Source organism: Cyprinus carpio, chromosome A8 (assembly GCF_018340385.1).
Source record: "Cyprinus carpio isolate SPL01 chromosome A8, ASM1834038v1, whole genome shotgun sequence".
Classification (NCBI taxonomy): Eukaryota; Metazoa; Chordata; class Actinopteri; order Cypriniformes; family Cyprinidae; genus Cyprinus; species Cyprinus carpio.
Genome location: NC_056579.1, coordinates 3,445,660 through 3,506,607, shown reverse-complemented (window position 1 = coordinate 3,506,607; position 60,948 = coordinate 3,445,660). Strand labels below are relative to the sequence as shown.

Here is a 60,948-nt window from a genome sequence, read left to right as displayed (position 1 = left end):
CTCCATACCCAGAGGTCGTTTCACAATAACCCCAGTTATCTCATTAAAGTAGTTTTATTTACAGATTAGGCATGAGGGGTATCTAAATCAGAAGGGGGTAATGCCAAAACAACAACACCTAAGCATCAATCTTACATCCTTAAATCAAACTACTTAAACTGAAAACAAAAGAAAAGAAAAGTCAGGAAAAAAGCTAACTCCCTTACTACATAAAACATGGATGGAAAAGATCGCAATTCAAAATAAACAGCACCCACTCCCTACTTACCCCCACAAATAAAGAAATATATGGGTTAACTAACAAACGGTCCAATAAACCAAGAGAAAACAGATAAATTAAAAATCATTACAACAAATAGTAATTTAAAGATAACACTCACTTCTGCCTTTTGGGGAATCTCAATCATAACATGGTCAGTAGACAAGAGACTACACAAAGATAAAAACTACTTCCAATACGTAGTTTTACACAATATGATTTATGAGATACCACGGTTCACTACCGTGTCCAACAAAGTTCAGGTCTGGGGTTTGAAAATGGGACCTCAAAACTGCTGCACACAGTCAAGCCACCACCACACCGCTGTGATGTGTTGGTTGCAGCTTTAAATACTCCACAGCATCCAATCACAGACAGGGCATACTGATTAGCTGAACCAGGTGGAACCCATTTTCTTCTATGAAGAGATACCGATGAAATAAAAAGAAAACACCCACACACAGAACCTAACGGGCTCTGGACGGAACAGTGACACATTGTCTCCACTGAATGATGGAGGACAAGGATGAAAGAAAAAAACTAGCCACGCTTTTTGAAACGAACACGTGACACATTGAAATTAACTTGAAGCGTATAAGCATGTGCATTTTTGTCAAAAGATCAGTATGAGGATAAAGAATTTATCTAAGCATGTACATTTTTTAAAAAATATCATTATTAATATAAAAAAATAAGCAGTATGAGCATTCAGAATTTATCCTTTTGTGTTTTACAGCAGAAAGAAAGTCATATTAGTTTGGTATGGCATGACTGGTTTTTGTTTTTACAGCAGACTACCCCAGAACGTCGACTGGTTTTAATTCACTTCAATTACACACCAAAAAAACTGACATAATATAAAATTCCTCCACTGCACTGACATACTATAAAAACCCAAAAGCATTTTCTCGAAATAGCATGGATCACTGGGATGAGCCGTGATGGGACCTTTACTTTTCCTACAGTGTTGTAATGAAACGGTGTCCTGACTGTGACCTCTGCAGATTGAGGGCTGTTCTTTTGGGGGTATGTCCGGCTCAGTATTGTTTAGTTTACGAAGCCCTACAGAATACCTGCGTCTTGCCAAGTGAGAAAAATCAGCAAGACACATCCCCAGCAGCTTGTGTTTCCTAGATATTTTATAATTCATTTACCTGGTGGAGAAAGAAAGGCAACAGGCAGGAGATGTTGAGTGTCCATGTGCATGACTACACACTCACCTTGTCTCCAGGAATATCCACTCCTGAGATGCTTGTCAGATGAGCAATTATCTGAGGTTGAGGGTGTCCCCTTCTGTAAATTAATATTAACTACAAAAATCAATAAAATTTAATATAAAGAACACAAATAAAGTACATACAATTTAACCATTTTTAATAGTTCAGGGACTTTATCAAAAACACAAAGTGAGGAAAAAATCAGCAAGACACGTCCCCGTCCCCTTCTGTGTTTGTGGTGGTTACAGCCTTGAGCAAAAATACAAAGTGAGGAAAAAATCAGCAAGACACGTCCCCAGCAGTTATAGTGCCTCCTAGATATTTAAGAGTTAATTTACTTGTTGGAAAATGCAGGCAGAAATGCAACAGGCAGGAGATGTTGGGTGTGAACACAAGCTCATAGTGTCCAGGAATATCCACTCCTGAGATACTTGTCAGATAAGCAATTATCTGAGGCTGAGATGTCTTGATTGTTACTTCAAAAATCATTATAGGCTATTTAATGGCTTATCAGCCATTAAACATTTACATAAAACAATTATGAAGTACATTTGCTTTTTATGAAACAACAAAAACGAGGCCGTAGCCAAGTCTTGGACTTGGGGGAGACCAACTTTTTTTTTAACAAAGTATAAAGAAACCAGTGAAGGAAATTATAGCTCTAATTCTAGTGGGAAGTAATCCTTTTGACCTATTTTCAAATAATATTTTAAAATATGCACATATGCACTTTTATTTGAATACCTACTATGTCAAAAATGCTTAATATTTCTCACCACATACAATTAGGAATTACAGTAATACCAAATTTTCAATTCAAAGATGCTAAATTTGAGGGAAAAAGTAAAGTAGTTTGCATCACCAGATATTACAGTCAGTCGTTTAACATTTCTTTCATAAAACAGTTAAATATTAACTAAATATTATTGTTTTCTTATGTTAAACTGGTGCTTCACACTGAAATTTGCGCTATGCTTTGTAAACTATTGTCACAATCACCAGCTGGAGTGCACATGAGCTCCACCAGAGGGCACTCCATCCCAGACTACTGCCACTCTATCAAGGACTTCATTCCCCATAATCCTATGCCTGGTCTCATCAGCACTCATTGTTTGCGCCTGTGTCTCATTAGCCTTGTTAGCTCACCCTGTATAAGCCCGGTACTCTCTATCATTCATTGCTAAATCTTGCTAGGGTCTTTAGTGCATTTCTAAGCCTTGTTTCCTGATTCTCCCGTGTATCGGTTCCTGGTCTTGTTATTCTGCCTGTACCCTGGATTACTCTGTTTGCCTCAGCCCTTAACTCTCTCATTGCCTCGATTGTTTATTGTGCATGACCTTTGCCTGTTCTTTGACTAGGATTGTTGATTACCCCTTTATTAAACACTGTGTTTGGTTCCTCAACCTTTGTGTCCCTGTAAAGTTCATGAGAACCATAAACCCTGCCTATTTTAATTCAACTGGCCATCCAGTCATTTTGACATTTTTTTATAAAGTATAATGAAATAAGACAGTGATGGACATTCTAGGTCTAATTCTAGTTTGGAAGTAATCATTTTGAACTATTTGCGAATAATAACATAAAACATTCCCAAATCAAAACATATAAATATGACTGAAAAAATACAAAACATTTCTTGTCTTGTCACATACCACATTTTCAATTCAAAACAGTGAAATTTGAGGAAAAAGGTGAATAGATTGCATCAAGGGATATTATTGTCAGTCATTTAACATTTCTGTCATAAAACGGTTAAATATTAAATGCTTCACTACTTCAATCTTACCTCGTTCTCTAACATTAAACTGCTGCTTTGTCATGATATTTGCTCAAAAGTGTGAACCGTAAACCATGCCTACTCTAATTTTATTGGCAATCTCAACCATTTTGATATTGACAAGTGTTGTTAGACAGCTGAGGCAAGACACGTCCCCATCAGCTAGTGCCTCCTATATTTTAGAGTTCATCTACTTGGTGGAAAATGCAGGCAGAAAAGCAACAGGCAGGAGATGTTGAGTGTGCATGTGCACGAATTCAAACTCACCTTGTCTCCAGGAATATCCACTCCTGAGATGCTTGTCAGATGAGCAATTATCTGAGGTTGAGGTGTCTTCTCGCAAGAACCAGCAGAGGCAGAAAACTTCAAAGGTTTTCCGAGAGAAATGAAAATCAATTTCAGGGTCGTTTGACTGTTAAGAGTTAATGAATGGAAAAGCATGCAAAGTCAATGGTGTCCTGCAAATGCTGCTGAGCAAATTAATGAATTCTCCTCTCTCGTGGAGACGTTTCCCATAGTGCCCCTTAACATGCAGACAAAACATTCTGACTCAGACTTACACTCACAAATTAGCCTCTTTTCAAAAGTCAATTGCCTGGATAAACATTAATTTAATATTGTTTTATTCTTATTTTGGAGTGAATAAATCTTTTTAAAATGTATTCTAGACTATATAGCTTATCAGCCATTAAATTCTTTAGGCAAAACAATTATGAAGTACACAACATTTTATAATTGTATATTTGATCAAGTTTTGAAATATGAAGTATTATCAGAAGAAAAACATATTTGTGACCTGGAGCACAAAAGCAGTCTTAAGTCTCTGGGGTATATTTGTAGCAATAGCCAAAAATACATTGTATGGGTCAAAATTATCGATTTTCTAAAATAATCATTAGGATATTAAGTAAAGATAATGTTCCATGAAGATAGTTTGTAAATTTCCTACCGTAAATATATAAAAACTTAATTTTTGATTAATAATATGCATAGCTAAGAACTTCATTTGGACATACATCAATGGAAAGCTTATTTATTCAGCTTTCAGATGAAAAAAATTTCACTTCTGCATTTGACAATTAGCCCCGGGCTCCTCTAATTTCCTAACAGTTACTGATGAAGTGATTCCCCTTTTTTTTTTCGACGTTTCCTCAGAGGGCAACAGATCTGATTAAGCTTTACAGCGTCTGAGGGAGAGTCCTAATTTAGTGAATTACAGCATGTGTAATGTCCAGAAATGTTGTCTGTAGCTCAGAGATCCAATTAAACCTCTCATCAGCAAGACAACACACAGACACACACCAAAACCAAACACCTTTGACTGATGTCACTGTGTACATCCTACACAGAGCCGTATTCCTCAAATGATCGATAAAGCACTCTCACAGATGAAACAGAAACTCTGAGTTGTTCGAGAAGGTTGGGGACTTTTTGAAATACAAACTGCTCTTTTTGGTGTAGTTCCAATTAAGTAAGCGTTCGTTATACAGTAATATGAGTGCACAATGCATGAGATGTTGCATAATCTGATGACTTGCACACATTGTAATGATCATCTCCATAATGTTTCCCCTTCCACTCTGTCCCTGTCCACCAATGGACAAGCAAACACACTCCCGCCCCATACTTTACCTGTATTTGTGTCAGAAGTCAGCATGTCAGGCTCAAACAAACAGATCAATCTTTTAAAAACATTGCAGAGGAACAGTGTTGCACTCTTCACAAGGTCAAAGTACCAGTGACTTTGTCTCTACTTATTAAACTAAGATAAAAGGAAGTATTTTAATGTGAAAAATACTCACAGAAGATTTGAACATAATTCAAAATGATACCAGTGAACCTAGTAAATGAGAGCAGCAGGAACATGAGCCATGTGTGATGAGCTCTGAAAAATACATGTGACCTGCAGGGCAGTGGTTTGAAGAGAGAGAGAGAGAATTGAAGTTCAAAGTCACAGCTGTGTAAACTTATATACCACGCACACACACACACACACACACACACACACACACACAGTGCTGTATATACAGTACCATATACAATGCAACATTTTTTTAAACCCTACAATACAATGGTTTCATTGAAATATAAATACATATATTTAAAATAAAATAATTTAAATTTTAATATTAATAGTATAAATGCATCCCCTTGGAATTATAAGGTTCTGTCTGATAATTTTGTCAAAATGTAGTGATCACATATTCTTGTTCTGACAACGTATTTACATTATGTGATAGATTTTTTAATGTTGTGTACATTTTGGGACTTTTTATAAAAAAACAAAAAAAAACAAAAAGGTTCTATCTACACAGTCGAATGGAATGCAAAAACTTTGAAGCTCAATATCTCAAAACTACTCAGAATGCAGATATAGAGATATATATATGAATGACCCTGGACCACAAAACCAGTCATAAGGGTCAATTTTTTGAAACTGAGATTTATACTGAAAGCTGCATCTGAGGGATTGAGAAATATTGAGAAAATAGTCTTTAAAGTTGTCCGAATTAAGTTCTTAGTAATACATATTACTAATCAATAATTAAGTTTTAATATATCTGCAGTAGGAAATTTACAAAATATCTTCATGGAACATGATCTTTACTTAATATCATGAATGCAGACTGTTATCTTGGCAATTCAAAGGACAATTTGATACATAGTTGAGATCATTTGAAAGAAATGTGAAATTAACAAGGCCTATTTCTTAAAAGAAACATCTACCCTTTAGGTTATAAAAACATTGTGGGAACAGTGCTTACATTTTTTTTTTTTTTTTTGAAACAATTGATTATAATGTTTTTTACAGCATTCTACTAACTTTATTTTCACCCAAAATATAGCGTTAGTTGAATGTTACTTTTGATATTCTAAGAAAGTTGAAATTTCCAGTTTTCTTTTTGTGATTATAATGTTATTTAAAGGTTACAAAAACGTTTCTTATAACATCCTACTAACTTTCCCCCAAAATATGATGTTATTTGAACTTTTTATTTTACCCCCAAACAAGCAGATCTATCGCCAACACATACAAACCCGATTCCCAAAAAGCTGGGACTCTGTACAAATTGTGAATAAATACAGAATGCAATGATGTGGAAGTTTCAAATTTCAATATTTTATTCAGAATACAACATAGATGACATATCAAATGTTTAAACTGAGAAAATGTATAATTTTAAGAGAAAAATAAGTTGATTTTAAATTTCATGGCATCAACAACATCTCAAAAAAGTTGTGACAAGGCCATGTTTACCACTGTGTGGCATCCCCTCTTCTTTTTATAACAGTCTGCAAACGTCTGGGGACTGAGGAGACAAGTTGCTCAAGTTTAGGAATAGGAATGTTGTCCCATTCTTGTCTAATACAGGCTTCTAGTTGCTCAACTGTCTTAGGTCTTCTTTGTCGCATCTTCCTCTTTATGATGCTCCAAATGTTTTCTCTGGGTGAAAGATCTGGACTGCAGGCTGGCCATTTCAGTACCCGGATCCTTCTTCTACGCAGCCATGATATTGTAATTGATGCAGTATGTGGTCTGGCATTGACATGTTGGAAAATGCAATGGTCTTCCCCTGAAAGAGACGACGTCTGGATGGGAGCATATGTTGTTCTAGAACTTGGATATACCTTTCAGCATTGATGGTGCCTTTCCAGATGTGTAACCTGCCCATGCCACACGCACTCATGCAACCCCATACCATCAGAGATGCAGGCTTCTGAACTGAGCGCTGATAACGACTTGGGTTGTCCTGTCCTCTTTAGTCCGATGACATGGCATCCCAGTTTTCCAAAAAGAACTTCAAATTTTGATTCGTCTGACCACAGAACAGTTTTTTCACTTTGCCACAGTCCATTTTAAATGAGCCTTGGTCCAGAGAAAACGCCTGCGCTTCTGGATCATGTTTAGATATGGCTTCTTTTTTGACATATAGAGTTTTAGTCGGCAACGCCGAATGGCACGGTGGATTGTGTTCACCAACAATGTTTTCTGGAAGTATTCCTGAGCCCATGTTGTGATTTCCATTACAGTAGCATTCCTGTATGTGATGCAGTGCAGTCTAAGGGCCCGAAGATCACAGGCATCCAGTATGGTTTTCCGGCCTTGACCCTTTCGCACAGAGATTGTTCCAGATTCTCTGAATCTTTGGATGATATTATGCACTGTAGATGATGATAACTTCAAACTCTTTGCAATTTTTCTCTGATAAACTCCTTTCTGATATTGCTCCACTATTTTTCGCCGCAGCATTGGGGGAATTGGTGATCCTCTGCCCATCTTGACTTCTGAGAGACACTGCCACTCTGAGAGGCTCTTTTTATACCCAATCATGTTGCCAAGTGACCTAATAAGTTGCAAATTGTTCCTAATATAATACATTTAACTTTTCCGGCCTCTTATTGCTACCTGTCCCAACTTTTTTGGAAAGTGTAGCTCTCATGAAATCCAAAATGAGCCAATATTTGGCATGACATTTCAAAATGTCTCACTTTCAACATTTGATATGTTATCTATATTCTAGATTTGTAAATTATTCCATTCCTTTTTTACTCACAATTTGTACAATGCCCCAACTTTTTTTGGAATCAGGTTTGTATGTACTGCTGCATGATTTACTATCTATGTGTGCCTGGGCTATCGTGACGACCAGCATAACACTATTGGCCTATGGCTATTTGTGCCTTGGCTACCTTGCTGACCGGCTTAACACTAGTTAGAATGCGCACTGTGTAGTTTACAAATAGATATACGTTGCAAGCTGACGAGAGAAGAACCCAGCATCCACCTGAGCAAAATATATAAATCAAGTCATTTGATAACTGTTATTGATCTAACTTTTATACTCTTATTGTGTATTAAAGCCATAAGGGATTATAAAGAGAGCGTGACTCAGACTCTGTGTGCAGCTGAATCAACCGCACTCTCAGCACAGCTACGGAAAACATCGACCTAAGAAATTAGCCGACATGAACATTGAGGTTAAGCAGCTAATAAGCGAGCCCAAGTTGAAATGCATTTCAGTTAAGCTTGTTCTCATGTCGTTAACTTGTCGGCATGTCCTCAGAACAATTACAGACTGCTTGCTGCTGCAGCTGTATAAACACAGATGCATAAATGCTACTTAGTATTTCTCTCCTGCATACAAATGCAAGACTGTTAAACATGACACTTAGTTTAAACTTGTTTATGGTTGCTTATTTAGAAATCAGTTAGGCAGACCACGCAATATGCACAGTGATATGCGTAAAAGAGTATTCACTTATCTTAGATGTTGATTTCAGATACTTTCTGAAGCGTGCTGCAACTGCTACAGCAAGCACTAGCCGAGGATTTGAATGTTTGAGCAGGAAGCTCATTGGCTGCTGATACAAAAAGAACCAATCAGCTGCTCCACGTGATAACGAAGTGAAGTGACATACAGCAAAGTATGTCAATAATGATGTCATTATACCAGATTGAGATAGAAACTATCAGCCTGTGCCATCTAGAGTCTCATGACAGAACTTTGTATATAAAATAATAATACATTTACCAGTACATTCCATAAACATTACTTTAAAAACGTTTTGTCCTAACATTCATATAACATTTAAAAACATTGTGAGAACGTTCCCTGTTAACTGGATGAGACTTGGAGAAATTCTTCGCATATTATCTTAATATACCCGTGGGAGTCTTTTATGAAGTACTTTTGAGTGTCACAAATCTATCAGAAGAGGGTTTACATCTAACAGCTCACCTGAAGACCTGTCTAGTCCGTCCCCTTCATTTTCATTTCTCGCTGCAGCCTTCACTTCGATGTTTGCTAATGAACTCAGACTTAATTACTGAACCCTGGACGGCTCTCACAGCCCCACAGCTTACAGTTAAGCCCCCTGTGGGAATGTGTGTGTGTGTTTATATTCATTTATTTATCTTACATAAAATATCAAAGTACCCCGCCAGTCGACCGTCCACTGCTTTTAAACCGCGCTCTCCCTAATGACCAAAATTACTTCAGATAAATCCATCAGGCTACAAATCAAATCAAAGCAGCCCATCAATTATGAAATACTTTACAAAAACAACAATCTGCCCTCCCGTACCTGCGTTTGTTTCTGAATCTCTTTTATCAGCAAGACGTCATCTTGGAAACAAGACCGCAAACAACGACGCTGCCTCATTAGATCGCAGTATGATAACAACTGCGCTCATGTGAGTCTGTCATCCACACAAAGCTGAAGAAGGAAATCAGGTTTTAATACCATCTTAAACAGCATCTTTTACAACCTCAAGAGAAATCACAATCAAGCTATTTGCATTTGCTCTACCAACCAATTAAATTCATGAAATCGGTGTGGGATCCCTGCTGATGTGGGCCGTATATGTGCTTGGATTACAGACTAAGAATATCACCACCACTCAAAACCTTGACATCAAGTACTGCAGAACATTTTTACAATTTCCCATGAAAATGTGAGTGATGTTTGTGCGTGCAACCTGTTGCTGTTATGTTAAAGTGTTGTGAGTGCTTTAGGGCTAACAAGTCCAAGCCTCAAGTCTTGGTGATCTTCTGGTCTGTGGATGTGGCTTGAGTCCCTCCTTGAGTTTTCGTCTGTGGTATTTTTTCATTTGTTTTATTCTGAACAATGAAGAGTTTCCACCTGGAAAAGTAGTTCTGTTAAAAAAGAAATTAAAAGTTCAATTAAAAAACAAAATAAATCGAAAATTAAAAAACTTTATATATCTAAATTTTATATTTTATCTAAATGTGTGTGTGTGTGTGTGTGTGTGTGTGTGTGTGTGGGTGTGTGTGTGTTGTGTAAATTATGGCATCCTTACAGATCGAATTATTCAAAATACATATACACATGTATATACAAATACATATAAATTTAAAATACATATGCATAATTTACACACAAAGACACATACATGTAATGTATATATGTATTTTTTAAATATATACAATACATTAAAAGTAAAAATGAAATAAAGACTTTTATATTGTTACAAAAAAATATATTTGAAATAAATGATGTTCTTTTGAACTTGCTAGACATCAAAGTATCCTGGAAAAAAAATTATAATGGTTTCCACAAAAATATTAAAGCAGAACAACTGTTTCAACATTGATAATAATAATAAATGATTCTTGAGCAGAAAATCAGCATATTATAATGATTTCTGAAGGATCATGTGACACTGAAGACTGGAGTAATGATGATGAAAATTCAGCTTTGCACAACAGGAATAAATTACATTTTAAAACATATTCAACTAGAAAACAGCTATTTTAAATTGTAATAATATTTCAATTTTTTTACTGTATTTTTGATCAAATAAATGCAGCCTTGGTGAGCAGAAGACACTTTTTTTAAAAAAACATTAATATTTTACAGTTTTTAAAGTTGTTAAGAGTTTAAGTTTTTCTACAGTATATTTTATATTTCTGTAAGTATTTCTATAATGATCCAGTCAATGAGTTTAGTGAGTTCCATCTGTCCAGGTGACCAGAACACATTGTCAGGTGATCTCAGTAATGCAGTGGGTTTGTGGGACTCCGAGAGTTTCCCTTTATCAGTTCAGAGTGCATCAATTATTCAACAACAGGAAATTGTGGACCTTGAGATTAGCTTTGCTGTTGATTTTATTGCTTTTTACCAACCAACCAAGAGCTCAGGACACTTTCGGGTTACAGAGCACACAGACATATACACACATTCATTCACTCCCACAAATACACAGACACACTCTTTAACACACACTCATACAAATACAAGCCAAAACCCGGCCGGAGATGCAGAGAATGTCTGATGAGATTGGCACAGTGTTTACCTTTCTGAAGTAATAAAGTATGTTGGATGCAAGGATGCCAAGCCTATTCCTGTTTTTATCACTTACTGAAAATATACAGGGTCCCAAAATGTATTTGGACACATAAATCATACTTGACATCTGAATGTCATCACATTGGATAGTAAACTATGAAAGCAAGTATCTGTATCTGCTCAAATGCTGCAGAACTTTACACTTTACCAAAACTAAACCTACAGTTACAAAATACATTCTTTACAATAAATGACACTTGCTTTAGAATTTTATTTAATGCAATGACACTCTTAATGCAATTTCTATGTGTGGCACAAGTGTCCAAATACTTTTGGGTGACTCTGTATAATGCTTTTTAATCAATATTTACCGAGCACTAGCCATCTTTCTAAGCACATATCTATTCAGAAAATTATTTTCTAAATTATGACACAACATCTTTAAAATGAAATCACTTTTTCATTTATTAAGTCATGCACTTAACTCTGCAGCCAAGAACCTGAGAAAATATGATCTGCACATTACAAAATGCAGCCAAATACTCATTACATTACTCATTAAATGGATCAGACTGTGTGCAGTAAAATAATATAATCTGACTAATATATATATAGCAATAAAAAAATTAATACTATTATTTTAGCTAGATAAAACACAAACACAAGCAAAAACTCATTTTAACTCACTCTACAATGCAAGAAAGTATTTTGTCTTGCATTGAGATATTAGTTTAATGACAATATAAAATAGAAATACAATACAAATATAGTAAATATAAAATAAATTTAAATAGAAAGAACATTTTCTGACCTTAATTCTTATTATTGCACACACAAAAAAACTTCCTATAACGAAAGAAAAATAATGATATATTATTTAAATGGTATTTATATATCTGTCATATTTTTATACTGACTTTAATTCATGCTGATGAAAATTTTTTAAAAGTGACAAAACTAATGGGAATCACTGATAATGAGAAAAAAACTAAAAAAATAAATGTCACATTGCAGTAATAAGAATGTGTGGTGAATGTGCTTAATTGCCATGAAAGAAAAATCTGAAGTAATTAATGAAAAAGTGTCAAATAATTACTTATTTTTCCTTTTAAACAAATTTCTGTGAGATTCACACTTAAAACAACTAAAATGAAAAGTATTAAAACATTTTTAAGTATAAATATTATATGAAAAACTTGAAAATAATGAAACTGGATTTAAAATAAATAAAAACTAAACTAAACTAAGACTAAACCTAAAATAAAAAATAATGAATGAATTAATGAGATATATATATTAAAAAACTAAAAAAACAAACAAAAAAAAAAAACACGAGAGTAACACAAAAGATCAAGAGTTTATAAATAATACTAAAATAACAATGCTGGCAATTTCACTTCAACTTTCACAGCAGTCATCCAACAGGAGAATTCAGTGTTTTGGACCATGTGAATGTGAACGTGACAGCAGCGATGCCCATCATAGCTGACGGGAGCAGCAGAGAGGAATCATTTTGTCAGCCCTGTGTTTTCAGTCGACCCCTCAGATAATTAAGCGATGCTTATCACAGGAGCTGTAATCATAAGGGCTTAAAGCAGGAGACCACAGCTTTTCTCAGACCTCTGTGAACTGGCATGATTTTATGCATGAAAATTGCATATTTAAGCAATAAGGTATGATAGACCGGTTATCATCAATAAACAGTGTTATTAGATATGCATGATTATATTAGTTAGTGCCTTTTGATTTTAAAAAGTGATTACTACTCTACACTGTAAAAAAAAAAAAATATATATATATATATATATATATATATATATATATATATATATATATATATATATATATATATATATATATATATATTTCAGAGAAAATAAATTGAGATCAACTTTTTTTCCATGCAGCTATGGCTTTTTTTACATGACAGAATTATTTATTTATTTATTTATTTATTTTATTGTTGCTGCACTATATTAAAAATAAGTTTTTATCTCACAATTCTGGCATTGTTTTCAGGCAATGTCAAGTTTATATCTCACAAATGTGACTTTTTTCATCTGAATTTGTTTATATCTTTGTTTATATCTTGCAATTCTGACTTTATATATATTTTTTGACTTCTAAGAAAAAAGTCAGAATTGCTAGAAAAAAGGACGAAATTGAGAGATATTAACTCATTATAAGGTAAAAAGTTTTTTAAGGTCTTTTTTAAGCATCCTTCAATTACTGGAATATGTTTTACAAGAAAATACTAATTTCAGTTTTTCTACTTGAAAATTTTACATATAATTCAGTGTGTTACTTGCAGTTTCTTTTTAATTAATTGTGAAATTTACAAGCAATTTCTTACTGAAAATTGTTTCTACACCAGATGTTTGACGTGGTACAAAAACAGCATTACCTTTCTGCTAGAAGATATAGTTCCTGACATAACAAAACAATCTTTCACTATATAATGTATTTTAGCATGAGTGGAATCCATGTCCCAAAATAGCTGTCTCATTATAAGGTTTAATTACTCTAGTGCTTTAGATTCCATTCCTAGCTTGCAGGCTTGGTCTGATCAATGTTAATTCAACACAACCCCAACTCCAAATGTTAAACAAATACCCGCTGGTCTGTAAAACGTGGTCAAGACAATGGACTTGACAGCAAAGCCCAGACCACAGACAGCGCCCACAGTGAAAGATGTGATGGATCAGTGGTCCAGCGTCTGAATCGATCCCAGTCTCCCAGACTTTAAATAAGACCACCGTCCACATCGCGATCCATATATTGACTCCTGTTGTGAAAATGAACCTTTTTTACCCTTCTGCTGTTTATCTGTCAAATAGAACCTTTAAATCTAAAACCAGCGGCTAGATGGCGTAATTAATCCTGAGTGGGGTCATTACCAAACTCATCGCTGATGTTGTGTGTTATGAAATGGTCTGTCTAAGAGCAGCTGTACATCTCTGTCCTGGAACCAATCCGCTTAATCCATCTGAAAGAGAGCAAAACAAGAGAATGGTGGCTGTAAACATGTCGAATCAACCTTTATCCCTCACATGGGGGACACACTCAGGACCTGTTTTTTATATTGGTCATCAGTATTTCAATAGAGTAATACAATGTTAAAATTCAATCCCGATGGTTTCATGCTCTTGGCAGCCAATAAATCACACACTGAGCTTGACACAAATCAAGTTTCTGCTGGTTGCAAGTGAAGCTGAATTTAAATCAGTGCTGTTTGCGAGGATCTTTTTTACAATTTGACTAGATTCTACCCAGCAATTACTGCCAAGTTTTATTGGATGGACACCTTTTTGACGTTAACAACAAAACATACAGTTTCTCTATACCTCTTAAATGCATTTTGCCCTTATAATTGTGCATGATTATAGAGTATTTTTCACTCTATTATGTGCATTCATAATTATTTGTTTTATAAAATAATGAACAGACTTGCAACCCACCAATCACATTTTTAATATTCATCTTATAATAATCATATCTTATTTAAATATTTTTTTTTATCACTGATTTTTTTGTTTCATCGATTTATTATTACATTTTCACAGTTTTTCTCTTAACTTTTCTTTTTGCAATCATGACTATGCATGGTTATAGAGTTTGTTGCAGTCTATTATGTGCATTTATCATTCTTTTTTTGATAAAATAATGACCAGACTTGCAAACTCACAAGTCAGTTATGCCTGTTATATAATAGTTTTCCATCAGTTTTTCCTCATCTTATTATTTATTTATTTATTTAAATCAATATTTTATCACTAATTTTTTTTTTTTTTATTATTTATTTAGTTAGTTAATCTTATTTTTATTATTTATTTTTAAATTTTTACACAATTCTCTAAACATTTATTTTTGCTATCATCCATGATTACAGAGTTTGTTACATATTATGTGCATTTATCATTATTTTTGTAATAAAATGTTAATTATTTTTTCTTTTCTACTATAGTACTGCACTGTATTACTGTATGATTTATATATTTAAATACTTTTTCCACTCATTTGTATTTATTTAGTTTATTCTTAATTTATATTTATTTTTATAATATTTTTTCTCTAAACTGTCTTGCAGCCTCCAGTCTGAAAACTCCTGTTCTAGAAAACAAAAGCCAAAAGAAGATAAATAGACAAAGAAACAAATCAGATGGAACGGTAACCGTTGTTTTCTCAAAATATTCTCCCAGCAATAAACAAGCAAAGCCACTGGTTCTTTGTTCATTAGGAATAGGATTATTTCAAAATTGCAAATCAGCTGAGCTCATTAGATGGAGGGTAGTCACTATTTGTTGTTTACTGCAGCATGCTGTACATCATGAGATTATGTTGGATGTTCAAACTGACCTCAGCATGAGTCATTTCTCTGCTTTCTGCTCAGTGTCACTTTTTAACCTTCAGTGCAGATGAGCAAACTTCCAGGAAACATCCAGGAGAAAAGCAATAGACACATCATCATCATTCAGTGATGAAATGCGGGTGATGAGTGTTTCTATAGTGATTTGGCAGCATTCAGAAAATAGAGACAGATAATCAAAGGCATATTCAAAAATAAATAAATAAAAACATTTTGACCTTGCATACGAGTTTCAAGAGTTAAATTAATTTTCTTAGAAAGTTTCTAGAAAAATATCACACCTAGGCACACATCCTGTAGCTTTGTGTAGAAAAACATAAACTGGTTTCCCCCATCAATACGTCTTACAAATTCAAATGATTTACAGAATTTTTAGGAAAAATATTGTTTTAATAAATATAATTTAAATCAATATTACATGTTATATTCATTTTTCTATATATTTGAAAATATGTGACCTTACATGTTAGTTTCAAGATTTAAAAAAAGGACAAATTCTTATTAATTTTAGTAATTAAAAATGTATTCACTGCGTTTTGCAATATTTATGGTATTATAGATATATTGTTTGATGCGTTGGTTGTAATGATTTCTTATTTTTCATTGGATGATGTAGATTTTATCACTTACATCTAGACGCTATCCTCCTGGGACCCGGGCATAGATGTGTGTCCTCTGTAGAGTACATTATATTTTAGTGAATTTCTCTGAGACCCTACATGCAACAGTTTTACGTCTGGATGTCCTGCACAGTGCAGGGTTTTTAGAGATATCAAATGTTTGGAGGTTTGATCATAAACACTCCCTCTCCTTGGTCTTTAAATATGACTGATATTGACAGAATGACCAAATTTAGCACTCTTAGGGAAATATGATAATGTTTTGTACTGATGATTTAAATCTAATTTTCATACGTGTCTTCTGAAGAGGACACCAGGACAAACATGTTAATCAGGCATTTTGGGGAGGCACAAGAAATTATAAATCAATATTATCTGTCTGTCTGTCTGTCTGTCTGTCTGTCTGTCTGTCTGTCTATCTATCTATCTATCTATCTATCTATCTGTCTATCTATGCTCTGTAGTTTTATGTTTTCTAGTATTTACACAATCCTAACAGCCTCGTAGTCGTCAGGGGTATTTGCAGCATCAATGCATTTATCGTATGTAAAGCACACACAAAAATATTTCTTATAGTACAAATTCATTACCATCCAAATAAGTTGAAAGCAAAGTTCAAAGACTTAGAGTAATGGGTCAAAATGTGAGAAGGACAGTTCCTCTAGTCTAAATGCATTACCATCCTATTCAGTCAGTCGGTTTAGCATCCTGCACTGAATGTGTGGAGGATGTGATGAGATTACTGTACATCCCTGCTGTGGAGCACCTGATGTGGAGGTTAATCCTCCAGCAAGATGTTCAGATTTAGTAACGGCGCTCTTAAGAAACCCCTCCATCTGCGACCTGCCCTGTTTCTTCACCTACTCCAGCTAATGACGCTCGATCACAGAGATCCAGAGTGGAGCTTCCTCTTAAAAACAAAAACAGCAGACCAAACCAAGCAAACATGCAGGAGAAAGAGCCTCAAAAGATTACATGGAAAATGGATGACAGTGTGACAATTGACATTAAATATGACCATTTTAACTTCCAATCTGGGACGCTTTCATATTTGGAAGTTTTTGTAATAACATTTAAATAAGCAGGTTGGAATTTGTGATTTTAAATATGACATTCATCATCATTGTGCACTATATTAAAAAATGTTTTTTTAAATTATTACAATGAATAAATTGATGCATTAAAATACAAATACTCTGAAAACTCTGATCTGGGCCACTCTTATATTTGGAAATAACCCTGATATGTAACTAAATAAAATTATTAAAATTATGAATAAAAATACCAAAACTCTGAATTATATATTAACTTGACATTTGACAGATTTGTGTGATATAAAGATTAAATTAAAATTAATGCATTTGTAATATATTCATTAAAATACAAAATATTCTGTAATGGGCCACTTGAACAAAAAAAAAAAAAACATATATTTTATGCAGAAAAATTATATATACAAAAAATCTATTGCACTATAGATTAGACCTTGAGGTCCTCAAAACACTTATTTTTGATAACTGAATATGACTTGTTTAAATTCCAATCTGGGCTGCTTTCATATTGGGAAATAACACAGATACAGATCATATCTGATTTTTGTAGTGCCATTTGTAATGGTTTAAACATGCGTGTGTGTGTGTGTATTCATTCATGTATTTGTATTTATTAAGCACCAATAAACACAGCAGCAGTTGACCATAGTGCTGTACAAGATGTATAAGATAAAAAACAATGATAAAAGATAATGTCAATAAGAACAAAATACATATATACACACACACACACACACACACACACACACACACACACACACACACATACATTACTCTCTCTCTCTCTCTATATATATATATAATGATATATATATATATATATATATATATATATAATCAGTGACATTTTTTAACATTTTTAACAGCCGGTTTTTTAAATTATGTGATTTTAGTTTTTAACTTGACATATTTCATGTTTGTGCACTATGAAGAATTTATTAAAATTACAAAAAATGGATGCAAAAATACTCTGAAATTTGTCATATTTAAAGGGCCATTTAAACACAAATTTATTTATTTATTTAGCCTATTTATTTATTTACATACATTTTTGGACCGTTTGAATAGTCAGGTTGGAATTTATGTGATTTTTAACTCGACATTAGTCATGACTGTGCACTAAAAAAATCTATTAAAATGAATCAATTGATGCATTAAGAAATGGTCTGAAGTAGGCCACATTTAAGGCTCACTTGAACAAAAAATGTGTATTTGAGCAGAAAGTGAGAATACAAACTAACCCTGTATAGATTGATCAGTGAATGACAGACTTTGAGGTCCTCAGAAAACACATATTTCTGACAGTTATTAATGACCAGTGCACACGTTTGACCTGGCGAGCTCTTGCTGTCAACATTTCTGTCTTCCTGTCCCTCACAGCACCGTGATCACACCACCCCAAACCTTAACATCGGAAACCCCTACTATGACACCCCTGACTTACAACACTCACATAGCATATAACTCCTCCAAGCCTTACCACCTTAACACATATTTGAAACTGGTTTTCCTGCTGCGACTCAGAGGTGGGGATGGGCTGATCTGACAGCGCTTTGAACCTGGTTTTCCAGAACTGCACCACCACTGATGTCTGCCACGTCAAAATGACTCATATTTTAACATTTTCATAGACTGAGAAGGTGATTTTAATTCATGAGCTAGTATGATTACTTTCATGGTTTCAAGGAAAATCACTTTAACATGAATGTAATGCCATTATTTGTAATGCAAACAGATCTCAGTTCAGTTGTTATATAAGTATGCTGTACCGAGTTACAAGCTGTTGCAGCAAGCAAAGCCTGAGGCAAGAAAAACTGCTCAAAACATGCCACATGCTGTTTTCTATTTTACAGCTCATTTGATGGATTGCACTAGGGTTTAAATCTGTCATAAATGATGTGATTTTTTATATTTTATTGTGGAACACATAAAATTAGTTTCAATCGGTTCTTGAAATTAAAAAAAAAAAGGGTTTCATTTTTAAACTGAAATACATTTGTGTCTGATGTGAATAAAGTTTTCATCTTTGATGTCATGCAACTGATTTAACTTATTTTCATTGATGTGAATTTATTGCCATTACAGAGAATGCTTTGTCAATAAAGAACTTGTTTTAAAATGAAGACTGACAGTTATCATGATTGCACTTAGAAAGGCTCTAAGATAATTGTAATCTCAGGTAATTAGGAAAGAAGGTGAACCCTGATAATGAAATTATAGTTGTTTTTAATGGTCAACTTGCGCCCCCGTGTGGAACGAACTAACGCTCAAAATTAACAGCAATGCTATATATACTGCATACATACAGTACAGACCTAATATGGAAGTTTTTGAAAGTCTCTTCTGGCTCATCAAGCCTAATATATCACACACACACACACACAAACAAACAAACACACATATGCATACTTTTTTATGTACTGAGTATAAAATTAATCAAATAAACCGGCACAAAGAAATTTGAAATTCAGAAATATGAGTAAACCGCAAATAAAATTAAAAACAGCAAATAAAGCTCCAGTGTCCTAGGTCAATATTACAATAATCAAAAACATTACAATATTGCAAAAACATTTTAATTGTTTTTCCTGCTGAAATAAAAAAATTTAAAAAAAATAAAAATTTACTGACCCCAATTAAATCATATTTATTACGTAAAAAAAACACCTTTTTAATTTTTTTTATTTTTATCAATAATCAAAAACATTACAATATTATTAAAAACAACTTTAATTGTTTTTAATAATAATAACATTTTAATAATTATTTAATAATAATTAGTTGTGCTCAAAACTATATATATATATTTCATATATATAAATATATATATATATTTCATAACATAATAAATGTTTCCATATATATACATACATACATGCACACACACACACACACACAAACAACATACATACATACACACATATACATATATACATATGCACACAAAGAAATTTATGTACTGTGCAATAAAATTAAACAAAATAAACTCGGCACAAAGAATTTGAAATTCTTGAAATATAAGTAAATGTTTGTCCAGCAAATAAAAAAAATTCATAACAGCAACACCTGTAAGTTAATATTACAATAATCAAAAACAGTAATACCAGTTAAATGTTTTTAATAATAATTTATTTATTTATTTAGTTGCTTTATATTGAAGTCTATATTATGTTATTTCCAACAGTATAAAATAAAAACATGATACATACTAACATCAGTTCGTAAAAACAAAACATACCTGTATATTTCAACTATTACAATAAACAAAACAATTCTACACAATTGCAAAAACATTTATAATTGTTGTTCTAATAATAATATACAAATTTTAATAATAATTTTAATAATAAAAATTAGCTGTGCTGTTAATAAAACTATATAATATAATAATACTTATATTCAAAACTATATATAGATATATATATATATATATATAAAAATATTAAAAAAAAAACAAAAAACTGTTCCAAAAACAATGACAAGTGGCAAAACTTTTTTCCTCTTTTACCTCTTACAATCAGGAGAGAGAGAGAGAGAGAGAGAGAGAGAGAGAGAGAGAGAGAGAGAGAGAGAGAGAGAGAGAGGGAGGTGTGTTTAGGCGTGTTTCACACTGTCTGTGTTTGTAACGCGAAGCAATCATGTGAGTATGCGCACAATCTCCTCTGGACTGAGCCTGAGAGAGTGAAGAGACCTTCAGTTTGGAGCAGAATCTGAATGGACGCCAAACAACAGCACAGTTTAACGCAGTCGACAGGTTTAACGTGCGAACAAACCCATGGGACTCACGGTTTCCGCGCTGGAATCAAACCTGCTCGCTTTTCTGACCATCAGAGCACGGGAAGTTTTACAGAGCCGCTGGATGCACAGCAGCGCTGACTAGAGTTGGGCTTTTGGTTTCTTATTAAACCTTTTCAAGCGATCTCTAAAGTACTTTTAAAAATATTTGGGGGGAATATATCTTGTAACTTTCAAGTGGATGAAAAACCTTAAAGCCATCGCCTTCACACACATCATCAGTCAAGTGCCTCAAAAAGGTAAAAGACACACACACGCATGCATATATAAGTAGACATATTGCAATCGTTTGCGCCAGCAGATGTTATTGTCAGCATACATAATTCATAAATCAGAGCTGCCATTCATATGTTCGAGCTTTCTGTTTGAATTATGATGTCTGTGTCTTGCATGCAACATCTCAAGATGCATGTTCAGCTGCGGGTTTTGTTCTCCATGGCTTTATTTCTGTTTAAAGGTGTGTTTTCTGGGGTGCACGTGAGGTCCAGTGTTTCTCATGAGAACAATGACCAGCACACAGTCTCTGTGACCAGAGCTGGACATGCTGGATATCAGCCCTGTCCAATACTGACACCTCATTCAGAGTACTTCATTAAACTGCACGAGAGTACGCTTAAACTTAACATCAATCTACTGCACTGGATGAATACTTCTTTTTTGATATTTTATTGTAGGCTATTAGTTGTAATACTATTATATTTAAAGGGGTACTTTGGCTATTCAAGTGGCTTACATATAAAATAAATATAGAATACTGTTTAAATATTTGTAGAAGTAAAGAGAAATTATTAGGGTAAAAGGTAATTCTAATATTTGTGTCCTATTTCTAAAATAATCTATTTGTTTACCTATTTATATATCCTTTATTTATTTATTTAATTAGACTCTTGGTTTCACATGGTTGTCAACATCTAAAACATTAACACTATATTCTGTATTATATTTAATATAAATATATTATATATGTAATATCCAAAATATTATTTATTTTTAGTTTTTTTTTATTGAACTCTTTGTTTTATGTGGTTGTCAACATCTAAAAAAAATACAATATTCTACATTTATATTTAATATATACATATATAAATGGTTCAACATCTGAAAAAAATAAATCTCTAAAATAAAGTAAAAAAAATTGTTACTCTTATTTATTCATTTATTAAACAAACTTCTGGTTTCACCTGAACAATACAAATCTCAACAATACACACACACACACACACTAAATTACAAGTTACAACACACACACACACTATTATACATCATTACCTCATATAACCTATATATTATTTAACGTATCATATTGTGATGTTAATTGTCAACAATCATTTACACAAAAAAACATTAAATATAAACCAATACCTCATATAACCTATATGTTATTTAACACTTGCATATATTTAAGCTGTGTGGCCTTCTAGTCTAATATTGATGCAGTGGATATGCTTTAATGGCCTTATATGCAATCTTATCATGTTTTGTCATAGTTTCTAGCACCTGATTGGCCATATGTATGTCAAAAGATAAGAGAGCTGTATTTCAGAAAGAGACAGGGACCTGAGCTGTGTGAATATGAATATCTTTACAGTTACTGTTTGCCAAACATACACTAGCAGAAGCTAACTAAAGCAGTTTAACCAGTCGCGCTTGGATTAGTTTGTGGTATACATTGGTCACTGGATCATGCCTAACAATGACAAAATGAATGGCTTAACCTGAACTAGAGTGAGCGGTGAGGGTCAAACCTCATGAGCTTTACTGACTCACCTTCTGCTCTTGGTCTCGTGCTCTCATACACTGTTTAAGCAGATATTATTTACCCACATTTGACAGAGTGTTGTGATGATACACACAGCTGCTGTAAGAGCAAAGGTTGCAATGATAACGAATGTCATCGTGGTTATACCTTTAAGCATTTTATTGTTCAATTTCGGTCTGACTTGCACCCATTAATCAGCGCTAGTGCAGCAAACCACCTGCTTCTTCTCGAGATAATAACAATTATCACTATAGAGTGCAACATTGTCCACTTTTTCAGCAGCTTTCTTACGGAAGTATTTTTCCTACAGGGATTTTAAAAGGTCCTGTTAAAGGAACGGCCTCACCAAAAAAACGAATAAAAAACCCAAAAAATAAAAAATCACCCAAAATCCTCCTCACCCTCGGGCCATCCAAGATTTAGATGAGTTTGTTTCTTCATTAAAACAGATTTGGAGAAATGTAGCATTGCATCAGTGTCTCAGCAGTGGATGCTCTGCAGTGAATGGGTGAAGTCAAAAAAAAAAAAAAAACAAACAATAAAAACATCACAATAATCCACAAGTAATCCACAGCACTCCAGTGCATCAGCTAATGTCTTGAGAAGTGAAAAGCTGCTTGGTTGTAAGAAACAAATCTATCATTAAGACGTTTTTACTTCTAATCATCGTTTCCTGGCTAAAATACATGTCCATAATCCATAATAATGCTTTATCCAGTGGAAAAAGTCACACATGTGTTATATTTGTTATATATCTCAGCCTGTTAGTTTAGCTCTGGGACTGTTACTGTTACAGGTACTGTTTACCTGTAAACAGTGTTTGATCTGTGCATATTTCTGATCTCCTGATTCAGACAAGATGGCTTTTTCACCATAGAAAGCAACTTTATGAATAGAGGACTTAGATTTTAGCATATTAAAAATGCCGTAATGATGGATTCAGTCATAATAATAATCTTAGGGAGATTACATGATTTGATTACCTCAGTTCAGTGTGTTTTATGGATGTGGGTGGCACAAATGTCTTGTCACGTTCACTGATTGGTTGATATTTCTCTGCAGAATCATGGGTAATGTAGTTTTTCACCGGGAGCCCTGCTGTTAAACACAATTATTAATTAATTATGGCTTCAACAAAAGCGAGTAATAACCTCATAGCTCATAGTGGTTCTGTCCTTGAAGGTTTGTAACATTCAAAATCAATTCCCTTATGGAGAAAATGAATGGGATTTTTACTTTGAGATCTTCTATTACCGTTGCTCATACTTAGGGACTTGGGCCAGTATGCATGGAATATTTAGAATACCCTAGCAACAACCTTGCGACCATATAGTAACATTGAAACGATTTTAACAAGTGCATAGCAACCAAGATTCATGGCCAAACACTACTTTATGATTGCATTACATAATGTGCTCATTTTTAGATCTACTTGCTTTAGTCATAGTTTTTGAATTTTATCACGAAAATGTCCTTTAAATTTAGTCAGCGTATCAATGTTTGTTATTTTCATGCAGAATAATTCAATTTCTTTTTTTTTTTTTTTTAAAGCAATTTTTATATCTTGCAGTGTTAATTCTTTATAGAAGCCCATTTCTGCCATGGGATAAAAAAGTAAAAAGGTAACGTTTTCATTTCACAATTCTGACTTTTTTTTTTTACTTTTCTCAGAATTGTGAGATGTAAACTTGCAATTGAGAGTTATAAAATCAGTTTCTGAAGAAAACAATGTCCGGTTGCAATTTTGACATTTTCTTACAATTGCAAGTTTATATCTCACAAGTCTGAAATGCAAGATGTAAACTTGCAATTGCAAGAAAAAACTCATAAAAAAGTCACAAAAAACTAACAATTACCTATTCATCTTTTATAAACAATCTTCAAAAAATCTTCCATATTTCCATCATACTTACATCATACAAACTTTCATAATGAATAAACTTGCATGATGCATGCTTTACATCGTGTTCTCTTCACAATAATTGAACTTTATTAAGTAGTTTACTTTTAGTTCAGATTTTATCAGACCAGGCATTTGGAACTAAAAGCAAAAACATGAATTTGAAGGAGATTATGTTTGTTAGTGCTTCTGCGATCTGTAAATGGAGCTATTGTGTGTGGGCTCAGGGTAATACAAATCATGTCTTGTTCATGCATGGCAAAGTCACACGACCAGGTTTGAAGGTTTTACCTCACAGATCTACCTGGGTGGTGGTAGTTTCATTGCATTTTAGCATCTACATGATCTGCACTGGAGGGAAATCAAAGCCACTTGAGTATTTGGCAGCAGGGCTCCCATGGGTGTTTAATAGACACATCATGTCATCAGGTTATATTTCCTGACTTATTTCACGCCATGTTCTTGCCAAGATGCTTCTTAAGACTTCCTGCGATCCCAGATGTTGTGCTTCACTGCCATCGGCTGGTCTGCACATGTCGACATCATCATTACTGTTCGGTCTGGTTTCTGTTAGCCATGATTATCGTGATAATAAGTGGTATATGAGTATCTCAGTGGCAGTACAGATCAGGATAAACCTTCCCTAAGGACTGCTAATACGAGAAATGTGGTACAAATGGGAAAATGATCTAATGAGCCCTTATTACTGATTAGAAAGTGGTGTTTATCCAGGTGCAGAATGATGTTTCACTGTGCAAAGCTTTATGAAAGCAGGAATCTCAATGGAGCCTGATATTGTGGCCTAAAGGAAGTAATAGAATTTGAGAGAAACTCCAATTTAAGTCATTTTGAAATTATCAGCGGCATTGCAAAATCTACTTTGTATTTGATTTTATGGTGTTTTTTGAGTAAATGTTGTGTTCTGAAGAAAATATATTTGGTTTGCATGTGTTGTTATTGTTAACTATAACTAAAGCTATAACAATTCTTCATTGAAATAAAGCTGAAATAAAAAAAAAATTTAATAAAAAAACTTAAATGAAAATTGTACTACTAAAAATCGTTTTTATTCATTGAAATGAAGCTGAAATTAAGAAAATATATAACTATTCGGTAAAATTGAATGAAAAGTTAATAAATTTGAAATGTTGCAAAAATTATAGAAATAAACTAAGTTGAAGTACTAAAACTGAAATAAAAATAAATGAAAGTTAAACAGAACTAATAATACAATTAAATAAAACCAATAAAAATTACAAAACCACATAACAAAATTACTACAAAAATTAAAATATTGCATTTTTTTTTATAAATGCTTCAATAGTATTTATAATAAATAGTAGTAAAATAGCACTGTTGCCCATTGAAAATACACCTTCCATTGTATTCTATTGGGGCTTGCTAAAGTGTTGCTAGGGTATATTGCAAACCACTTATGAAGTAATTGACTATCTATCCTCGGCTTTTCATGTACAGCTCTGTCAGTGTATCTAATTCTGTAATGGGATGGCCTGTTATATTGTAATCCCTCCAGAAAAACGCAGATTTTTTTTGGGATTGTTGCGGGCAAAAATCCTTGATTTTGTGGCACGTTTTCAAAAAATCGGATGGATAGCGGGATCTTTTTGCAAGTTTATGCTGTTGCGGGAACTTGCAAAAAAACTGCAGTTTGATGAAAAGAGAAAAAAAAAGTGATTCCCCTAGGCTACTACCTTAATGTAAAGTCATTTCTTATTACTTCCTATGATAGCAAGCATACTAAAATCACAGAATTATTTAAGTTCTCTTTCTGTTTTTATTTCAGACCTTATTAACACATGGCTCAAACTTACAAAACATTGAGTCAAACAAGTTTCTGTAGCTTTACAAAAGGAATATTCAGTCTGTAAAAAATGGTATAAATAAAATATAAAAAAAAATATAAAATAAAATGTGTGCTTGCTGTTTTAACAGAGGTAGCTATACAAAATCTTCTGTTAAATTATTGCTTCCCGTTCACAAAGTGCAATCTCTTACTGCAACGTAAATTAATTTTTAAATTAAAATTATTAATTCACCGTAAATTATTTACAGCATGGTTTCACCCTGGTTTCACCAGCTGGGTTGCGGATGATGTTGGTTTCACGGTCCGTGGGAATTACGTCACTTCATAAGGTTTTTGTCCCATGGCAAATTGGGGAAAATGGGCACTTTACAGGGTGAAGCAACATTTTTCACTTTCTGCTAAGAATCATATTTAAAAAAATGCGACCTCCACATTGATTGGCTGATTATGCATTAAATCACGCGATCGCATAATCGCGTTTTTATTGGCTAATTATTCATTAAATCACACTGTCGAATAATTGTGCACTTATCATTTACATAATGTCTCCTTTACATTAATAGTATGATTTTTCTACGCTAATAATAATCAATTTCTCTCCTTTACTGTCATAATATTCTGTTTCTTAGTTATTGGTGTGATATTTCCACCGTCAACATTCACCCACCCCTAGAAATGCCATCATAATGCCACAGGGAGATTGCTGGCTTACTGTTCTTCCTCTGACCCGGGTCATTCTGCTTGGCCCGTGCTGGAGCCCTGTGGCAGCCTGGATCATCCAGGATTAGCATAATACAGCTGCTAATCAGACTGTGTCTGCGGCTCACTGTCCACACTATTCACTCCGGCAAAGAGCAGGTGTACACTGATTTACCTTTCATCTACCTGTTTCCAGAGCTCACATGAGCTGCTCTCATGGGCCTCAGTGATGTTTGCATGATTCCCATGCAGAAGCTTGAACCTCATTTTTTAATAAACAAAATTTATAAAAATGTGTTTATGTGACACTTGCATATGAGAAAAAGTAAACAACAGTAAATAAACAATTAGAAATAAATAAAAACATGACAGCTGTGTCCAAAAAGTGTTCAAACTGCCATCTGATTCTAACATTATTAGAAAGACAGTTTAGGAAAAAAGTAAATAAATAAATTAAAGTGCAATTAGACTTCAAGGATTACACTATATTCTGTTACTTCATCTCAGAAAAAGTTTTCAACATGCACTACTTTTGATAGACAGAAATGCATGTTTTGATTATTTTGATAATCATTTTAATTTATTTTAATTTGTAGTAATTTTGTTATGTGATTTGTTATTTATTATTAAATGTATATTAATTTCGTTATGCTTTTGTTTTTTTTTTTCTAAATAGTTTTGATTTATTTTTATTTCAATTTAAGTTTTATTTCTGCTTCAAACTTCAACCTATTTCAGGTAGTTGAAATATTTCAACATTTTCAACATTAAGAGCTTTAGCGGGAGGTGCATGTGTGCTTCTTAATGCACTTGTGTACTGAACAGGTGTTATCCTCACCGGATGAGTAAACCACCTCATTTGACATTTGATTCCTGATCAAGTAGATTCAAACTTCTGCTTTCTGATGACCGGTTGACCCTTTAATACACTAAAGCGTGTTCAGGGCATCACCTGCAGAAATATACACCCAACACAAACACCTTTGTCAGAGTACCTTATGGTGAGAACAACTCGAACACATTGCTCCTAATGAGATCAAAATGGCAAGTTGCCCAGCAAACAGCTTGAACTGGAGTACTTACATCTACAGTGTTATTGGTAATTAAATTGAAGACATGGCAGATTGATCAGGTCAAAAAAGTTGATCATAGAGCTTTTACCTGCATGTCAAATGAAACATCAGTGGTATATTTATATTGCATGGAGATATATTAATGGAGATGGTCGCTAGTAACTGTGTCATATTACTTGATTCATTATAATTGAGGCTGTGAACTATCAAAGCAGATCAGCCTGAAACTTGTGCCAACTAGATTGTCTGTTATCAGCTAAAGCCATCCCAGTGGACACACTTAGGTCAATAACAGATGGTACATGTCTTAACATGTCTTAACAAAACTTCAAGTGGCAATGTGGTTGTTTTGGCTTTGGATGGTGTGCTGAAGACGTTTTATTAAGCGCCCCTGCCAGTCAAGGCCAAGATCAAAGATCAGACGGTTTGCAGAACATGTCCCATCATGCCCTGGGAGCCGTTCTTCACCATCTTAAACATCTGTTTTGGGGGCTTCACCTCTCGAAGATGTTGTAAAAGTTCATTTTGAGAGAAGTTCATGTTGGCTTATCATTTGCAGTTATGTCATTATCTCAAAATATTCACTACTGTTCAAACCTTTTGGCGTCTGTAGGATTTATTTATTTTGAAAAAAAATAATGCTTTTATTCAGTGTGGATGCATTAAAGTGATCAAATGTGACAGTAAAGACATTTATAATGTTACAAATGATGGCTTATGAAAATTCTAAAGTTTAGGGTGGTTTTGGGGTTGTTTTGAAAGAACTTGCACTTATTTGATCAAAAATACAGTAAAAAAAAAAAATTAAAAATATTACAATTTAAAATAGCTGTTTTCAATATGAATATATTTTAAAATGTAATTTATTTCTGTGATTAAATCAGAATTTTCAGGATCATTACTCCAGTTTTCAGTGTCACATGATCTTCAAATATGCTGATTTGCAACCAAACAAAAATAAATATCTACTTATATTTGATTTTGTATTAAATCTAAACAAATAGAACAAATTATTTCATATAATTTACTCTCAAGATCACAAAACCCCACCAAGTCCTTAAAATATTGTTTCAGTCTCACCACAGAGCACAAATTCTTGACTTTTGTTGCAAAGTTTAATACTTTTGGCCAGATTAGGACACACCTGGAGTCTTGTAGGGCAGAAAGTCTCTTTCAGACACGCAAGCTTTGCTCTCTGTCTGTCTTTCACTGCTTGCACTCCTCTCTCTGAAAGACACTTTCACAAGGAGGCCTTGTTCAACAGCTTGACTGGTAAGAGACTCCACGCAGAGGCACACAATGCCCTGCCCTCATCTGGCACCTCTCAAGGCCGGTTTCAAAATCAGTTCATGCAGCCCAAAACCTGTTTGAGCCTTTTATACAGGCAAATAAAGCACTGACTCCAGAGCAGAGGCTTCATAACCTTCTTTGACATGACTGTAGCCATGGGATTGTGACTTTTGGATCTCTTAAAAATAAAGGTTACAAAGAGGTTTTTTTTGCAGCGAATGTCATAGAAGAACCATTTTTGGTTCCCTAAAAACCTTTCAGTGAACAGTTCTTAAAAGAACCATTTTTTTTTCTTAGTGTGAAGAACATTTAAATAATCTAAAGAACGCTTTTCACTAAAGAACCTTTTGAGGCATGTAAAGGCTCTATGGATGTTAAAGTTTCTCAAAGCCTATAAAAAAAGTGTGTTCATACGACTTTAGCAAAGCTGTACCCTGTATAAACTAAACATTTTTTGCTAGTCACTTTCAAACAGTTTATTTACAGTATGACTTCACTTATGCAGTATTTCCTACACCAATTTGTTGATAAGTGCCGTTGTTGGGATAGGAAAGAATATTTTGGTAGGAACAAAATAAACACTTGCCTTTTTGAAAAGGATATTTTTTTTAGACACCAAATGCATTTTTACACTTACAAAATTCCAAACAGAAAATATTGATGTGGAAACAGTAGAAGTATGTGGTTTATTTCATACCTGTGGTTGTTCTGAGACTGTTCAGCCAATAACTTTCCACTGCGTTGTGGAAATCTGTCTTGTGATTTGGGCTGGAAAGAATGGAGATGAGGGATTTATATTCCCCTGGCGGCAAAATTTGACTAGTTTGATGAGGCAGAGCTAATGTACCCACAAAATCTGGTACCTTTACCATTATGTACCTCCGGTTTTTGTTGTGTTCTCTTTCATAAATGTGTGCAGAAAGACAAACCAAGCAAAATGCATTTGGATGCTTTGCGCATGGCTTCTTAAAATATCTTCCCCCTCCAACTTGAGCTTTAATTAACTTAAAGTAATAAGCTGGTATTAGTGGCTTTGAATGTTCGACGTGGGAGATGGGTTGTTGGGGGGATTTTGCTTCTCTCAGGTGCTCAATCATACGAGTGGATGTTTGCCAGCTCTGTATTAAACAACCTCTGCTTTCATTTCCAGGCACTTTGTGGGGAAACTCCTCCACAATACTGGAGAGAAATATTGAAGAGAGAGGAGAGCTGATTATTGTAAACCGCGGGGTGTGTTTCACCCACTTTCTGGGTCACTGTCGGGTTTTGTTTGAGATATCAAGGAGATTTCCTGATGGTTGACGGTTGTTTTCAAATGAAACATTCAGAACCACTATTTTAGTAGGTAACATGTTTTTAACTGAAAACAAAACAAACAAACAAACAAATCATGATTACTATTGCTCATGCACTAAAAAAGATTTTCTTGTTTTCTTTGTATTTATTTATTTACTAATTTCTATTGCTCATGCACCACCAAGTATTGCATTAATGTGCATTAATTTTTTGCATGGGCAAACAGCACTCATATTTTACATAGAAAAGGAGCAGGTCAATCAAAGATGAGATCAGGGTTATTATAGTTAACTAAAACTAAAATGAAAACAATAAAAAAAATGCATTTTTTGTTTAAATAAAATAAACATTAATGAATATATATATATAGATATATATATATATATATATATATATATATATATATATATATATATATATATATATATATATATTACATTTATACATATGATTTTTATATAATATAATAAAAATTATATTTAAAAATGCATTTTATTTCAGCTATTTGCAGCATTTCTTATTTTCATTTGTTTAACTTGATGTACTAAAATAACTAAAAATAAAACAGAAGTAAAAATGAATAAACTATATAGACATATTTTAAAACGCTAATGAAAATGACAAAAAATTAAAATTATGTTTTTATTTATTTTATTTGAAAAATAAAGATTAAAAATAGTTCAGGACAGAATATCTAAAAATGAAAACTGATTTGAAATATAAATGTGTGTGTGTGTGTGTGTGTGTGTATATGTGTGTATGTGTGTGTGTATGTGTGTGTGTGTGTGTATATGTGTGTGTGTGTGTGTGTATGTGTGTGTGTGTGTGTGTGTTTCATTACACTTACCAAAACAACAAAAGCATTCAAATGTTCCTGCAGAGGAGTGAAAAGGTAGAAATTAAAATTAGGCATAAAATAATGTCATTCATGTGAATATCAGCTGAAGACAAGTAGTAGGTAACCTGACTCAAAGGAAGACACGAAGCATGCCTTTGTACAGTTTTTCTGTAATTAAGGGATGATACAAGACTTTTTCACCTTACAAATGGCTATCGAAAGCAGAAGTGTTACGAAATGCTCCATGGTTTGTGAGAAAGTGTGACATGCTTTTTGGAGGCATTATTATTATTGGAATTAGCACCCCAAAATTTGAAACACAAATTGGAGTTCATTCAGCAAATATGATGCATGCCAGAGTTATCTAATTTGTGAACAAATCGTTCTTTTGCGTGATTGTGGTGAAATATGACCCTGACATGTTCTTTAAAGTCTCATGAGATTATCCTAATAAGGAAATGTGCAAGTATTAAATGATAATGTGAGATATGTGTAATGGATTAAGTCTGTAAAGAACATAACACTCTGAACCGGGAAATATTCCTCATGTTGTCTTATCTTAGACAGAGAGTCCTCAGAACTGACTTATGTGTGTGTTTGTGTTTCAGGTGGGGTGTGTGTGATGGTATGTGAGTGTTTACCATGGTACAGAAGAAACTCTGGCTTCTGAATGTCACCGTCGCGGCTGCCCTCTCTTTACTGCGTAAGTACTTCTGCCTAAAATCACAGTGACCCCACAAAGTATTTGGACCCTTCATTCACTTTATTCACTCTGTGTGAATGTCATTGCATTAGAGCAGGTGTCTGTATCTGCATGTCTCAAATGCTGCACCTCTTCACTAACTTTGGACTTTTGGTGACCTTTTTATTAAATGTTTTGCATTTAATGTATGTTTGTGCTTTTTTGAATTTTTTTTTTCTATATTTCGTTTAATTTTAGCACTTCAACCTAATCTTATTTTATGTCGGTGATTTGCCAAAACAACATTTCTAAATTAAATTGAAGTTCATTTCATTTTCATCAGTTAATTATATTATATTTAATTTTCTTTGCAACCATAAGCAAGCTATATTGTGCATTAATTCACATGTTTTGGAAAAAAAAAAATCACTGAGAGCCATTGTGACACTGAGAGACATTGCCACTTCTTGTCTTATATGAAAACAAAAGAATAACTGGGTTGAAGGTCAGACTATTAGGCTATTATTAAATATTGATTTAAAACATGAATTATGTCCACAACATTATATACACTTTAAAAACAAAATTATATCTCAAAAGTTAAAATACACACCACATACTCTTCCACACTAAAAAAAAGTTTTAGATATAACCTTTTTTCTCTCCCCATTACAACACTGAATTTTTCCAAAAACATTACCACAATATCACACACACCATCTGTTATCCGTCCTTTTGTGTCTGTTTTTTCTCTCTCATGAATCTTCTGCTGGTGTTTATAGAGATAACCATAATATCACAGCACACAAGGTGGGTTTAGTTCAGCCTGTTTACTCGCAGACCACGTTGGTGCTGGGGTTAATTCCTATTCATTAACGTACAGACAGTCCTCTATGTTCCTTATGCTACACAACCTATCCTGGGACAAGTGAGAGCATTTGTGATGTTTGAGCTGGTATTTAGGAGCAAAGACCCCAAACATTTGGGGGGGAAAGGGATCAAATCCTCCCTGATAAAAATGAAATCCGCAAATCTGGATTTAGATCGGTCTGGGGTCAGTCTTAGGGGTGGCTGGCCATGTGTGCTCCTCAGGGGGTCTCGGGGCAGAGGGAGGGTGGGAAGGTTGTGGTTCTGTCAGCAATCGTCGTTTTTGAGAGATTATCCCTAATCGCAGACTAGACGAGATGCATGGGGCCGCTCCGGCACAAGAGGTGCAAAATTTCCCCAATGGGTTTGAAACTTGTGAATTTCAGAGTCTACAGACTCTCACAGCTTAGTGTGGAATCTCACAAATATTCAATGCCCAGGCAATATTTCACCCCTAAGAAAACAGAAGTATTTTTATACCATAATTATTATTTTTTTTTTTACATTAAATTAAATAAAAATTTGCTTTTATTTTATTCATTCATTCATTCATTTATTCTCTAAACTCTCATTAACTCTCATTAAAAAAACTCATTCTCTTTTTTGTAATTTGACAAATATAAATATATATATATATATGTATATACATATACATATACATATACATATACATATATTTGTAAAGCCCTAAGTATATATTATGGGAGTAGTTGTACTTAAGTTTAATGAACAGGATAATTTATTACTGAATTAAGATAACGAAAATTTGATTTTGTCATTTATTTTCTTCTGAAAAATGATTTTATTATATTATTAATTTTGTTTTTATTTATATAATATATTATATATTATATTATAATTATATATATATATATATATATATATATATATATATATATATATATATATATATATATATATATATATGTATGTTTTATATATATAGTTTTTTTTTTATGTAATATCAACCCGTTTTTTTTTTTTTCGGGAGAGAAAGTGTCACATAAATACTTCTTTTGTCTGTCCTTTTGAGGACTGCTGGGAGAGAAAGTGTCACAGACAGAGGCGTCCATCATATTAACATGCTGTATGTTCATTTACATGCATGTCATCTCTTTGGCACCCTGCCCCCCTTAATCTGGATTTGCATTCGCCCCATTTAGTGTGTGTTTTTGTGACATCACCCTCCTGCTTCTCTTTTGTGTCTTGTTTTTCTCGTCCCTGTATGTATCCTATCATACCTCTGTAACTTTCTCCAGGACATCAGAACTGCTGGTTTTATCATTAAGTACACAGTGTACAGGAAGTACTTTCCTCCAATGACAAATATTAGTGTTTTATACCGTGTGCAAACAGAAATCGCATGTCGGATGACAAATGCTGTGTGTTTGTTATTTGTTCCTCGTGATGTATTGTTTTTCTGCTGACTGTTTTGAGAACTAAATGAATTACCTTCTAAACTGCATTACTTTGTCAAAATAAGTACCTTGTCATATGAGTGTAGCACTCCCTGCTGAAAAAAGTCTAGATCAGCACTAACCAGCAGAAATCCATCTTATACAAAACTAAATCAAAATAAATACATCTTGATCAACTCAACAAGACCAGCACTAACCAGCATCTGGACCAAATCTAAACCAGAATAAATTTGTTTGGACAACTCTAAACCATCACTAACTAGCATAAAACAGCCCAGCACTAACCTGCATACATCCATCTGGACTAGCTCTAAATTAATATAATCTGTGTGGAGCTGTTTGAAACAACCAGCATAAATCAGTCTAGACCAGCACTAACCGGCAGAAATTTATCTGGACCAGCTCTAAACCAGAATAAATCAGTCTGAAGCAGCTCAAAACCACTACTAACAAGCATAAAAGCATCTAGACCAGGACTAACCCACATATATCCATCTAAACTGGCTCTAAACCAACATAGATGAGTCTGGAACAGCACAACAAGGGCTAACCTGCATAAATACATCTAAAAACCAGAATAAATCAGTCTAGACCAGCATAAAACTACCACTAATCAACATAAATAAGCATAGACCTGCCTTGACCATCTTAATCTGGAGAAGCATGGAAATGCGTGCTGGAATAATATTCCATCTCAAACAAGCACGAGTCCAACAATTCTTTCCAGTTGACATGTGGATGCTTGTGTTCCTCAGGTCTTTCTCTGAGCGCTGAGTCGGTGGTCCGGGGAAGAGTCGGGGGTTTTGCTGAGCTGGGCTGCAGTCTGACACCTCCATCAGAAGGGGCCACCACTCCCAATCTGTTCCCCTTACATGTGGTGGAGTGGGTCCGGCTGGGGTACAACGTCCCTATCCTCATCAAATTCGGCAGCTACACCCCACGAGTGCATCCCAACTACAGAGGTGAGCGTCACCGCAGACAGAAATCAGTTTTCCATCAGTCCTGCAGGAGACACAGAGGAACTGATGTAGCCTTCAGACTTTCATGAGATTGAATTTGATGTGCTTTGTCTTTGGAGCTCACAGTAATGTTTATAATTACATTACACTAATGTCAAACAGCACTGCATGATTTGTGGGGAAAAATTAGCAATTTATCTTACGAATAAAATATATGAATTATAATGTAATAAAAAAGGTTTCAGGTATGCTGTGCTTGTTTGTAGGGCAATTAATCATAGTACTATTAATAATAATAATTATTATTGTAATAATTATAATAATAATGGCCAAGAAATTGTGAATATGTATGATTATGACAATATGACTATGTAATAGTAATAATAATGAATTTAATAAAATAGTAGTGCGACTACTACTACTATTATTAATAATAATACAATAATAATAATAATATGTCTTGTTTAGACTTCTTTAGACTTCATCAACTCAATAATAATAATAATAATCTTGCTATTAATAGTATAATTTTATTTTTGGTGTTTATTATTAAGACTAAATAAAAATACAAAACAAGAAATATTAAAAAAAAAAAAAAAAAAAAAAACTTTGGAGATTTAAGAATTACAAAAAAAAAACTCCATAAAATGATCTCATTTAGAATGACATTAGGCTGAAAAATTGACGACAAAATTCAGATTTAGTTGAATTGTATAATTTTATATAAGAGGCACCTGCTGAAAAAGCTTCACGTTGCAGGCAGCGTCTCAGATGCAGCTGGATTTTTAACGCTTGGGTTACTGAAAGCTGTCTAAAGGTTTATTGCTATTGTTAAAAGAGACTGTAGGGTGCTTTAAACACAGCCCTGTGTTTTACAATCACTTGTTTAGAATCTGGGGACCACAGACTTCATCAACTCAATAGCCTCTGATAGTTCCTGTTGTTGTTTCTCCAAAAGATGCCCACACACAGCCTGCAAAAGGCTGATTTCCCAGGCAATTCACCAAGAGTTTCCTTGAAACAACTTTCAAAGCTGTTTGGGTGCTTTACTCGTTCCCTGAGAGGTGCTCGGCGGTGTAAATACAGCCGTTTGCCCCGGTGCAGCTGAAGGAGGGGTCGTGCTCCGGAATTTATTGAAGGGGGAGGGGCATTGTGTCTTAAACGAATATCCCCACATAAATGACCCACCCAAACAAGTACCCTGTAATTATGTAGAGTTTGTGTCTGTGTTTAGTAGAGATGCTGAAAGGGAGAAAAGAGAAGGGGGTGCAGGCAATAATGAATGCAGATAGAAAGGGGACGGATGGGGAGGAGGGGTGCGCAGACGTTATGGCCCGTGGGGGTCGTGGGTATTGAGCGGGACCCTGGATTAAGAACACTGGGGTTAAACTGCAGCGGGCCGCGTGTCTCCAGTGGGTTTGACCCAGTAAGAGAGAAAATTGTTTTTCAGCAGGACTGCTTTAAGAATGGACAGAAGGTGTGGGAATAATAGATTTATAAGGGTTACTATCCCGTCATTGTGTCAGCATGCAAAAGATAATAAATGACAATGGGATGTGCTGTGAGTTTCAGGAGGAGCACGTGTTTCTCATATGAGCCCCTCTGTGTCTTGACCTGACACTGCGGTGTCTATCAGCACCCCGGAGGAAGCTAATGCAAAATCAGTTAAGATTTGTTCTGTGGAGAGTCACGGGTTAAAGAAAGATCTGGGCGAAAGAAGAAATTGTGGAAAAAGCAGACTTCCTGATAAAACAAACACTGACAAATCATAGTCAATAATGAATAAGGAATGTCAGCGAAAGGAAGAAATCGCCTCTTCTTTCCTCTCTCTCTAAGCCGCATCTGTGTTTAATTTTACTCCTATGTCTGGCAACAGATGAAGCATCTTACGGTTTTGAATCTGATGTATTTCCCCTCTCTAATTAAAGACTGAAGGATGTAACGTTCCCAGATTGCACCGCTTAACCTCACACCACGAACGACAAGATAAAACCTGACCTGCTCACATCTTTAAATATAGCTCTGCTACAAAATGGATTAAACCTATCACGCTTTTATCAGAACTACACTGAAAAAAAAATGGTATAGAAACAATTTGTACTCAGAAGTTTCACAAACAATTACAGAAAAATAGGAACACATTGAATAAAACATGTATGACGTAACTTGCATCATATTGCCACATTTAAGGGTTTTTCAAATATTTCATGTCAGTAGTCCCTTAAAGGGATAGTTCACCCAAAAATGAAAATTCCGTCATTAATTACTCACCCTCATGTCGTTCCAAACCCGAAGACCTTCGTTCATCTTAAGAACACAAATTAAGATATTTGATGAATACTGAGAGCTTTCTGACCCTGCATAGACAGCAATGCAACTGACACGTTCAAGGCCCGGAAAGGTAGTAAGGACATCGTTAAAATAGTCCATATGTGACCCTGGAGCACAAAAGCAGTCTTAAGTCTCTGGGGTATATTTGTAGCAATAGCCAAAAAAACATTGTATGGCTCAAAATTATCGATTTTTCTTTTATGCCAAAAATCATTAGGATATTAAGTAAAGATCATGTTCCATGAAGACATTTGGTAAATTTCCTACCGTAAATATATCAAAACTTAATTTTTGATTAGTAATATGCATTGCTAAGAACTTCATTTGAACAACTTTAAAGGCGATTTTCTTGATTTTTCTTGATCTTGATTTTTTTACACCCTCAGATTCCAGATTTTTGTCAGATCCAAATAAATTTTTATTCAGCTTTCAGATGATGTATAAATCTCAATTTCGAAAAATTGACACTTAAGACTGGTTTTGTGCTCCAGGGCCACATATGACATCAGTGCCTCAACCGTGATGTTATGAAGCTACGAGAAAACTATTTGTGCACAAAGAATACAAAAATAATGACTTTATTCAACAATTTCTTCTCTTTCGTGTCAGTCAGACTTTTTATTTGGACTTTAGTCAGTGTCTGTGTACATCGCATCCATTGCCGCTGACTCCAAATCCAAGCCAAGAAGAGACATGTTAAAGTTTCCAAACAGTGGATAAGATATATGCTGAATTTCAGATTAACGTGAGAGCTAATAGCATTCTTGGGTCGTTAGACCACTTTGATCAGGTCTCGGTTTGGCTCAGATGGGCTGGGACGGCAACATGCTGACAGCTGTGGCACATTGCCCACAAAACACTCATGGAGTAAAGGAAGACCATCCTTGTTTTATTTTAGCACTTTCCTCATCCCCGTCTGCTTTAGTCGAGGCACGTGAGAAGAATCAGTCAATGTTTCCATGACAGGGAATTTGATCATGCAAAAAAAATTATGTATTTTCATTGTTTTAATTTTGGAGTAAATTATCCCTGACTCTAAATCTCGTAGAAATCAAAACCAGTTTCATTCCCTGTATCTAAATACGACGTGCAGTCTCCTCATTCAGCACATCTCCTCCCCCAGCTATTCACCGATCAACTCTTTCATCGCCACATCTATTCAAAGGCAAAGCCACGTTACCTTTGCTTGACCTTTGGTTTGCACTGGTTTTGGTTTCGCATTTCTTACATTCCACAACTTAAGTCTAGGTAACTTCAAGTGTTTAAACAGTAGCTTGAAACAATGGTAAAAAAATGTAGACGGAAGACTTTGAGTTTGCACTGAAACCTGTCTTTCTGCTCAGACTGAACAGGTGTAGAAAAGAGCAAAGAAACTAGAGATATCATGTTCCCAGAGTCTAAGAAGAAGAAGAGCTGCCTCAAACAAAGACGTGGGTTTAATCTAGGGCATCAAGGAACCAGATCAGACCAATTTTACGCCGCAGGTCTGTGGTATTAGGATCGGCATGCTTGGCTTCTTCTCCACTGGGAGATTTTATACCTGCTTTTAACTCCTGAAACTACTAATGGGTAACTGGAGATGGACATCATGCATTAAAAGTACAGAATACAATGCAATGAATTGCTATGAATTTTATTTGCTCCTGACCATTAGGCCAAAGCTTGCTTGTAATATCTTTTGATTCTTTTGAATTACATAATACCATTTAAAATATTCTAACCATGTAATATCATGTATAATGTACACTACTATTCAAAATTTTACGGTCAGTAATTCTGGGGGCTGGTGTTTGAAAGAAGTAATACTTTTATTCACAAAGGATGCATTCAGTTGATCAAAAATGACAGGAAAGACATTTATAATGTTACAAAAGATTTATATTTCAAATAAATTCTGTTTATCAAATGTGTCATGGTTTCCAGCACAACTGTTTTCAATCAGAAATGTTTCCTGAGCAGCAAATCAGTATATATGATTTCTGAAGGATCATGTGACACTGAAGACTGGAGGAATGATGCTGAAAATTCAGCTTTGACTCACTGGAATAATTTGCATTTTAAAATAAATTACAGTTGAAAACTTTTTTTTTAATTGTAATAATATTTCACAATATTATTCACAATATTTTTATAATTTACTGTATTGCTAATCAAATAAATGCAGCCTTAGCGAGAAAAAGTTGAAAACAGAGTTAAATACACAGCTGAGATGTTTGCACCTGAGACACTTTTGTTTGAACTTTAACATGGATTTTTCTCTAGCCAATCATTTACTAGCACATGCACATTAAAACATTCCAAAGCTCTGGATCAGCATTATATGTTACTAAATGACATCTAGAGCCATTTAAAGGGTTTCCCAATAATCCATGCTGCTCGTTTAGCAATAGCTGGTTGAACTTGGTGGCAGTAAAACGTTTGCTCTGTTGCTGTATTGATCCGTGCCTTCAGGGCTCAAGCATTAGCCCCTGTGTCTGTACCTCAGTCGGATCTGTGGGATGAGGACTAAAGCCTGCCAGACGGAGAGCAACAAGGACAGCGTTAACTGTAATCTATCCCACGACAAAGAGCTATTCATAGAGGCTTCAAGCGATTATAGTAGCTGAAGAGGGGGTGTTCAGGCAAAAGGGGGTAAAAAGCTGATAGGGCAGGAGATCCGTTCACCCCCCAACCCAGACGTGTGATTGTATTCAAATCAAAACACATCCCATAATGCAGCAGGGCCCTGTCATCCTTCAACTCACACAAAGAAAAACAAGTTCAAGGCCTTTCTCAATACAATCCGTGGTTCTCCATAGGTGCCGTGTGTTATTTCGTGACACATTCAGGCTGTATTCATGAACGGGACGGCGAGAGGTGCAGCTGCGACAGTCGCAGGGCTTTCCGTTGACCGCGGACAATAGAGAGGTTATCCCTCCGGTTTAGCAGCGAGGGATGGAAAAGATCAGTGCGAACAAAACAACATGGGAAAGATAGAGTATAGGCTAAACTAAACTGAACACTCCCTGTTTGCTTTCCACAGCCGGACAGCGGAAGAGGCCACCCGCAGTGAGCGCTTCGCTAGCGGTGACGCCCTGGGGAAATTTTTAATGGGGTGGCCAGATGGGGACAGTGAAAATCTTAGGGTGACACCAAGGAGGTCACGGTTAGGTTAGTGGAAGATGTTATAACTACAATCTGGAGGCAAAAAGCATCTTTCTCCATTTACAGACATTCAACACTACACAAATCAAAGAATATTATTTGCTTTTTATACATTTTATTTCATTATTTTATTTTATTATTATCTATTTTATTTTTTATTTTCTATTTTATTTATTTTATTATTTTATTTATATATATATTATAGTTTTTATCTAATATTATGTTGTAACTACACAATGTAATGTTTTGCCAATGCTTTTATTTTCTTAATTGTTTATTTATTTTTTTTATTATCATTTAATTTTTGTATTTAAATATGTTAATATTTATTTTTATTTTATTTTTTTTATTTAATTATGATGTAATATTTAAAATGTTAATATTTATACTATTTATATTTTAAATATTGAATTGTTAATTTAAATATATTAATGTTAAATTATTTTATCATTTAAATATATTGGTAATATTTAAAATGTTAATATTTATGTCATTTATGTTTTATTTCAGATGTTGATTAGCTCATTTAAATTTGGTATTTTAATTTTAAATATTTTTAAATAACATTAATTTATATTAATAATATAAAAAATCATAATAAAACTAGTAATTAAAAAATGTTATTATCGGTAACTAAAACTAAAACATTTTTTGTTACTTGAAATAAAATCAACTTTAACTTGAAAAAAAACAAACATTTAAGCTAGTTGGTAACATTTCTCAGTTTCATTTAGTTTAGTTAATAACTAAAACTGAAATAAAAATTAATGAAAACTGTATAGAAATTAAAAAAACTAATAAAAATTACAAAAGTGCAACAAAATTGCTAAAACTTAAATTAAAATTGAAAACAGAAAGACTAATTCAAAATATTACTTAAAACTATAGTTGCATCTTAGTGAAACTAAAATTACACCGATTTACATAATGATTATATATATTTATTTGTATTTATATTCATGTATTTTTTTATTATTATTGTTCCTTACTAGCAAAGGATTTGGACCTGTGTTTGTTCTTGTAGTTTAAATCAGCCAACCAGTGTTATCTTTGTTATTTTCCTGTAGCTCATTAGTCACATGACATTTAACAGAACGGTTTACCATTTAAATGAAGAAAAACAATTTAAAAGGTAAAAGAAAAATTTTATTTGATAGGGTTTAAGAGAGAATTCTAAACACAACACATGCTTGTTGCTCTTGAATTTTTGTAGTAAAGTGTTCTGATAGTACGTGTAGACATTGAATTATTATTCTAATTTAAACAAAAAATCTTGGTTGGATTAGTTCAGTGGGGTGGCCAGTGTTTTATCCTCGGAGGCACTTAATGTTCATACCAGCACATTCTCTCTCGTCATTGAAAAATGACTCATCCAAAAGTTTTCAAAGGAGATGAAACATGGCCCACAGTACCCTGGAGTGAAGTGAGGAGGAGTTTCAGTGCTGTATGCCGAGGGAGTTCAGGACCAGGGGTTTTTGAAAAGCCAATGTCAGAATCCCAGAACCACGTGGAGAAGATCTTTTGGCCGGCTCACGTACCACCCACCAGCAGAAAACCTGACTGCTGCTCATATGAGCTGCGTATTACCCTCCAATGAACATCAGCTAGACTCAGTAACGTGTGATTAGAGAGCGGTGGGAAAACATTTGAACAAAGCAGTACGCCAGTCAAGGCCATGCATTATTGTGATCTTTACAGCAGTGTGATAAAATACACACATACAAAAAAAAAAAGTGTGTGCATATGGGCTCATCCAGTCAGATTATTGTGATGGATTGGTTGATTTTTTTTTTTTTTTTTTTATGAAAGAGAATATATCTCAGGAAAGGAAAGCAAAAATAGACAAGTTAATTTCTGAAAAGAAAAATGCATGGAGGGACAAGATGTCAGAAATTAAGATCTGTCAGCAAAGAGTAAAGGTCTGGTTGGATGTTGAGCAATAAAAAGATTTAAAATCATGCAGTACAAGAAAAGGAAAACACAAGAAATATTTAATTTTATTTAAATGTTTCTCTATAGTTTTTACCCAATGTTATGTTATAACTACATAATGTAATGTTTTTTTTTTTGCAATGACTTTATTATTTTTATTTAGTTTATTTAGTTTCCTTTTTATGTTTTTTTTAATTGTGCAAAGCAATGTTTAGCTTTATAGTTTTTAGCTAATATTATTTTAGCTTTTCTTATTGTCCTGGACCCTGCGTGTCTGGAATCCACAGACTCTGATTAGTCACCAGGGTCCTGCTGACCGACCATCATGTCAGTATTGACCCGTGCGCAATGATGGACATGTCTGGAGGAAAATCATTGGAGGTTTGGAGGTTGGAGGGGGTCAAGGGTCACCGAGCGCACATTGGCTGTTGAGGGTTCATCACTGATCCAGAAGGACCTTCTTTGGAATTCATGTTATGCACTTGCGACACAAAAACAACTCACCCTAACAAACAACTCACCCTGTGGGATCATTAAGAGCTCATTCCTGTGGAGATGTCTAATATTTGTCAAAATAAGCAAGAGATGACATCATGAAAGTGAGTCTAATTGCATTAGATGTTGTGCACTTATTATTTCAGTCACATGTTTTGTATTTTTAAAGGCCTGTGGGTACAAAGCAACGCAGAATTGAACATTTAAACCCAAACAGACCCGCATCTGTCACTCAAAGTCATTGTCTCACTTCAAATAAAAACACACTTTTTTTTCTCTCTCTCTCTCTCTCCCTTTCATCCACTTAAATCAAAACACGCTTTTATTTTTTCCCCACGTGTAATTTTTCAAAATCACCAGCACAAACGTTTCCGCGTGACCTGCCCCTCCCTCCCTGTGTTTTTGCCCCATTGGGTTTCTACAGCAACTGAATTCAAATCCAAACTCCCACCACAAGGTTCCATCGCTATGGAAACCTGAGAGACTTAAAGGGGGTGGGGGGGCAGTTCCATTCTGTTCTCATTGATGGACAAACATTCCGTGGCGGGAAAGAATTCAGTGTCCAATAACCACGAGTGTTGATAACCACACAATCAGTGTGTGTGCTTTCCTGCGTGTGTGTGCATATAAATTTGTTCAGTGTCAAATTAACTGTATGCATGTCCATTTGGTGCTTTACTCTGCCCTAAAGCATCAGCCAAAGAAACCAGACATTTCCAGAATAGGAAGGGGAGAGACAGCAGCATGTATTTGTGGAAGATCCACCACACCTGGCCTGTTTTAGCCTCTCTCCTGCTTTAATAAGCACCCTCCCCCTCTGACCCTAGATCAGAGGAACCTTTTAATGACAGTAAACACACACCGGCTGCCGCTCTGTAAAAAAACAAAAAAGGGACACTTCTGAAGGATGAGATCAGACAATTATTATCTATGCAAGATCACTTCCACAGCAGCAGCTCTGAGATTAGACTGGGCTTAATTGTTACTCGTAGTTATTCATTTATATTGTGTGGGGGGTTTGACAAATAACCCCTCAGGCTGTGAATTTTGCTTGATTGATTATTATTCGGTTCCTGTTCAATGGAGCCGTCACCTGCTGAGGAAATGAGCCTATGTTTAGCAGTCAGGATTGCTTTTTTGTTGTTGCTCAGAGGTTGCTCTTTTTGGACTTAATGAGTCACAGTTACACTACTGTTCAAAAGAAATGTACACTTTTATTCAGCAATGATGTATTAAATAGATCAAAAGTGACTGTAAAGACATTTATAATGTTACGAAAGATTTCTATTTCAAATAAATTCTGTTCTTTTGAACGGTCTGTTCATCAAAAATCCCCAGGAACAAACCAAAATATGAAGCAGCACAACTGTTTTCAACATTGATGATAATCAGAAATGTTTCTTGAGCAGCAAATCAGCATATTTTCATGATTTCTGAAGATCATGTGACACTGAAGACTGGAGTAATGATGCTGACAATTCAGCTTTACGTCACAGATCATTCAAACACAAAGCATTCATTTTAAATTGTAATAATTCACTGTTACTTATATTTTTTGGATTTTTAATCAAATAAATGCAGCATAAGTGACAATAAGAAACTTAAAAAATAACAAATAAAAGTTTACACAGAAATATTAAGCAGCACGGCTGTTTTCAACTTTGATAAATAAGATTTTTTTTTCTTGAGCAGCAAAAAACAATAATAAAAAATTAAAAAAACATTTCAACACTTTTTCTTTATTTTAATGTAAATATATTTAAATGGAAAACAGTTATTTTAAATTGTAATATATTTCACTGCTTATTTTGTATTTTTGATTAAGTAAATACAGATTTGGTGAGCAGAAGAGACTTCTTTGTCTCAGATGTTTCTCCTAAAATTAATTTTATTTGTGTTTTTTTATTTAGTCTGTGTCTATTCGATTACTTATTTTGTTTTAGGTACATAGTTATCCTAGTTACAGCTATAAAAGTGAATGTGGATAGCAGCTCAGATCATTTGATAAGAATAGTTGGTAACACTTTATAATAACTGCACGCTATTTATCATTAGTTAAGCATTAGAAAACAGTTAATTCATCATTTATAAAGCATTAATAGACATTAATAAGCAGTTTATAAATACAGATATAAATGTTTTATACTTGATTTAAAAGCATATATATAATGTATTTAATAATTGTTTTTTCATACTTTATTAATGATCAATTTATCATTTCTAAATGAAGTATAGCATTATTTACACACCAGTTATTAAGGAGTTGTCAGTGGTTCATAAGATCACTTAGAAATTGTAAGTAAATGATTAATAAACTATTTAAATGTGCAGTCATACATCTTATTATTCAGACATATAGTTATAGTTACTTAGAGTGTTAATAAATGGTTTATTAACATGTATTTCTACTGTAATTCAGGGTTAATTCAGGTAGTTATAAAACATATGTAGTTGTTAGTTAACTATTTTTGTGAGCTCATCTAAAGTGAGGACTATTTATGCCTTATAAAGCTTTTACAAATGAGATTTAAAGGCTGTTAATATTTCTATGTTCTGTATCACTGTGTTGTGTTTGTTTACTTTTTCTGTTTAGAAGATAACTGAGCCTTTAAATATCCTTTATAAATGCTTTACAAGGCATAACTAGTCCTCACTTTAGATGAGCTCACATAAATAGTTAACTGACCATTACTAAATGCTTTATAACTACCTGAATTTACTACATTTACTTACAATTTCTTGTGACCTTATGAATCACTGGCAACTCCTAAATAACTGGTTTGTAATTAATGCTATACTTTATTGAGAAATGATAAATTGATCATGAATAAAGTATGATAATACAATTATTAAACACATTATAGATATGCTTTTAAATCAAGAATAAAGCATTTATATCTGTATTTATAAACTGCTTATTTATGTCTATTAATGCTTTATAAATTATGAATTATCTGTTTACTAATGCTTAATTAATGATCAATAGTGTGCAGTTATTATAAAGTGTTACCGAATAGTTTGAGTTCATAATTAGATCTCTGATTTTTTAATTGCAGACTTTGGCTGTTGAATCCCAGTATTGTCTGGAAACAACTGAGATATTAAAATAAATCTAATTTGTGAGTTTTCTCTCCTAAAGGCACTCTAGATGTGATGAATAGGCCTGCCAAGCAAAGAATAATGCAGCACGTCTGATAAAAGATAAAGGATAGGATATGTTAGGACAGGCCTTCATTTCTTCAGTCCATAGTTATATCAGAATTGGATGATTCTTACTGTCCAAAGAGTGGATTGTTGTTGACGGAGCAACAGGATATTAACCAGAGTTTTATTCAGTCTAAAGGATTTTGTGGAATCATTCATGTTATGAGCACAAATGGTTCACACACTGAAGTTCAGGAGTTATTTTAGGGGTTGTGATGCTTGACTGAAGTCTGGAGGTTGACACACCTGCAGACATCACTGGAGAGTTCAGCGGGATGTCAGACTCCAGGTGTGATTGTATTATATGATTTTGCATTAAATTGTCACTGTATGATTTTCATACTCTACACAGGGATCTTGGCTTACTTTCAAACTTCAACAACTGCTTCCAGCAAAGCGGAAACACACTCACAGCCAGCATCCACTGCGTTATCAGTGTGTCATCATTTACAACCCTGGAATTCAGAAAAAAGAGCAGAATGAAAGTAGAGGCAGAGGTCGAGGTTGAAAAACCAGACTCCAGTAACCAGACAACACGCATATCATATTTCAAAGAGTTTCTTAGTTTATTAGTTTAAAATGTTTCTAGTGCTGTGAAACTGATTCTTGTGTGTGTGTGCTTTGGTTTGTGGGATTGTTTTTGTTTTAAATCTGTGGATATGAGGAAAACAGCTGACCATGAGATGTACAGATTTGCGTGGAGCTGATATTTTCTTTGTCTCTATGAGTTGTGCATTGCATTAATTAATTATGTTGCATGAATATTACTGGTACTTTATGTAAAATAGTGATCAAGCATACCATTTTTACTTGGTGGACAAAAAAGTAGTGATTTTTTTTGAGGCCATAACAATGTTCTCTTTTCAGTGATGTACTGGGTTCTAAATAACTTTCAATTCCAGACACTCATCTGTATTAATTTCAGGGATAATACATTAAATTCTTCATTGGCTTGTGAAGTAACAGGGCTGTAATAATCTCATTTGGATTTGCATTGGTGGTTTCAGGTATGCATGTGCTTTTTGTATTGGGCTGCAGTTTTATATTTATGTTTCATGCATTTGGCAGATGCTTTTATGCCAAAAACAAAACATACAATGCATTTAAGGTACACATTTTTATTAAGTTCACACATTCCCTGGGAATCAAAACCCATGAGGTGCTAGTGTTTGCTCTAATGTTTGAGCTGCAGTTTTGTGTGCTTTCTTATTCTTTATCTCATTTCTCAAAGTACTTCAGAATAATTGCTCGTCTCTCTGATTTTCGGGGCAGATCGTGTGTCCCTGAGCCACGGAGCGTCTCTTCTGGTGGATAAGTTGACTCTGGAGGATGAGGGCTGGTTTGAGTGTCGCATTCTCCTGCTGGATAGAACCACAGATGAGTTTCAGAACGGCACCTGGAACTTTCTGTCCATCTCAGGTGTTACAAGAAAAAACTATTAGTTTTATAACCTTTCACATTTTTAAATATTCATTATAATGGCTTTGCATGTCAAAACTATTAGTTTCTTAACATTTTACTGCTTTCAGTCAAGTGTTTCATAACATGCTTTTACACTAAATGCCAATTCTTTTTTTTGTGTGTGTGTCCATCAAGTTCTAATTATAATTTTAACTCCCTGTATTATGCTAAATTGGGAATTCCAAATGATTATTTACTATATAAACCATTTTTTGTTAAATTTCCTGCAACATTAATTGTACTGTGATATACAAATATTTTACAGCATACAGATTAATTATAGTTAGCTAAAACTAGAACTAAAACTTCAACCATAAAAATGTTACTTGAAATAAAATAAATGTTACCTGAAATAACATATTAAAAAAAATTACTTATTTTATTTCTGCTAGTTTCCATGGCAATATTTCTCATTTTCATTTTGTTTAATTTGATGTACTAAAATAACTAAAACTGAAGTAAAAATGGATAAAAAACAATTTAAACAACAACAAAAAAAAATCCAAAACGCATAACACAATTTCTAAAACTAACTAAAATTAACATGAAAGCAGAAAATATACAAATAAAACCTAATTCAAAATATTACAATCTATAATAGTAGATTTTAAACACTGATATCATGTTAATGCTTTAAGATCAACCTTGCTCACACATAATTAGAAATGCACTCAAACCATATGTTGTATGTCAGTTGTGTTACTTAATCTTAAAAAATAATCTTGTGACAATTAGGTTCCATAGAAAGGGAACATGCATTTGTTTAAGAGAATGTATATTTTATGATGGTGGTGGTCTTATGTTTCATTTTCATGCTAACGGCATCATAATGCATTGTGTTACTCGTACAAACAGGATTAAACTTCTGATTAAAGCAGCATCTGGAGCTCGTATGAAAGCTTTGTTGCAGTGAATAAGCGAGAACTGCATAATCCTGTCTCATTTTTCGTGACACTTACGTCAGTGTTTGATGCAGATGATGTTTTGTTCTGATATCCGCAGAACTCATGCAGTAGGCTTTAAGAATCAGCCTCTCTCCAGACTGACTTTTAGCATCTGATCGTGTTTCTGTAGCATGTGTGAGCGATCAGAAGGAATACAGAGGACAGAAACTCACGCTCGCAGTCCAGATCTCTCCAGAGCGGCCTGCTTTCGCCCATTATATGCACAGTGTCAGCTTACAGCGGTTTTGAAAGCTGTTGTTGTTTATGAGTGTGCTGGAAAACTGTTGACACTGTAATGGGGGCATGATGTTTTTTTTGTTGTTGTTATGTTTAGAGATTTTTCATCACTTGCAAATTATCACTTAATAGCATATTACGCTTTGAGAAAGTTAAAGAACACATGCTGTACTCAGTGTTACACAATGATTTTAGATCCTTAAGTGCTGCATTTTATTTTATACTGGTATTTGGTTCTTATCAGTCTGATATTAGAATTGTCTGCCAGATTACACCTTATTTATTGATTAATTATTTGTTTTTGATTTGTTTTTAATATTGCTTATTTTTTTTATATTATGTATTTTTTTATTTACTTATTTTTTTATAATATTTAGTTTAATTATTTTATTTTATTTATGTATGTATTTATTTCTGTATTGTTTTTAGTTTATTTAAAAAATATATATATCACATTTATTTTATATTATTTATTTATTATTTTATTTTATTTCATTTTATTTTGCTATGCTTTTCTTTTTCTTTTTCTTTTTTTATTTTTTCTTTTTTTTTTTCTTTTTTTTTTTTTTTTGATGAACATGGATTTGATTGTTTTTATGTCTGTTTTAGCTCCTCCGATATTCATAAAGACTCCTCCCCCCTTTCTGGAGGTCATGTTGGGTGAATCTCTCACCCTCCGCTGTGATGCTCATGGAAACCCCAAACCCACCATCATCTGGAGAAAAGATGGAAGTGATGCTGAAAAACAAAAAGCAATTCAGGTACACTGAGCTTGTTAGTTAATTGGTCATTAATAAAGATCATTGACGGTCAACATGAATTCAAAATCGACCCTGTTTGCTTTCTTTATACATGTTTTTAGTCTTATTGTGAATGATTCATGAATCCCTCCCCTTCAAACTATTTATCTCCAAAAGGTTTTTATTGTGCAGTTATTTATAAAATCAAATCTATATTTTTTCCCACATCGATTATCCTGTTTTACAATACATTGGATTACAGAAGCACGATTACTTATCCTGTTTCATGCTGACTTGAGTGTAGAGGTCACTTTGGGCTGTTCACATTTGCCTCATTCCTCGTCTCGTTTACCACCTAAACATTAATTTTCCCCAAACAGGTACTCAATGAAACCTTGTCTTTAAGCAAGGTTACCAGGGAAACGACAGGAATATACAAGTGTCACGTATCCAACTCAGAAGGGAACCTTACCCACACCACCCAGCTGCAGGTCAAAGGTCAGTTAAACACCATGTCTTGTCCACGTGGGCGAGGAAACTCTAAATAGAAATAGGCTTGCAGGGTATTAAGCGTTTAAGCAGCATTAGCTATGAGAAGCATCTTTGGTGGAGTTGGATTTGTGTGCAAATTGAATAACCTTAATCTTGACTTCATATGGTTTGCAACTGGCTTGGTTCACACTGAGAACTGTTGCATCTTCCAGATCTCAAAGTCAGAACTTCCAGCTGTGCAACAGTCACTTTAAATCAGAGCATTTCGCTGTAAATGTGTATGTGATGTGCGCTGAGATAGATGTGCACTTTAAGAAAATAAAATGCATTATTGATTATAAATTCCATGATTGTGTGTTGATAAAGAACAATGTTTGCTGCAAAGTGGATGCTAGCATTGCCTTTTTATATCTTCATCTGTCATCTTCTGAACATTGAGCAACAGAATGCGGTATATGGTTGAAGTCTGCAAAAAAGAAATATCTTGAAATGTCTTGAACACAGCATAAGAATTTAGAGTAACTAACTATTCTGGCAAACTGTAGTGTGACTCACCAACAAACACTGCCCTCTTTTGGTGGTGGTGCTTTAGCACAATGCATATTGGCACTTAAACCTAAATCTCACCCATAAATAAACAACCTCCTCGAATCTGAATGCCCTTCAAAGCTGATTACATGCATGCTTTAAAACATTCCGTCTCACATGCATGGTCTTTTGCATTCAACCAGGTCCTCCAATTATCATCATTCCCCCTGAGGACGCCACCATGAACATGTCCCAGGATGCAATTCTTCAATGCCAAGCAGAAGCATATCCTTCTAACCTCACGTATGAGTGGTGGAAACAAGGACAAAATGTGTATCACATGGAGTAAGTGTCCGGAATACTAACTTGAAATGTATAACTGGAATACTTGATTCTGATTGGTCAACCGCAGTGTCCAGTGAATTAACTGGTATTTTTGCAATTTTTGCCCCTCAGTTGAATGCATATTTGTGTTTACAGAACTCTGAAATCACGGGTGAAAATACTAGTGGATGGGACCCTCCTCATTTCAGGTCTTATCCCTGAGGACTCTGGGAATTATACCTGCACACCCACCAATGGTCTAATGACTCCGCCCTCTGCTTCTGCCTACCTCAAAGTTAAACGTGAGTGCTTTGCAATTTATTGGTTCTGGAGTCTTTATATTAAAAAATAAAAAAATCCTTCATCAAAAAAAGCTAAAAAAAAACAACAAAAGAATAAAAAATCGAACTAATCAACAATACAAATGATTAAAAGCCTGATTCTCTTAAAGATCCAGCACGAGTAGTAAGAATGCCCCGTGAGACTTATCTGCCAATGGGAATGGGGGGAAAGATCATATGCCCAGTTCAAGCCGAGCCCCCTGTGCTGTATGTTAATTGGACCAAAAATGGAGCATCCTTGGACCTGGAGCAGGTACATTGTGAATGTTTCTATCATCAAACATCTTATTTCATTATGACCCATATGACAACATTTAATACTCTTCTTCTTGATTGGTCAGTATCCAGGATGGATGGTCAACTCTGAGGGCTCAGTGTTCATAACCGCAGCCAATGATGATGCAGTGGGCATGTACACCTGTACAGCCTATAACAGTTACGGGACCATGGGCCAATCAGAACCTACCAAAGTTATCCTTAAGGTGAACACCATATGTCTAGGATAGAAAATACTTTGACATATGATTATGTAGTTCCAGTTTACTCATAAATGTCACCACATATTGAAATGCATTATTAATGACTGCCCTGGCACTGATTGTTGACACCATTTCTCTTGTTTGCAATCTGGTGATGTGCACAGGACCCCCCTTCATTCCGCGTCTCACCTCGTGCCGAGTACCTACAAGAAGTAGGCAGGGAGCTGGTGATACCCTGTCAGTCTCAGGGAGATCCCACCCCTAACATCACATGGAATAAGGTAAGGTTTAAAAAAGTTCAGTTTGTTTCAGCTCAGTGATGTATTAAAAGTGTGTATATCAGCTAAAGAAGAAAAAGGCACATACTGTATGTATTTACAAGCACTGATGCTAGTCTCTTTTTGATTCTTTATCATCCACTCTAGGTTGGTCCTGCCCCTCGCTCTCCATTTACAGTCTTATCCAATGGCTCTCTGGTCCTGCGTCCACTCAGTAAAGACCATCAGGGGGCATGGGAGTGTCTTGCCTCCAACCGTGTGGCCACCGTCAGTGCTTCAACAACAATTTTAGTGCTAGGTGAGAGGAACAGGGAATAGATGCCCGTTAATAAAAATAAAAATAACCCTCATTTACATAAAGAAAAACAAACGAGACCGAAATTAAATATATTATCTGCTCTGTCTTCTTTAGGCACAAGTCCCCATGCTGTTACCTCCTTGTCTGTGGATCCAGGGATTACTCAGGCCAATGTGTCCTGGGAGCCGGGCTTTGATGGAGGATACACACAGAAATTTACTGTTTGGTGAGTCACTTAAAATTGAATGCATCAGCAGCATTAGATTAATTGTATTGTACGTTGTACTAAAGACGTCATGAGTACTAGTTCCCCAGTACATTACTAAAAATGTATATACCAGTCTTAATGTGATACCAATCTTTTTACATTATTGATGGAACTGACTCATGTTAATATTTGATCTCTCTCCTTATCAGGGTAAAGCCCACTGTGAGAGGCAAGCATGAATGGGCATCAATCCCTGTGCCAACATCCAAAACCTCCCTGCTGGTAACGGGTCTTCAAGCTGTCACTAGTTACCAGTTCAGTGTTCTTTCTCAAAACAAGTTGGGCTCTGGCCCCTTCAGTGAGATTGTCACCATCAGGACACTGGGTCAGCATTTTTTCAAACTATGCACTTTATGAGTTCATCCATTAGCTCTACACATGCAGACATGTATCTTATGCATCAGGTTCCTCAGATCCACCCCATGAGGGCCACTGCCGTCTTTAGCACAAACCCAGATCAAACTCACCTACATTTAATTTTGTAGTAATTCTAAATACATTGAATATCTTTCTAAACTCTTCACAACAATAGCCCTCCATAAAATCATCATGACAATGGCCCTCCAGGCCAGACTTTTAGGAAATCTGTTATACATGATAAAGATTAGACTATCTGTAGTTCCTTTTCAGATCTGTATTCTTATTTGATTCAAAACATTCCCTGGTGGGCTTTAAGGTTATTCTAAACCTTTCAACAAATATATTAAAGTATGCTCACCTAAATCCTTGTTTTTATCCAACATTTTACATCGCAGCACCTCCAACAGAAGCTCCCACTATGGTAACCACCATTGCAGTGATGTCCCCTCCCACCTTGCTGTCAGCCAATCGTACATCACTGGGTGTGTTGCTGCAATGGGTGCCACCTCTAGAAGAGTCTCCACCATTAACTTCATTTGTACTTCAAGCAAAACGGGGAAAGGGGGAGTGGGTCACTATAGACAGAGAGATTGCTGTCAATGTGACTGAATTGATTGTACAGGGACTTGCAAAGGTAAAATGTGTGAAATATTGAGAATATTGCAGCTTGATGTTGAATGAACCTATTCTTTGCCATTCGTATTCACTTGATGGGTGATTTACTCTTTGTGTGTTTCCACAGGACTCAAACTATGAGCTGCGCCTTTTGTCTTGTAGAGACAAACAGGTCAGTGTGCCCAGTGACTCAGTTGTCATCTCCACTGAAGGTGAGGCTGACACAGAAATGTGTATTTTGACTTAATATTGACATATCTCAGGCTTTTCTTGTATTATTAAATAATAAATTTTAATTAATATTTTTGAATTTTAGTATGGTTTAATGAGAAATTGAAAGTTCAAGAAGTCAGAAGTGTCATTTTGGTAGAAGTGATTCATTCTTATTGATTTATTGTATTATTAATTGATAACATGTAATGCGACCTTAGGCATGGAGATGTATCCAGCAGCACCCAGTCTCCTGGCCTTTGTTCCTGAGCCCCTTCTGGCTGGTGTGATTGGGGGCGTGTGTTTCCTGTTTGTTGCCATAATCCTCTCTCTGGTGACAGCTTGTGTTATGAACAGTAGAAGAAGACAACGGCGAAGGAAAAAGAGAGATGGTAAAAGCAGTGTTAAAGTTTATAGGGTCATTGTTATGGTATTGAAAATGATTACACATTTTGAAGCTTTTTGCATGCTCAAAGTTATTTGGAGCTGCAGCATTCAGATTCATGGGTTGTGTAATTAAACAAATGTTTATGTACAGTAAGCAAAGATACTAATACATCAATTACTTCAAATACATCATTTGTTCTCATACCTATTGCATCTCTCTATCCATTGAATCTCTCTTTATGTTTAGCCTGTTATTCAGTGGTGTTGTTATCCATTGCATCTCTGTTTCCGTTGAGGCTGCTTTTGTTTTTTGTCACTTCATCTTATGACTCATTATCTGTGGCATGATATGAACTTTACACCCTCCCCACCATTTCAGATATCCCCTCTGCCATCCAGAAGAGTTCGTCTCCACAGTAAGTGTCCATCTTTGAAATGCATGTATCATTCCTACGCTTCTCCATCTTTGTCACTATACTACAATTGGCTTTTGAAACGGCAACATGAAAAGAATGAAGTCTTCCTCTCTTCCTTCCCTAAATGTTCTCTTGTGTTTTTTTTCTCCTCAGAGCTCACTCACCTTCTGACAGTCCCAACAGTGTGCTGAAGTTAAAGCTATGCCCTCCCTTAAACTTCTTCCCCAACTCATCCTCTTCCGATCGTTCAGACCGTTCCTCTTTTGATAAAGGCAGCCGCAGTGAGTACCAGGATCAGAGAAAGCAGCTTCTGTCCTCATCCTCTCCACCTCCACACTACACCCAGTTCGAGAGCCACTTTGGGGGATCTCCATCACCCACATCTGCTATTGAATCCATATCAAGAAGTCCTGATGGGCGCTTCGTTATCCAACCAGACATAGAAAACTCCACACCAACCCACATCAAAAAAAAACTCAAAAAGGAGCTCCCACAATCCCCTGATAGAGGCAGTTGTGGAGGGAGTAACAATGGATCATTTAAAGAGCCCAACCAACCAAATCCTGCAAGTTCAAAGAGGGATAGACAGAGAAAGTTGCCCTCAGCATTGACAGTGGACTCTCCGGATCCAGAAAGACCTCCTCACTCACCTGGAAGGGTGAAGGCAATGGCCAGAAACTTCTCCCGTCACGGCTGTTTCTACTCTGATGATGAGCAGGGTTGCTCTGAGGCATTGTTGGAGAGGGCAAGCTTTTATTCTGACTGCAGTGAAAAAAGAGCAAGTGACTCACTAAAAAAATACCGGAGTGCCAGTCGTAGGGATGACATCTTTCCAAGCTTAACCAGGAGAGCCAAAGCTTTAGAGAGAGAGAGGCTGCCCCATCAAGCACATTACCAGCCCATCAGTGGAGACAGCCAGCTGACAGAGCCCAGCACTATGATAACTCAACTGGATGGTGATAGAGAGCGGGACAACTTAGGCAAATGTTTAAAGCTAGTGAAGGAACGTGAGCAAATGGAGAGGCAGTTAGAACACTACACGTCCAGCAGAAGGGCACAGGCACATGACCAAGAACAGAGGCGGGCCAAGTCTGCAAGTCCCTTAAGAAAATGGACAGATGTTGAATCTGAAGACCCTATTTGGAAACCCCAAGACATCCATTTACGGCAAAAATCCCGACCCAGCAGCCTGGCCAAGCGTGTTTCGGACTATAGAAGGGGCTGCTATTTCGGCAACACCAGCAGTCCCATGGAGAGACTTCCCTCTTTATCTTCCACGTACATTCAGTGGGACATAAGCCCTGTGACGTCCCCCACCAGCCAGGTGCCTGTGCAGAGCCTGTCTGAAGGGAACACACCTCACACACTCTACCCTCATACACATCAACAAGGCATTGCCAATGTAGAAGATTCAATTGCACCAAATGTTTCTCATTCACCAGCCACACAATATACCTCTCTCTCACTTTTCTCTCCTACCAGGGATATACCCTCTCACAGTAGAACCAACCTCAGTGGGGCACGAGCTAGACACCCACAGAGTCACCTGGAAGAGGAGGAGGAGCTGACCAACAGTACTTTAGTTGGGGAAGGATGGTTGCAAGAAAGAAAAATTAAAAAAGAGGCTCTGGCATTTAGATCAACAACCCCTGCTCGCTTTAGTCCTCCACCATCTGAGCTGCACCATGTGGTGGCTGGAGAAGATAGAGATACTGGTCCTAACCTACATTACTTTAATCCCAGGATTCAAAGTGTTACAGACATGGAGGAAGTAAGGGCTGTTCAAAAAGACAGACTGAGTCGTAATCCATCAGGCTGCTCTACATTGCCCTATGATCATCAGAAAGTAAGAGCAAAGGGAAAAGTCATAGTAAGTGATGATTCCAGTTCCATGCCTTACAGCGAGCAAGAGAAAGAGGGAATCAGGGCTCGATCCAGAAAGAGTGACAAATGTGCCTTCAGTGAAAGCCCCAGTCGGATATCTCCTCTGACCCTGTTGGAAAATGAGGCAGAAAGTGATCAGTCAAATTTCTCAAGAATGTCAGAATCAATTAAATTTAAGCTTGCTCCTCAACCAGCCCGGATGTCTCCACTGCAGACAAGCACTATCCTGGAATACCTGAGTCTTCCTGGTTTCATTGAAATGAGTGTAGATGATCCTGTAGAAGTAACTGATTCTTCGGAATCTGCTGAACCCACAGTCAAAGCAGAAACTGGGACACTGTTAAGAGATGAGCCTGATGTTGTACCCAAAAGTTGGGAAAAACATGGTCAGGAACACTCTGAGACCAATATTAGTCCGCACAATGGGGCTGTTCATGACCACAGCACCCTAAACATTCCTGTAGAACATGATCAACCTAGAAGCATTCAAGTTTCTGAACCATGTTCACAATTAGAGGCAAGAGATAAATCAGGTACCTCAGACACAAGCAATAAAGGTTTATCACCATCTAAACTAAAGGAAAAGAGTTCTCAGCCTTTGCTTTCTCAGAGTTCAGGGTCTCAAAAACAAGAATCTAATCAGCGTAACCCAACACAGACATTAATTAACACAGCTAAAAGCATAGCAGCAATAGTTTCCAAATGTCCAGACTCTATATCTGAACTATTTCAAAGACCTCAGACTCCGGGTGAAAGGACAAACATGACATCCTCAAGGATCTATCAGGCTCCAGTGCCTTTCATGAAGAAATCAGTCAGCATCGGTCCCTGTAGGACCCTCTCTGAAGTCGGGCAACCACGTCCTTTCCTAAAAAAGTCCATTAGTTTAGGTTCTAGATGGGAACATTTTGAAAATCCAAGAGCTTATATCTCTGAGACCTGCTACAGAGATGAATTTCCCCATCCAGATATAAGGCTCAAATCATACAGTTTGGTTCGTACTCCTGCACGTTGCTATCCCATGTCTGGCCCATCATGGCGAGGGACAGTGCCCTTTCAGCCTCCTAAGAACTATAGTCTAGAGAGACGTCAGCATATTGAAAGAGCTGACATGCAACCCCCCTATCACACACCTGGTCCCTCAGTCCCAGATCCACCACAACACATAGAATCATCCCTTACTTCCAGGAGGGAATCAGATCCACGTCGACAGGGAACAGTTTTTCCAGATTCCTCTAGGTGGCCTCGGTCTTATCAGGAAACACTCAGTTCAGTTCAGCATAAGTATGTCCCACAAAACCCCTCTCGACATTTTGGCCCTACCAGACCAGTGGCCAGGGTGGACTACATGCATCCTGCAGAACCCAGAATGGGTCCGCCAAGGCCTTTCCTACCCAGAGGTTACAGCTGGCCCTCACCATATCATACATCCTTCCCAACGAGAGCAAGACTTTCTGAGACAGGTGGACAAAGGGATGGGTGCAGTTAGGGGCTTCACAGAGACAGAAGGCCGGGATATAAGAGGTGATGGGGGCAGAGCCAGTTACGCCAGCCAGAGCAGTGGAAGGGGTAGTGTGGGACCATATGGACATGGGCATCTACGCCAGTCTCTCTCTATCACCCCAACCTTACTCAGCTCACCAGAGACCACCAAGGAGAGTGAGATGCACAGGGCAGACAAAGACGTGAGAGAACAGAGGTCCAAAAGGTGAAGCTGACACACAAATGCATGAGGCAAGACCTCAGCAAAGACAGCTAGAACAATTACCAATTTCTTATTTTGTTTTGTACACATTTCTATCACTGTCATTTTGTACGTCTCACTGTGTATTGTTGCATATGTGTGTGTCTAGAAGAATACCTCAGTAGATGAGAGTTACGAATGGGATGCTGTGGAATGCTCTGTGGATCCCAACATCCTGGAGGCCATGAAGATGGAGCGGACCCATGCAGGCTTTGGGCGAGGCAGGGAGTTCAGGCAAGATCGCCCCCGCTCCACTACTGGCCTCCAGGACTTCCAGAGTAAACGTAAGAACTTCAAACTCTTTGAGCATGTTTGATCATTCCCCACACCAAATGTAATGCCAAATTAAGTTTCCCTTGAACTGAACCAATTTAACCTCACCCATCCTCCTCAATTTATCTTCCTCATCCTCCTCCTGCTCCTTTCCTCTCCTCCCAGGCCTGTACTCCATCAGCCCTCCCTTAGTATCCCAGCCTCCTCAGCACCGGTACAGTCGTTCCCTCAGTGAGGCCCGCTTCAATGCCCTGAGACAGGAGTTCCAGGAGTACCGCAGAGCCCAGCAATCCTGCTCCCAAGACTCCTGCATCCCCCCTGACCCAGACTCTGACTCCAGCTCCGCACTTCTTTGAGAACCTTACCTTGGTCCGTTACCTCCCTCAAATACCTCCTAAAAACAATAAATAACTTGTTTTAACTCATAGCAATCTCAATATTAATACAAAATGTATCACAAACACTATAAAATAACCTGCAATAAATTTTTACTACATTATTCCCCTAAAAATCACCAAAAAATGCAAGAATACATTTATAAAACACCTAAAAAATTCCCAACTTTAAATCCATGTTAAATTCAGTGCAAACCTAAGGTTTTATTTGTTTTTTCTCTTAAGTCTCATAGGGAACTAACCACAGTCTCTGTGTTTATATTTCCAGAGCATCCCAAGAAAGAAGACAAATTGGTTTTAAATACAAACCTCACAAATCCTGAGAAAGCAAAGGATCCAGAATTGAATATCCTCGACCAGCTTTGATGTATATTCATCCTGAAGCATTGCCATGATGCTGTAAAGGTGCATTCAGTTCCTACTTGTCTTTCTAAACTTGAAAAATTTACAGTATATGGAATGTAGCTTCTGTGTCTCTGTCTGTTGTTGACTTTGTATTTATCTGTTGTCAATCAAACACAAAAACACACTTACATAAAATAATAAAACAAAAATAATAAGTAACATAAACACAAAAATAAGAAAAGACTAATAATAAGTATTAAGTAAACCTAACAAATCATGATACAGATTTTATCCAACTTGAAATTATTGACCATTTTGAAATAATGGACATGCTGGAAATAAGGACAATGTATGATGCCAAAGGTGCATTTTTCCTAATTCTCCAATCAAACTTGAAAAATGTACAGTATAGCATAAAATCCCAGATTGCACTTCTATCTGTCTAGACTAAAAGATAAGGATACAGAAGTACATATAAACATAAAACAAAAAACAAACAAAAATTATAACACAAATTAAAAACAAAAATAAAAAACGAATAACAAAAATCAAAAACCATTGATAAAAATGGACAAAAAACCCAACAAAAACAACAACAAAAAAAAAAGTATACCATAAAAACCACATAACTGTACTTCCAAAGGGATTTAAAATTCTCCAATCAGCAGAACCAAAACAACAGTATAGCATAAAGTCTGCTTTGACAATCAGATACTGCAGCCAAATTCAGTGCCAATATTGAATGTTGAATTTTACATATCCTGAATACATCAATACTGAATATAATGTTTGTTGCGTCTTTGTTTTTTGTAACTCACTTTCCCCAGAGAGCTATATTCCTTTGCCATATTCATTTTGGTTAATAAGAACTCAGCTGAATGACATTAAAATAGATATTTAAAATTCATTAAACAAATACACATATAAACATTTAAAATGGCTGAAACAAATACACAGATGCTCATGGATCTTGGCATTCATCTCTGGTTCTTTGTCAGTCTGTGCTTAGTGTTGTAAATAGTTTTACTTTTTCAATTTTGTACAACTGTTCATGAATGTTTTGAGAAAACATGAATCCATCTAAAATTTAATATACCACTTTACAAATACATAAAAAATTTAAATTTAGTTTTTTTAACAATTTAAAGAATTGTGTAAAAAAAGAAAAACAATATATATCTGTTAACTTTTAATTCATTTACTCAATAAAATCTACCACAAAAATTTTGTAACACATTTAAAAATGTTTGTCAAATAAAATGTTCCACTTAAATGTCATAAGACAACTTTTCAGTCATTTACTCATTATCATCTACTTC

At 35.2% G+C, this 60,948-nt stretch overlaps 1 protein-coding gene across 1 annotated transcript; it reads left to right on the top strand.

The window, feature by feature from the left end:
- Positions 1–20,686: 20,686 nt before the first annotated feature.
- Positions 20,687–58,580, top strand: LOC109059412. The gene is made up of 19 exons (XM_042761646.1): positions 20,687–21,137; positions 32,187–32,281; positions 35,301–35,507; positions 47,883–48,029; positions 49,862–50,013; positions 50,373–50,490; positions 51,216–51,357; positions 51,493–51,638; positions 51,788–51,930; positions 52,019–52,159; positions 52,321–52,437; positions 52,582–52,732; positions 52,847–52,958; positions 53,150–53,325; positions 53,756–53,994; positions 54,103–54,187; positions 54,407–54,577; positions 54,952–54,988; positions 55,142–58,580. The coding sequence occupies exons 2-19, from the start codon at positions 32,221–32,223 to the stop codon at positions 58,359–58,361; spliced, it is 5,565 nt and encodes a 1,854-aa protein (XP_042617580.1). The 5' UTR covers positions 20,687–21,137; positions 32,187–32,220; the 3' UTR covers positions 58,362–58,580.
- The last annotated feature ends 2,368 nt before the right edge of the window (positions 58,581–60,948 follow it).

What these genes read in the sequence shown, in the direction of transcription:
- LOC109059412 (XM_042761646.1), top strand. Translation starts at nt 32,221, where the DNA reads ATGGTACAGAAGAAACTCTGGCTTCTGAATGTCACCGTCGCGGCTGCC. An exon ending in CAAAATGTGTATCACATGGA is followed by an intron (nt 51,358 to 51,492) that starts GTAAGTGTCCGG and finishes TTGTGTTTACAG; the next exon opens with AACTCTGAAATCACGGGTGA. An exon ending in CTACCAAAGTTATCCTTAAG is followed by an intron (nt 52,160 to 52,320) that starts GTGAACACCATA and finishes TGATGTGCACAG; the next exon opens with GACCCCCCTTCATTCCGCGT.